This window comes from Lemur catta, chromosome 7 (assembly GCF_020740605.2).
Source record: "Lemur catta isolate mLemCat1 chromosome 7, mLemCat1.pri, whole genome shotgun sequence".
Taxonomy (NCBI): domain Eukaryota; kingdom Metazoa; phylum Chordata; class Mammalia; order Primates; family Lemuridae; genus Lemur; species Lemur catta.
In genome coordinates, this window is record NC_059134.1 from 18,597,279 (window position 1) to 18,669,367 (window position 72,089).

Sequence of the window (72,089 nt, forward strand, 5' to 3'; positions counted from 1 at the left end):
GCAAATGGAACAGAGAATAAGTATTAATAAATAATTGTATGTGTTTATGGAATACAATGTAATTTTACTTTTTTACTTAATCAAAATTGAAAAGTCCTTCAAGTTAAATGATGTGCCAATATAGCATTAACTGTATCTAGCAATGTCTATTCTGTTTAAGATTCATTGAATATTAATACATTTATTCTTACTTTTTTTTTGTTTTTGAATCTCCAGAATGTAGTACATAAATCTCTATATCTAAGGAGATTTCAACACAACTCTGCCTAAAGAGTTAATGTTATAACAGTTAACCACTCATAGATTTTCTCTATCAATTTCATTTTATTTTATCAAATAATTATTAATTTTTTACTTTTTTCTCTTTTTCCTATGTCTACCTCCAGTTTTAATCTACCAATAACATGGCCAATTGACAATGTGTTGTAACTTGTTCAATCTTCACTATGATACATAGATTATATGTATACATACACATATACATTTTATATTATATACATATACATATTAACCATATGAGGCATATTCATTCATTCCATTATTAAGTAGTACTTTACTGAGGATTTATGCTAGGTGCTGTGGTGAATGCAAGATAAGTAGGATATTTTCTGCCTTCAAAGATCTTGAAGTGTGGTAAGGAGAATAAAATAATTATAAAATAATTACATCACAAATACAAATCCATTAACTACAATTCCAATAGGCTATGGTGAGGCCAAAAAAGAGAATATTTCCAGTTGTAGATTCAGAGGAGGCTTTGTGGAAGAGATGTACTTTGAAGTGAGGTTTAAAAAATGGGTAAGATTTTGATGGGCAAAGATTAAGTAAGCAAAATATTCCTGATAAAGGGAAAAGTGTAAACGAGGGACTTGATTGGAGAGAATTAGAATGTAACTAAGAATGCAAATAGTCCATTTAGGGTTACTTATAGTTTGCAAATAGGTTTAGCGGAAGAAAAGGCTTTGCAGGTAATCTGAAGTCAATTCATGGAGGGACTTGAATAGCCAGCCGTGTAAAGGTGTTTGGAATTTTGCCAGGTAGCGATGGGGAGCATGTAAGTTGATTAACTGTCTTCTTTAGATGATTAATTAGCTTATAAAGTGGACAGGACATGATGTGGGGAGACTAGTTAAGAGCTTATTACCATAGACTCAGGTGACCTATGTATCAGTCCAAAAGAGTGTCGGCAGTGTATGTAGAAAGGAAGGAATATTTGGCAGATCGTGTCTGTGCAATTGGATTTCAACAATAGATCAATAAGAATAAGAACAATGAAGATTTGTTGAAGGTTGACTAGGTAAATTCATTTATTTTCGGTTTGAATGGTATGGTTTTATGCATTTTTGCAGAAATAGTTGGCCAACCAATGATGGAAGCAGAGGAAACAAACAGTGATTACTCAAGATCATAGTGTGGAAAATACAAAGACGTAAAAGGTCAAAAGATAATAGATCATGGGGTGCTGGTGAAATCATCGAAATGGCTTCACAAGCATTACCGACTAAACAGCGCTAAGTACAGCTGGAGGAGAGTGATTGGCTGGGGGGATAGGTAGGAATTTTGTAGTTTCTAGGCCGTAAGTAGAAATTGGATAGATTTGGTAGAGGTGGAGAGTGGGTGTGTGGTAATTAACAAGGGATTTCCCGAGGGTGAAGCAGTTCCAGATACTGATACTGAAGTTCAGGTTGCAGCCATGTGTATTGACGACTAAAATGCAAAGGAGATAAATATCATTAGAATTGATGAAGCCAGGGTACTAGAAACACCCTCAGTATAGCCAGGATGGGGGAAAAGACCATAAACCGAGGTGGAACTAAGTTATAGAATTACAACATTGCCAAACTGAATGAAAGTTTGGAGACAAATATCCATGATGTGTCTCCGTCTCTGAGAAAATTGTGATACTAAAATGGGCAAGTTGTCATGAAGAAGCCTCACTCTTTCTGCTGTATTCTGATAGTTGAAGAATTCTTGATTACTTACTAATTTTTCAAGGATTCAGTTTATCATTTCAAATGCAAATATCATTATTCTCATTCTCTTATTCACCCAAGGCAAGAGCCTGTAAGTTCACAATCATTGGATGTGTTTACAGGTCCATTTAATCCTCATTATTCATAGATTCCATATTTGTAAGTTTACGCACTCACTAAAATTTATTTGTAACCCCAAAATTAATATTTGCAGGAGCGTTGTGGTCATTTGTGAACATGCCCAGAGCAGTGAAAAATTTGTGTCACCTGATGCCACATTTTTTGCATTTTTGCACTTTTTGTTGATTATTTTGCTGTTTAATGTGGCCCCCAAGTGAAATGCTGACTACTGCCTAGTGTTCCTGTGCATAAGAAGGCTCTGATGTGCCCGATGAAAATGTGTGTGTTAACAAATTGTATTCAGGCATGAGTTATATAGGGCTGTTGGCTGTGAGTTCAATGCTAATGAATCAAAGATATATATCAAATAAGATGTCTTCAAACAGAAACACACATAAAACAAGGTTGTGTATTGATCAGTGGACAAAAATGTGACCAGAGGCTTTTGGGAAACTACCTCTGTATCTCCCCTACGAAAACTTCTTCAGTATTTGCTAATTCGCTGTTTGCTAATTCACTGTTTGTGGCTAATAAGTACAACGTAACTACTGTGAATAACAAGAATTGAATACACCTTGATTTGGTTAAAGGTAGCTGTCTTGGTTGTTTGCATCGCCACTCAAGTTGAAAACCAAAATAGGATTCATTTAACTTTTTAAAGTAATTTTAGACTTACAGGTGAGGTGCAAAAATAGTATAGTGTTTCCATATATCCTTCATCGACTTTCCACTAAAGTTAACATCATAACCATAGTACAATTATCAAAACCTAGATATTAACATTGTTATAATGCTACTAACTAATCTACAAATTTCATCTGAATTTTCAACTTTTCCCATTAATTTCCTTTTTTTCTGGCCAAGGATCCAATCCCACCCACATGGCATATAGTGTCATGTTTTCTCAGTCTCAATCTGTGACAGTTCCTCAGTTTTTCTTTGGCGTACTACTGGTCAGATGTTTGTAGACTGCCCTTCAGTTTGGTTTTGTCTGTTGTTTTCTCATGATTAGGTAGAGGTTATTCATTTTTGGCAAGAATACCACCGAAGTGAGGATGTGCCCTTTTCAATGCATCATAGCAGGGTCAGTGACGCCAATATGTTGTCTTACGGGTAACGTAAATTTCGATCACTTGGTTAAGGTACTGTCTGCCATGTTTCTCCACCATAAAGTTACTAGTTTTCCCTTTGTAATTAAAAAGTGGAAGATGATTTTTAATGCTAAAATTTTCTAGAGGATTACTCTTCAATCGATCAGTAAGCACATTATCACTAACCTATTCTGTGCTGAGTATAATGATAAGTAGTTGGCATATTTTTAAAGGATATTTATTTTACTTTTTATTTTTATGGATACATAACAGTTATACATATTTATGGGGTAGATGTGATATTTTGATACAAGCATGCAATGTGTAATGATCCAATGAGGGTAATTGGGATATCCATCACCTCAAACATTTATCATTTCTTTGTGTTGGGAGCATTTCAAATCTACTTCTCTAGTTATTTTGAAATATGCAATAAATTACTGTTAACTATAGTCAGCCTACTGTGCTACTGAACACAAGATCTTATTCCTTCTATCCTGTCTAACTGCATTTTTGTACCCATTAATCAACCTCACTTTATTCCCCCTCCCCACTAACCTTCTTGGCCTCTGGTAACCACCATCCTACTCATGACCTCCGTGAGATCGTAAATGATACTTCTCTGTTCACTCAGAACTGACATTCTAGTTGGGGAGATAGGAATGGCACACATGCAACCACATATAAGAAAAAACATAGAAAACTACATTGTGGCAAATTGTGTGGCACAGGGTATGAGCTGTGAGACATCAGGGAAGGCTTTCTGAGTAAAGTAAAAACTTGTGCTGGACTTTGAAGAGTAGGTAGGATTTTTCTCCATAGAACTTCATAATTCAGTTAATTCAGTGAAATACATTGAGTATTGCAGCTGCTTAAGGAATCATGCTAGAAGCCAGGAATATATAGATTTAAAAAAAAAACAGAATCTCTACCTTAAAGAGCTCCCAGTCTAGTGAGAAAGACAGAGACGCCTATTAGTGTGCAGCCGATATGATAAACATTGATAGAGCTGGGAGAGGGGAGGGTATCATAGGTGTGAGGAGCAGTATCGCACCTGAGAGATGAAAGAAAGGTAGCCTTCAGGTTATCTAGTCTAACTTTCTGCACTCCAAGAATGCCAAAAAAATCTACAATGATGTCACTCAATCCATATTTGAACACTTCTAGTCACAAGAAGTTCTTAAGACATCTTATTCTATTGCATTATGTCTCTTACTGATAAAAAATATTTTTTTCTGTTGAACTAAAGTTTCATTCCTCCAAACTTTCAAGAGTTAGTTCTTCCCTCCTTAGCTACAGAGAATAAATCGACTCCTTCTTTTTCAGCATAGTCCTTAAAAACACAGACATTACATCCTTTCTTAATGTTCCCCTTTTCAAATTAAATATGAATAAATCCATATGCTATACTATATGTATTTCTAGACGATATGTTATTTCCAGATCCTTCATAATTCTTCATGTATTTGTCTATTGATATAGCAACCAGAATTAAAAATATTCTTGGGCCGTCCGGCCAATGAAGAACAGCATGTTAACTAGGCCCTCCCTTGTTCTAGACAACATAATTCTATTAATAGAGCCTAAGTCTGCTTTGGCTATTTTAGAAGCTAAACTGTTGGCTTTGTTTATCTTTTCCTTATAAATAATCCATGCCCCCTGACCCTCATCCTGACCTCCTCTCCCCAAAAATTTTTAGAATAATAATTGTATAGGGTCTCCCCTATCCCGTTCAGTTGAAGTTTTGAACCCATCATTCAAAATATATTTATGTCGGTCACATTTTGTGCTCTTCATTTTGACCTCTTGTTGGAGTTCTCTTTGAACTTTAATCTTGTCATCCGGCATAGCTTTTATTTTCCTCCACTTTCAATATCTGCAAATTTGATAAGAATGTAATCTATTTTCATCCAAGGCTTTAATAAAATAAACAAGACAGGGGGTCAAGAACAGAGCTCTTGGGCAAGCCATGCAGGTCTGGTTCGTTTCACAATATAAAACAGCTCCTGCCTGCGCTTTCATTCAGCGTCTGGAGGGCACGTGTGGGGCGGGAAGGGCAAAGCACGCTCACTGACAGTGACGAGGCTGACCTAACCGGAGCCCAAGGTGGCATGTTGGCCAGCAGCTTCACATCAGGTTATACCTCGGGGAAGATGGATCACAGTATGTCCCATCCAGGAAGGGCCATTACCGTGCTGACAACAATTCTATAATGTTTTCCTGCTTGTGGAGTTTTCTCACATTCACAGCCTCGTAGATATGAAATGGTACGAGATACGTTGCCAATGAAGCTTTGGGGCTAGGACGTGACAAATTAAAGGCGGAATTTAAAGCAGATTACTCTGTTAACGGAATTCCAGGCGGCCTGGAGGGGGAAATGATGAGGGAGGAGGAGGCTAGTAAAGAAGCTGCTGGAGTTTTCCAATAGGTGAGGAGGCAAAGAATTTAGAGAAGACAACAGTGGAAAGTGGAGAGTAGGGGGTGGGTAGAAGACACACACTGCACAGAAGTGCAATAGGGCTTTGGCACTAAAAATGGATTTGGGGAAGGAGGAGGAGGGGCAAATCAAAGGCAACCCCCCACACGTTAAATCTGGAAGAATGATGGCGCAGTGGATCACAACATGGGAATTGGTGAGTAGTACTGCTTAGGTTGGGGTCAGTTTTACTGCTTTTGTGCTTGACTTAGTGGTAAGGAGAGACAAGAGTAACTGGTAGATAAGAGTCTAAGACTGAAGAGTCCCCATCTATTAGCATAGAGAGAAGGGTTTCTGTGGAATGCTGTATTCAAGGAGACATTTAAATAGCCACATGTGTGGCGTGGCAGAGCTGTAGGATCACAATAGCTCTCAGCACCTCTTGGTTTTTTAGTACACAGGTAGCTTAATACAAAAGTAATAAATACTGTTCTGATTGAACCAAGAACCACTTAACTTGGCAGATCTAGTTCAGATGTTGCAAATGGCAAGTGTGGTTGTGAAAATCTTGGAAATGGAGGTTGGCTAGGATAAAATATTTCCAAATCATAGAATGAGTCATAGGAATAAAATCTTGGATATCCTATTTAACCATCAGCAAAAAGTTTGTCAAAGCTCTCTACCTACTTCTAAATAGAACAGCCTTTCTACATTTTTCTTTCAATGGATATTCCATTTATAGTCCTTCTATCTCCACACACCGCCCAAAAATGTGTGCAAAAAGAGAATGAAAAGATGTCAACGTGAAGCCCCATTAATCAGCCTTTAGAGAAGACCCTGTTATTAAGCACTTGATCATGATCATCACCAGCATTCATTAAGCACCTGATTGTGCTTATGCAAAGTATATACACACTGAGCAAAAGTCACATGGGCCTGCCCTCTCTGGGCATATAGACCCTTCACTCAAGAACACGAGAGAAAATAATGTAAAATGACCAAATAAAAGTGCTTAAACGAGCGCCTCGTCAATTACATTAGCAATGCCTCGGCTATCCCTATTTTATCAAGGAACAAAAATCTCCCATATATGTAAATTTTTCTAAGAACAAAAGCTCACCTATTCAAGCATCACAACAACTTCTGCCTTTTCAGTCTCTAAATACATTTTCTGCACCTAACCCACTTGATGGCTAAGGGTCACCATTATGAACTGCCGTTGTTGCGTTCTGTGCTCTCAGAAGTCTTTGTCTGCGGTTTGGCCTTTCAGGCTGTATTCTGTATTCAGCTGCTGGCAGTGGCTTTTCCTGCTCTTCCTGTGCCTGCTCCTCAGCTGCTCTCCCAATTCACTTGTAGTTTGCTGCTCCTGGGGAAAAAGTTAACCAAAACTGTTATAAATCATAAGAGAAAGGAGTCAAGCTACAGTTCAGAGGGGGGCTATAAAGAGGGAGGCATCCCTCTATTGTGGAGACACACAGATTACTATTTTGAGTGTTCAAAAGTGTTTTATTTGCTCACTTCTGCATTCTAGGCTGGGCTCTAGGAAGTTGAGGGGTAGGAAGTACTGACCTCTGGGATAAGGGAGGGCAAGTTTCTACAATTACACTAAAGACTATCAGGTCACAAGTTAGTAACGACGTAATTTAGGGATAGAAAGCAAAGTCTCGTGTCTGGAGAGTGGAGAAATGATAGAATTTCCTGTAATCAGTCTTAATAACATAAAAATTTAGCTTAATATGACATTATGAAGGTTGGGGACCACTGCTCTAGAGAGCCTACAGCACAGTAAACCCGCAGTAGGTATTTGCTGAATAAATAAATAATGAATGTTTTCACAAAAAAAAAAAAAGAAAAAGAAAACAAAAATATCCTGTACCTGTCTTGAGTGCCTTCCCCAAAATATATACATACACCATTTTGTTAATTTCACTGGAGACCATTTTCTTAAACCAGAGCAAAGTGGTTTTCATTCCCCTAACTGGGAATACTGTCCTTGTCGGTGCTGAGCATTGCTGTCCCCAGTGAGCTGAGTACTGAAGAGCAAGCTAAGCACACACCTTTGCATGCAGACAGAAGAGGGAAAGAGGCGCTTGGAAAATCACAGCTGCCTTTTATTACTGAAAGATTAAGAAGTGCCATGATTGGCTCACAGTTTCAGGTTTTGTGCTAAGCTGTCTTGCTGGTGATTTGTGAGTCCTATCAGTATTCAGGTGAGCTTTTCATGTGTCAGGTGATATGTAGCTTTCTTTTCTTTATTTGCTATTTTTAGGTTCTTCTAGATATACTCATGTGGCAATACTCTCCCTTCTCCATGCCACCTACTATTTTAAAGAAAACATTTTAATATTTAAAATTCATGAAACTTCTAGATTGGCTATTCTAAAATGATACAGCAACGATTTGATTAAAACCACCATTTAGATTGCCTCTAGTAATGTCAACAGTAAAATAATCTGTTCTGCCTGCAAATTAAAAGAGTGTTTGTAGTTTCTTTTTATTTGTCTTCAGTGCGTCTGTGCAGAGTGCCTGAGAATACAACATTCCCATTTTACACCTGGTTAAACCAGAGCCCAGGGAGGACGAAGGGCTTGGTATCGTGCTGCGATATGGCCAACAGCACACCAGGGCTGTCTGGAAGAAACAAGACTGGAAGTTTAATTAAGCAGGAAGAGTTTGGTGGCAGCAGACTAAGGTTCAAGTACAGAGGTGTAATTTACAAGAGAGGAACAAGTCTAAGCAAATAGATAGGGTCCCAAATTCTAAAGGCAGGTGATAAATGTGGATATACGAACATGCAAAGCTGGAAATCAGTCTTAGGGATGGAAGATTTTCCCTCTGCTTAGTTTTATGCTGTTCGCTGGCACAGGTGGCTCTGAGGCTTCAGGATTGTCACAGCCACATACAAGTCCAAAGATGACTCCTGTGCCTCAATGAGAGAACAGAGATACAAGGATTGTCTCTAAGTTGATCCTATTTAAGTGGCACACTCAAACCGAACATGGTATTTCTAAGTTCCTTGCACAATTTCTTCCATAAAATTATGAAATGGGTTGCAATATTTGAAAAGACTTTCTCTTATCTTAGTGAAACGGTTTCAAGAGAGATGGGAGTATTTAATTCTAAAAAGGATACTGATAACACCACAAATAGAAAAAACTTTCTAGAAAGCTATTTCCCCCCCAAGCAAATGATTTTTAAATTACTTTTGTAAATGCTTGCATAATCAGTATAAGGAATGTAGAGTTATTAGGAAAACACGGCAGGTATTTATTTCACAATACATAGAAGCACAGCATACTTCTCTAGGAAGAGACAAAGAGCATATATCTAGGTAAAAATAACTAAAGCCAAATCTAAAAATTAATTAATCTCTTCCCCCAAATAGACACCTAAAAAGACTTTCTAGACCAGTGCCAGTCAATATCACCTTGGGATGTTGAGATTACCTCCATCCTAACTGCAAAGTGATGGGGAAGAGGAGTCATAATTTTTACTGAGTGGCTTCCTTGTGCTTTGGATTACTTACATTCCACATTTAAACTTCCCAATAACTTCATAATTGAGGAAATGTTGCTTCCACTTTGCAGATGAAGAGGCCATGGTTTGAGAGGTTAGGCGACTTGCTCAACATCACAGTCACTCATCATGGTAGAGTCAAGATCACTGCTAACCTGTCTGCTGCTTCCACAGCCAGAGCTCTTTGCACTACCGCACACTACGCCCTCCATAGCCTTAACCTAGAGGATTTCACTGTATTTGAAGAAAATCTGGATTTGAACATAGTTTGACAATTAATTATTCAATGAACTGAGATACAGATTTTTGCCTTGTGACTAGAAAGGACAAGTTGATTCCATTTATTTTATGCCCAAGAAAGGGAAATTTGGCAGGGTATTTTTGGTTGGGCTGAGAAGGTACTTCCTTACTCTTCTTAACAAGTTTTATTTTAGCCCATCTCCCTAAAGCTTTTGGCTCTAATAGGATTGATTAATGCAAGGTGGTTTGAGGACCCAGAGTTTAAATATATTTGACTCTGTCTCTATTTATTATTGTTGTTGTTGTTGTTGTTGTTGTTTCGATTCATATTGATGGACATAGATTTTTTGAAGTCCAATGCGCCATTCTTATTCATTCTTGTGAGCAGACCTCCCTTTTTACATTTATGCAGATATTCCCATGTCCACATCTAACTTTGTTTTCTCTACAGTGAGGGCCACTAAACTTTATCTGTAATGGACCAAAGAGTAAATATTTTAGGCTTCATGGGTCATATCATCTCTGTTGCAACCACTCAACTCCGCTGTGGTAGTAAACAAAGCAGGTATAGACAAGAGTAAATGAATGGGTGTGATTGTATTCCAATAAAAGGGAGGGAAGGCTGGATTTGGCTCAATGGTATAGATTGCTGACCCCTGATCTAGCATAAAGAAGTCTGTCTACCAACAAAACTTAAAAAGCAACCTAGATCCCCCTCTATATCACAAAGTTGTTTGCCAGTATAAAGCGGAACATGGAAAAGTGATAAAGCTCATGTGAGGTGTGAGATATAATTTACATGCAGAAACAACTGCATCAATATAAAGTATACAATTGATGAGTTTTGACAGGACTTACATTCACAAAACAACCGTGACAATCAAAATACAGGACATGTTTGTCACCCTCGAAAACTTCCTTGAATTCCTTTGCAGTTCATCTCTCCTGGTTCTGGCCCTAGATAAGCACTGATCTGCTTTTGTCTCTATAGATTAGTGTGCGTTTTCTACAGTTTTATGTAAATGGAACCAAATAGTATGTACTCTTTCGTGTCTGGTTTCTTTCATTCCATATACTGATTGTGAGGCTCATCCATGTTGTTGGCAGTTTGTTCCTTTTCATCGCTGAGTCGTATTTCATTGTAGTGTGGGGTTGTTTATCCATTCACCAGTTGATGGACATCGGAGTTGTTTCCAGTTTTTTGTTACAGTGAATAATGTCGATATTAGTGTACATAGCTTTGTGTGGACATATGTTTTCACTTCTATTTGGTAAACTGTAGGAGTAGAATTGAGAGCTCTTATGTTAAATGCATATTCAACTTTATAAGAAATAGCAAGTTATCTAAAGTTGTTGACCATTTTACATTCCCACTGCAAGCATTCTTCATATTCTTGTCAAAACTTGTTATTTGTCAGTCTTTTTAATTTTAGCCATTCTATTGGGTATGTAGTTATATCTCATTGTGATTTTAATTTTAATTTCCTGGTGACTGATTTGAGCATTGTTTCATATATTTATTGACCATTTGTAGATCTTCTTCTGTGAAATGCTTGTTTAAATCTTTTTCTTTTTTATTATGCTATTTGTCTCATTATTATTGAGTTATAAGAAAGTTTTATATGTACCAAATATAAATCTGTCATATTGTATGCATTGCAAATATTTTCTATCAATTCCTTATGTATATATTTATTTTCTTAATGGTGACTTTTAAAGAGCAAAAGTTTTAAATTTTGAGCTAGTCCAATTTATCAAATTTCTTTCTTTTGGTTCTTTGTTTTTGTGTCTTATCTTTGTTATCTTTGCCTACTCCCAGAGTTGTAAAGATTTTCAACTATGTTTTCTTCTAGAAGATTTGGAATTTTGGCTTTTATATTAATGTCCATTATTTACTTTGAGTTAATTTTTTTGTGTCTGATGTGAGATAAGGGTCAGTGTTTATTCTTTTCTATATAGGCCTCCAATTGTTCCAGCACCATTTATTGAAATGACTTTTCCTCCCATTGAGTTGCCTTGGCACTTGTGTCAAAAAATCAATTGATCCATATCAGTGTGGGTCTATTTTTGGACTCTATTCTGTTCCATTGATCTGTTTGTCCATCCTTTCCTCTAATACCACACTGTCTTTCTTACTGTACCTGTATAGTAAATCTTGAAATAAAGTAGTATTAAACTTCCATACTTTTTAAATTACTTTGAAAATTCTAGAAACTGTATTTCCATATAGATTTTGAAAATAACATGTCAATTTCTGCAACAACAATGAAAAAATACTGAAATTTTAATTGGGACCACTTTGAATAAATAGCTTAATTTGAGTAGAACTGACATCTTAATAATATTGGACTCTTCCAATCTATGAACCTGGTATATCTCTGCATTTCTTTAGATTTTTTTTAAAACTTATCCCAGCAATAGTTTGCCATTTTCACTATAAAAGTCTTATGTACTGTATTATTTCCTAGAACTGCTGTAACAAATTACCATAACCTGGGTAGTTTAAAACAACGGAAATTTATTTTCACAGTTTAGGGAGCCAAAAGTCCAAAATCAAGGTGTTGTCAGGGTTGATTCTTTTTGGAGGCCCTGAGGGAGAATCTATTCCATGCCTTTTTCTAACTTCTGGTATCTGCCAGCAATCCTTGGGCATCCTGGCTTGTAGACACATCACTACAATCCCTGCTTCTCCCTTCACCTGTTCACATGGTCTCCTGTGTTTCAGTGTCTTCTCCTTTTCTGTCTCTTATAAGGACACTGTAATTGGATTTAGGGCCCATCCCTATCCAAGATGGTCTCATCTCAAGATCCTTACATGCATTAATTACATCTACAAAAACCTTTTATTCCCCAAAAACATCATATCATGAAGTTTCAAATAGGCATATCTTTTGGGAGCCACAATTCAACTCATTCATATTTTTGAAAACTTTATTTCTAAGTGTTTTATGTTTTATGATGCTATTACAAGTGGATTCTTTTTCTATTTCATTTCCTATTATTTGCTGCTGGTATATAAAAATATAATTGACTTTTGTATATTAATCTTATATTTTGTGATTTTGCCAAATGTAGTTATTAGTTCTACTCCTTGTTATGTAGATTCCTTTAAGATTTTCTACTTGCATAAACAACCATGCTGTTTACAAATAGACGCAGTTTTACCTTGTTCTCTATTTATGCCTTTTATTTTTCTTGCTTTACAATGACCAAGATGTCCAGTGCAATGTTGGTTAGAAGTGGTAAGAGCAGGCACCTTTGCCTATTCTCAATCTTACGGGAAATCCACTTTATAGATCACCATTAACTATGATGTTAACAATAGATTTTTTTGTAGAAAGCCCTTTATCAGATTGAGAAAGTTCCCTCTATTCCTATATGCTGAGAAGTGTTTTTTTTTTTTATCATGAATGAATGTTCAGTTTTATCAAATAATTTTTTCTGCATGTATTAAAATTATGATATGTTTTTTCTCATTTATTTTATTGATATAGTGAATTCCATTGATTTATTTTAAAATATGAAGCCAATCTTACATTTCTGAAATAAACCCTAAGTGATCTCAATTTTTTTTTGTATGTTCTTAGACTTGATTAAAATTTTGTGGAAGATTTTTGCATCTGTGCTCATGCAAGATACTGGTTTATAATTGCCATGTAATGTATTTGCCTGATTTGGTTTTAAAGAAAAAAAAAAACATCGGAAAGTATTCCCTCTTCCTCTGTTTTCTGAAGGAATTTTATTAGATTAGTGTCATTTTTTACCTGAATATTTGATAGAAATCACCAGTGATACTATTTGGAGCTAAAATTTTCTCTGTGGGAAGATTTAGATAATGAACTGAATTGCTCTAACAAATATAGTGGTATTTAGGTTTTCTGTTTTGTCTGTGTCAGTTTTAGTAAGTTATATTTTTCAAGGAATTTGTCCATTTTAGCTAAGTTACTACCCTTCTTATTTTTTATATATCTAGCCTGGAAATTGTCTCCTCTGTGAAACCTTCCCTGACCCTTCTAACAGAAGTGATTTCTCACCCTTTGTGTCATTCTTTCACCCAGCACCATTTGTACTGTCCACCTTCTATTGAGGTGTGTTCATATGTCCCTTCCTGTACTAAATGAAGGGCCCTGAAGTTCAATGACTGCATCTTATACATCTTTGGGTCTTTGCCACTTTGTATGATGCCTGGCACGTAATAGATTCCCTCTCTCTCAAACATTTAAATAACCAAATTATTCTACTTAACATTGTCTGATTCATAGTCACACAGGTATGTTTCTAACTTTCTCAGTAGGTTATGAACACTTTTTGCAAAAATGGTGTGTATTACTTAATGTTCATATTCTTCGTATGTCTCATATTTAGAATAAACTTTTTAAACTGTTAAATTGAGTAGATTTGCCAGACAGTACATAAGATCAGTTTTCTATGGACTCAGAGAAGAGAGGTTAAAAGAAAATCTGGAAAGCATACATCAATAAAGGGAAATAAAGGAGCTAACATTGCTGAGTGCTCACTATGGGCCAGACCTGGGATAAATAATTTATACTCCTTTTCTCATTTAGCCCCCCAAATGATTAGGCAGAGAAGATATTATTATCCCCATTTTCCAGATCAAGAATCTTCAGGAAGGTTATACACTTTGCCCGAGTTCACAGTATTAAACAGCAGATCTGTGTTTCAAATCCATATCCAGTAATCCCATTATCCACATTCTTGGTTTCAGTTGTCCTTTTGTCCATTCTGTTTTCTATAAGACACTTGATGGATTTTCCTGAGTTGCCTTTAAACTTTGCTAGAGTAGAACATTCGGTGGTTCCTCGAACTGAGTGTTACAGGTCCCTCTGAAAGTTTAGAAATTTTGAATTTGTTCTGGCTCTAGCGTGAAATATACAGAAAGAGCATTAAATATCCAAAATAGACTCTGTTCTCAAAGTAGGCTATGTAATTCCCTGTTGTCTTCCCACTATTCTATGTCAGCCTTTTGTCTACAACCTTGACATTCTTTGGATGGTATCAGATGCTACCATGATGGTTGTGGTTAATTGGGGGCATCACTGGTTCCTGAGTTCCTACTCAGACAGTGTTAAGGGACATCAAGTGGCCAAGGCCATGATAATGCTAGCAATCTCCATGGCTTGGTGTGAAAGGAGAGGATCTTTACTTACAGCTGATCTTACATTTGTATATGTTACATATTGGTCCTATTTAGGAAGGTCTGTGGGCTAATTTGTGCAAGACACATTCCTTACTGTGCCTTGATACAGGCTATGTGAAACACCACACCCAATCATATAACCTCTCTGCTGCTGCTGCTAACTTAGAAGTTTCTCCCTTTGGGATCTTTTCTCTCTCAACACAACAGTACTCTGCAAGACACCCAGATCTAGGTTGCCTAGGATTACTAAGTGTTTCCCAATTAGAAATGTAACTAATGTTCCATTTTACATATACATCTTCATCAAAAAACTGGGAAGGAAATCAAGATTAAAGTTTTTCTATGATTCCAGCCTATCCATTGAAACAAGATGTTTCTGAAGTCTTCCCAAGATAAAGAACAAAAAGTAAGAGTATTTTGTGTATTTATTTGTGTATAGTACTGTGGTCAAGAACTTGCTGCTTCACCAGGGTAAGTATTTGCCACACATCACTGGGGAGAGGACTTAATTCGCACCGCTCATTCCCTGTGGCCTGCCATGAGGTCGGGAATACTTTCATGTATTGTAAGCACCAGACAAGAGAGCCGGATTAATTCTCTCTCTTGATATTCTAGTCTGGCTTGGAATGACTCCCTTAGGCATCCGCAGCTCTAGGTTCTTTCTAAGAAATAAAGCGAGTATTCTTAGGTCTCTTTAGAATAGGGACAAAAAGTCTAAAAACCTTCCCTGCCTTTTACGCTTCAGAAATCAACATAGGGATCTTCCCCACTTTTAGGTAGTAGACACAGCCTTCTTGTGGTCTGCATCAAACTCGTTGAGAGGAGGACATTGTTGAGACTTACAGTTAATTAATAATGTTTATTCATTCAAGCCTGGGTCAGATGATACTCCGTATGGAGATAAGAGAGAGGAGAGTGGAATAAATATATGATCCCATGGAAGGTGTTTTCGGTTGAGGATTTTTTCTGAGTAGCCACTTGACATCAAGGGAAATTCCAGGAATAGTAGGAGCTGGGAAGAAAGGAAGGGCAGGATATTACCACTTTTTTCTTCCCACCCAACACAGTGCGTGGGCAAAATACAGTCCATATGAGAACTGCCTTCTAAAAACTTGCTGAATGAATGGAATGAATGGATGAATGTTAAATTCTGGACTTTCTTATGTGGTAGCTTCAAATCGTGGTAAATTTGTTCCAGCTGGGTGCCACAGGAGGCCAGGAAATACCTTTCTACTACATCCTAGAAGCTGAGTGTATGTTCTACACTGCCTGGATAGGATGAGCCTCTGGCAGTTCCATTTATCCAGAGGCAAAAGGATGCCTGCAACTGGAGCACTCTTTTGGCTTCCAACAAAGAACCTATATTGCCTAAGGAAACAATGTTTCCTCTCGCAAGGTATAATCTTGGCTCCTCTGCTATGAAGAGGGCTGTTCCTGGAAATGTGCTCCAGAGACCTTCCTATTTAAGCAGGATGCAAATTGCATTGTTGCGTAATTCCCCTGCTGAGGCCCTGTGAAAAGAGTGAGTTGGGACAGATACAGCAAGATATTAGGGCAGATTTCCCCCATTATTCTTGCTGCATGACACAGAAGGGAACTTGATTTCAACAAGATGACCCAATTCTTAGCATGCTTTTCTACCCACTTTTAACCACAACTCTTCCAAATTTCATTCAAATTGTGCAGAGAAACAATAAAATGAAAAAAGATAAACTGCCTAGTTAATAATAAAATGGCATTTAATTAAAACTAAGCTTGCAAATTCATGAAAAAAGAAAAAAAGCTCTGTGATTAAACCTCAGGGCAGCATAGCATGCCACTGTCCTTTGCAGTTTTGAGTGTATTTCATTTGTACATTGGAAGTAGATATTTTTCATATTGTTAATAATCACTCCACTAAGTTGTACACTCAGCATTCGGCATCATAATAGCCTTGTTTAGTCACAGGGTTTTCATTTTCTTTCTGTAGTTCTTTAAAGCTCATTTCTGAGTGGTGGTTCACGTAAGCTTTCAGTTTTAAATAACACAATCCGTTTATTTCACTGGCATCTTTATTTGCTTAAAGTGAAGAATCAGATTGTGTTGCAAATAAGTCAATCCTTTCTTTCCTTCTACAAAACAAAACAAAACAGAAAACCTGTGGATGCTAAAAAAATACAAACTGAAGGAAATAGAAATTCCAATAATTCCACTAGTCTTTTATGAACTCAGTTATTAGAGTCAGTAGAACTAAATCTGTAGGGGAAAAAGAGGAAGGAAATGGAAAAGGTGTTTTTAGAACTTTTAGTTTAAGCCACTTCAGTGTCCCCTTTTCTGCTTTTTACCACTATCCTGACCCATCCTTGCCCACCATCAGAAATGATCCCACAGGGCAGCTCAGAAGCTGCAGGGAGAGCAAGAGTGAGGCTCTGAGTTATTCTTCCCCAGTGAGCTCCAGTGAGCCACAGGTAGGAAGATGCTGCCTGGAGAACCTCCTTTTTGCATTTCTAAAATTGCATTGGAGAAACACATAAATTGCATCATGATCCTGAAACTTTTATAAGTAAAGAATTTTCTGCGTGTTAAAAACACACAAACTAATCTTGCCTGGGATCTTTTGAGGTAGGAAAAATTGATGAGAAACAAACTTTCCCTATAGAAACATTGGAGGGGCTATTTGCCAGAAAGTCTCAGCGGTTTTCAAAGATGGCTGCCTAAATCATAAGAGAGTGAGAAGAATAGGTTTATGTAGTACTGAGTCCAGCATTGTGTGAAAAGCATAGATTTCAGCGTAAAAAATCTGTTGCCTGAAAACCTTGCAAAGCATGTCATCCTCTCTGTTCTTCACTACATAGACATCCCACATGGGCGCCCAGTTCTTCAAAAAAGTATTTTTAGAAAATAACAAAAGTATAATCAACATAGTCCTAAAGAAGAAAAGCTCTTCATTTTTATTTTCATTTCCTTTCGCTTTTACATTTTAGAGTTAAGATAACATTTCAGTAGAGAAATGTGGAGAAGGGTAAAGGGAAATCAATAATGTTATTCTGTGACTTTTCCCAGGAGGGAAGCTGTGTTAATCGAGAATGGCTTGCTTGGCTATATATCAAGTCTGAAGAGAGACAGCAGTTGATTTTGAAACAGATTTCCCAGCTAGACTGGAGAGATATAAATACATATATATCTACCGTATACATATATACATACACACTATACATATAGACACACACACATATACATACATATATAATTTGTACAAGAATAATGTGTATGTATATAAAACACAGTAGTATCTACATTTTAATATATGTTAGACATATTTTATATATAAAAATGTGTATGTAAATATACACACACAAATTTAAAAAGTAGATAATAATTTCTTTAGTTAATTAGTAATACTAGGCAAAAACTCCTCTAAAACTATTTCATATATATTGATCTGGGATCATTTTATATTTTAAGTTTCTCTTAAAAGTTTCTTGACTCCTAAAGAAGGAAATTGATGTGCAAAAGCCTAAAAGTGACAGACAGTGGAATGGGTCCAGATTTCCTGACCCAAGGCCAGTGGAAGTGTCTGACTGCAGGAAATCTTCTAAGGAATCTCTCTAGGTCATTCACAGAGTAACTTTTTCTGACAATAAACTTTATAGGCATTTTTAGCAGGTCTTATTTCAGCAGGGATCATGGCAGCAAGTTGGCCTAAGGACTACCCAGTTTCACTGGGCTGAGGCACCATGTTCATTGGAAATACCGGTCGTTTTTTTGTTAACAAATTCAGACAGTTTGGGTGGGAATCAGGATACCTGTGTATCGGGTCTGACTTCATCTTTACAGTGCGACCTTGAATGCATTATCTGTCCTTTCTGGACTTCAACTTCCTTTTCTGTGAAATGGGATGAATAATTCCTTTCTCTTTCCAACAATATGCTTTCTTATTGCCCAAGAATATTGTCAAAATTTTTGTTCCACTCAAACATCAGGAGATGTGTAGCTAGCTAAATGGGAATGCCCTTCTCATGACCCTATCTACTATGATTCATTCCACCATGCTAAGACCCTTGCTTCTCTTGTTTTGTATATTCAGACTCTAAATTGTTTTCAGTATGAGCTAAGATGATCTATATTTATTTTCTAAATCCAAATTCCATCTATATCATAACTGTTAAGAAATATTCTTGTAGGAGAATGAAATCTAGACAGAGAGAAGGACTGTGCAATTCTAGAATTTCCCTGGAGGGAACTTGAGAGTTCATCTAGTCAAATCCTCTCATTTTATAGTTGATGGGGCTAAGGATCTGAGAGGTGAAATGTCTTGTCCAAGGTCACCATGACAAAGCTAAGTGGAGAACCCATGTCTCTTAACTTTCAGTTCTATATTCCTCCTATTGGGTCATTATAACCAGAAATAGAAACTGAAGTTCAAGTAAGGAGACCAGACAAGAATATGTCAGCCTTTGGTTTTCCCCAGGGCCAGATTCCAACTCTGTGTGCATAACTCAACTGGCAAGACTTTCTTCTTTGCCCCCTTCCTGTCCCATAAGACCCAACCCAGAATCTGGATCTAATTGAACTGTCACTTTTCCTTGTTTATTTTGGACATGGTTACGCTTTGCACTTCATCTTATGGCTCTTAAATTTTATCCTCAAGTTGACTTAACTCATTTTGTATTCAACATTTACTGAGAGTTTACATTGTGCCAGTCATTATCTAATGGGCCGCAGTTGCAGGGGGATGTATCTCACGGTATCATGACCACAATCAAGTGCAGCATGTCCTGGGTCAGATGCACTTACAGTGCCGAGCGGGCGCTGAGGAAGGGGAGGCTGAGATCACCTGAATGAGTTAAAGAAGATGGAGCAGATCTGCTAATAATTCTCCTGCATTCACTCCCTGTCCTCTTTTTTATCAGGCTAGAGAAGTTCACTTTATGCATTGGTATTCTGGGTTAATCTCTCCCTCTTTTCAGCAGAAGAGAAATCATATGTAGGATTCTTCCTTCATCTCCATGCCCACTCTCAGTCTTCAGATACTTCACCAGTTCTCTATGAATTTTCTAAATAAAGCTGCTTTCCCAATACTTCAGTTAATCCTCACTGCACTGTGGAAAGCAAGTCAGCAGGGCTCAGAGAGATGTATCTGTGTGTGCAGATTAGTTGGGGTAAAGATATCACTCACCAATAATTTCCTCCCCTAGTGTGGTCTCCGAATCTGTTTCCTCTGTTTACTTTGTTTTTAAAAAGACATTGACAGGTTGACTCCTAAATGTTTACTACAAGCACCCAAAGTACTGTTAACATTTTAAACAGAATCTGAACACCAGCCAGATTTTCATTTTATTTTCAAAGTACTTTTCCTCCTTCCTTACCTTAGAACTTTTCTCACTTTTTCGTAAATTATAAGATGTGGATTTCAGGTAAGTAAGCTCATGACAGGAGAGGAACATCATCAATTATAGATTGTGTGTCCATGTTCAATCAGCTGATTGGTCTGTGCTCCATAACAATACAACCCTGGATTATATAAAATTCCCGGAAGATTACAGAATAAACAATCACTTGCAAAGCACCTGTTGTGTGGCAGGCACAGTGTTAAGCTTCAGTAGACTCAAAATCAACACATGTCCTCATGTAGTGCATGTAAGTGCCATGCAGAGCTAAGCATGTACACCCATGGGCCCCAACACGGAACGGTCGAGAATTGAGGTCATAGTTATCACATCACAGTGAACTTCTAAAGGCTTAAGGATGTCAAAAAAATTTTACTTAATGTTGCAGGGCAGGTTGGTTACAGGGCAGGTAGGTTACAATCTATAGTCGGCCTGTGCATGGAGCATGGCTAAAGGGCAAAGCAGCAGACCCCAGAGGGCAAACCTGGCTCCCTTTGACATAATTCTCTCTGGTATTTATGTCATTGCTATTTGCAGCATGGAGAGACTCCGTGAGAAGTATCAAATATACCCAATTTAAAATCTCCGAAGTAGCAGTTTCCACCTTTAAAATATTCAACTCCCCTCCCCCACCCCGCCAGCCCTCTTCCCATCCCCCCAACCCCCCCCCCCTTCATTGCTGTTTTAATCTCAGCAGGAGTCCGGATATCACCGCTGCACCTTGGACCCAAAAATATGCCTCAAAATATGTTTCTGTATCCCTTTAATTTTATTAATTCTGCACACTCAGCACTTTTGAAACTCTTCTCTCTCTTACAGATGCTCACGTAAATTTAATCGCACCATGTTGAAACCCTTACTGTGCATGTCATTAGTTAATAACGGGGGAAACCAAGATGCACAGGGTATGATTATTGTTAATGACACCTCAGATTTACACAAACCCACTCTTTGAATGAATTCGAGGCAGTTCATACGTATTAGCTCATTTTTCCTCACAACAGCTGGGTTGAGAGACCTAGATTCTATTCTTGGTGCCATAACAACCTTCTTGGGAAAAGTACTTCGTCATTTCCCACCCATGAAACGGGAATAATGATATGAGGCTATTTGCTTCTCCCTCTCCTTATCCTAAACCTTTAGAATCTAAATAGCTAAAAGAATTTTAAACATCTGAAAAATCTGAAACTGACGTGGGTCTTGACTTTTTGAACATTAATGAAAAGTTGAGAGCCAGCAGTAAAAGTCTGGCTGGAAACTCTGAAATCTGAATTGTAATCCAGTCTCTCCTTAGTGATGGGTCATTGGCTTATCTACCTCTCTGCCTATTTATTGTAAAATTCGTAGAGATCCAGAGATGATGAGTGCTATAAAAGGGGCCCAATCTTCCAAAAAGCATCAGTTTGGTCAGCAAAGATATTTCTAGGAGCCCTGGCATCAATAAGACTGGATTTGAGATGAGAACACTCTTGGCTTCGACAGCTTTACCCTCCCCCCGCCCCCTTCAGGGCCTCCAGGCCATGTGGAGCAGTTTGAAAAACATACAAACAACTCCAGACCAAATCCCTGGCCTGTATCTGTGGCTGAATATCATCTCTAGACTCTTGGCCTGGCAATCTCAGTCATCTTCAAAAGTCCCAGGGGCAAAAATATGCCTCTTTGCTTGCCAGCCTAAACCTAATGACTGAATGGCAGGGAACCTAGACCGAAATAGCACTTGGCTCTTGGATGGCACCCTTCAGCCAAGAATAATGATTTTTATAATGTCAGGCTCAATCCTCTTAGTACACAGGTAATAGGCATCTCACCTTTTGGAGTGGCATGGTCTCTCTCTCTCTCTCTCTCTCTCTCTCTCTCAGTTTACCTATTATTATGCGTAAGTGGATGCTTTTCTCTTTCACCTTGCAATACCCTAAAGGCTGCTGAAATGTGCCTGCTAGAAATGGTAGAGGCAGGCCCCAGTGCAATCAGTAGACCATAGATTACCTTCCAGGAGCTTCACAAACCACCTGGGCTCATCAGATAAGCACCAGCCCTTCTATGGAGTTAGGCTGGAAGCCAGGAAAAGTCCTGTGAAACTCACCTAATGAGGTATAAAGAGGCAACAGAATTATTTTATCTATTCATATCTATAAATATTATTAAATACATATTCTGAAGAATTATCTAAGCATTGATTTCCCCTAATATCCTAAAAGGCTAGCAAAAGCAAAATTTTTTTACTAGGCAAAAATCCAAGTATTTAGCTTGACGCTCCTTAGCCTGATACTTGGGAATGATGTGCATTTTGGGTATAAAATCTGCCAGATGATTCCTTTTGCGACCACTTGAGCTAGAGTGTCTGTAATATACACTGCTCCCTACTGGTTCAAAGTCTCGTTGCTTTAGAAAGAGGGCTTTGCTGACCACCAGTACGTAAGTAAGCTTCCTCTTCCTCATCCTCCCGTGATGAGTAGTAAGGAATATTTTTGCCAGTTAGTGAGAGACTCTTGCTGAGGGGATTTAGGTAGTCTACATCTTAACTACATTTAGAGTAGAATGACTGTGGGTACCCATCTAGCTTTGCCTTGAGAAATGCCACCAACCCCCAAAGGATAGTTTTAGAATCTGTGTTGTGGGTTGATACAATGAAAATCATCCCAGCCTAGTGAAGATAGTATCATATTTGTAACCAAATTCAGGGGTGTCAGCACTCTGAATGTGCGTGAATGCTAGTTAGAAAGAAGAGAGTGAACAGCATCATATTCCCCTTGCCTGCCTCTGTTCAAAGACAAGAACTACTAAATGAAGAATAGGAGAGAAGCCAGCCTGCTGAGGATAGCCATCATGCACACTTAAACGTTCTTTCCTTAGGCAAAATAGGGAATTATCTAATCTTTCTTTAGAATACATATTATGAAACCCCGGAGTCATTTAGGTCATATGGTCATGAACCATTTCTATCTTCTCACCCTCTTTTTCTGAAATGAGGGCATCTGAGCTGGGTTGCTTATCTCAGATCTGGACTTACCCACACACTCCCAAGTGTAAGAGATCTCCCTCCCTGCATGTAGCCCAGAATAGGCCTTCACAGCCACGTCACCCTGAACACTTTATCACTTGACACGACCTCCTAATCCACAGGCTGGTGAGAGTTCAGACAGAGCTTGGCTGGTTCCACACAGAAACAGCATGACTTCAGAACTTACAGAATGAATTAAACAGATCAACTTTCTATTTTTCAGAAACACAAATAAACATGGCTCCTAAGTGGGACCTCAGCCAGAGTATAGTCTTAGAAAATAAAGATGGCAATTCAACATTAATTAAATGCTACTTTTATGTGGCATTTTACTAAGCATTTTTCTAAGAGCTATTTAGACATGAACCCTGCTTTCTCAACAAGTTATAGTCGAACCATATTAGCATAAAGATTTATAAAGAAACTATTTGGTGAGCCCATACTGTGTGCTAGGTGCTGTGCCTTGTACTGGGTATACAGAGGGGACCCTGTCACAGCCACTCATCATGACCTTGGAGTTGGGAGATGGGAGTAGCATTGTACACAGATAATGCCAATACCACCACATCACTTCCTACCATCTAGGTAAGGAAATTACGCTGTCCAGCACAGTGCCTGACATACAGTTAGGTGCTCAGTAACTATGTACTGGATAAAATCAGCAAAATGAAAGGAATGAATAAATGCTAAGATAGAGTAAGTACAGGTTGCTATGGGAAATACATAGGAGAAACTAAACTAGTTCGAAGGGATTAACTGCAGAAGGTGTCATTTACACTGAGATGGAAGTTAAAGAGGGTGACAATGAGAAGGAAAGACCATGTGTGTGGAGTTAGACTGGGGTTCAAAATGCCACTCATGAGTTGGGCAATTCTAACTATTGCCAGGCCTTATTCTCTGTGTCTGTAAAACACTGATGATGCCTCTAAAGGCTGCTTTGAGGAATAAATGAGATATTAGTTATCTCTGTCTGACACATAGCAGACCTCTGATGGTAGCTATTAGAGGTGTCACAGAAAACAGAGTTGCAACATTAAAAGAATAAAGGGAAGTAGTAAGGCTAAGGGCACAAGTATGTTCAGGGATGGGTAGCAATAATAAACTTAAAATTATGGTGGAAACAAAAGAGAGGTGCTGCAATGGTTCTTAGCCTCTAAGCCAAGCCAAGGGTGGAGGGAGACAGTGACTTGTGGGAGTTTGCCTCCCACTTCCAGTCCATCCCAGAAGGCTTTTGTATTCAGCTCTTGGCTGCAGAACCATGTGGCCCTGCCTGTCCCATTCACAGTACGGTGCATACTTTTTTCTGATAATCAGATAATCTTAGGGTATTGTGATTTAACTGCTCAGCATGGATGCTTGATACAGAGTGTACAGGTGTGTGTCTGTGTGTTATTTTCCCTCTAAGTTCTTGTCATAACTAGTTTTTATTGCTTTTACTGTAAATATCCACAAGTATACCAGATCCTTTCTTCTATTCTTTCTTCCAGACCTGTATGTGAGGCCCTTTCCTGCTGCATTCACATAGGTTGCTAACGCACGCACACACATGCACACACACACACACACACACACACACCTACACCCATTCTCTACTGGCTTCAGCTCTTTTCAGGTGAGCTGGTAGGAAATGCCCTGAGATGAATTAGATTGTCAGATATGTTCATGTAATGGAGGGAGGACAAGGAGGAAGGTGCTAGCAGCTGACTTTTGGTTTTTGTTTTCAGATCATAACATGAGACAGGACATGGGGGGAAAAATGTCAAACTAGAGAGTGAGAGACGCCAAAGAAAGGAGATGGTGGTGGCCAGACATGAAAGAAACTACAAGACATAAAAACATTTTAGTTCGAAAGAGATAAAATTGGGGAGAGGGAGAGCTAGAGGTGTTTAAGATTATGACAGGGGAGGGAAAGCAATTGATTGGGCCTTTGAAACCATGCCAGGAACCAAGAGCCAGGGGTAGTGGCAGAGGGGATGGCCAGGTAGGACAATTAAAACGGAAATCTGGCTCCTTACAGCACAGCATGGAGCGGGGCTGCAGAATCTGCTGCAGTGGGAGGTGGGGCCAGTCTGGCACAGTCTGTGGGTTTGAAAGGAGTGGGGCGGGTTGGAGAATGCCAGTCAGCCTTTGTAGCTCTGGGCTCAGGGAGGGGGCGAAAAATACTGGGCTTCAGGTCAGAAGCCTGGCTTGGGTGGCTTTTGGAGAAATTTCTCCTCCGCTCCCAAACTCTTAAAATGTGCTCATCACACCACTGGCCTCCAATCACAGCGTAAACACGTGTCCTGTAGCCCGTCCTCCAGCAGAGACTTCTTCGGCAGTGGTACCTGTTGGCTGACTCATGGGGTCCTTTCTCTTTTCTGTTCCCCAGAAAGCTGTAAACTGGGCTGCATACAATATCTTTGCATATTTTTCTTCACCCTTCCCACATTGCTTGCGTCTCCCAGACTCCTGGAGTTAATCCCCAGGACAACCTTGCTTTGAAAGAAAAAATGTGGTGAGCCTACTTGAAGATTTGGATGCCAGAGGCCTCCGTCTGTCCTACCTCAGCCAGAGCTAGACGGCCAGCTCAAGAAGGGCATTTACAGAGAAAGCAGCAGTAAGTTTTTGTTGTTGTTTGTTGCCAGGGCTTGGTTCTTCTCCAGAATTAGGGTCCCTGAAGGCATGGGGTTTTCTTCTTTTTTTTTTTTTTTCTTTTCCTTTCTTTTTTGTTTACTTTCTTTCTCAGCAAAAATAAATAATACCCCCTTCGTCTCCTGGGAGTGATTCATAAAAGCAATTGAATTAGAAAGTGCTTCTTCATCGCTACTCATATCCTGGGTTAAAGATATCTGAGGTTGATCTATGTGTGCCTATTCTCCACATTGTAATATTTTAAAATGTATCTACATTTGTTCAAGTAATTTGTACTGATGGCTCTTCTCCAGACTAAATGCTATGTAACTGGCTGAGGGACTGTCATTATGCTGAATTTGTCCCAGGACTTGCATGGATGTCTTCTTTAGGGATTTTTGTGCATATTCGCTGCTTATGAAAGGGAAGGATAGAAAGACTTAGGAGGGAGGGTGTGGTCCGGCTGATTCAGCTTCCTTCCCGGCCCATCGCTGACTCCTTCTTCCTGCTCCTCCCTCTTCTCCCCCTCCTACTCCAGCTCCTCAGATCCAACCTGAACTGGCTGTCAGTGAAATATCCTCCACCTCTCTCTTCTAGTACAGCTGGGTTAGACTCCGTCAGGTAGGAGACTGCTCCCCATGATCAAACTCATTACGGTTGTGCTCTCAGTATATTTTTGAACTTAGACATAGACCAGACAATAGCATCTATCCCCTCAGCGTCTCCCATCCTGGCATTTTTAGCTAAGGCAATAATAACAACGATAAAACTGTATTTAGAAGCTCTCTAGCATATTTCATCTTCTGAGAGTCTTGCAGATGTTAACTAATTAATCTTCACAACACTCCATACAAGAGAGGTAAATATTATTAACCATGATAGAAGATACATATGTATATGCTAAGGACAGCAAAATAGTTCACTTATTTATCATGGTTCACTTGATATAGTAACTGGTATTTTTAAAACACCCATCATAGATACAATAATTAGAGATGTGCTTTTGTTAACAAAGCCACTACCCACTTCTAGCGTACCCTTGGGTACTAAATAATTACCCACTTTGTGTGGTTATCTAGCTCACTAATTACCCACAGAAATTGGGGTCAGGTGTTAACTGCTTGAAATAAGTATCCTCCAAAGACATCGCTGAGTTGTATAGAGAAAATGATGTGTTCATAGCAAAACTTTTATAAGCTATATATTTGTATATCTTCGTAAGCAGAGTGAGTACAGACATGAGCAAATTAGCTTAGTATGTGAAAAGCATGCTGCACCGTCGTTGCCAATGTAGAGAGGTTTAGGAGAGTCTCAGAAAATCTCGCTCTCTATTTACCTTTCCTTTTCTTTCGATGATGGGTACAGTGACATGATCCCCATAATCTGGCCTTCATATCCAAGTACACTGAGACAATTGATGATTCTGGTTAAGAATGATTCATTTTGGTGGTATAGGGAGGCACCCAGTGAGTCAAAGATTTTTTTTTTTGACAGCTCCACCCTTTATGATTATTCTAGCATGTTTCTTTTTTCTCCATCAGTCTAGTGAAAACACTCTGTTAGCCAAATCTGAAAAAGATTCTAACCCAGTCACCAACTCCTGGCAACCATCTCTCTCTCCTTCCCAATAATGACAAAAGGAAAAAAAAAAAAAAACTATTAAAAGAAATCCAACACTCTGACTGTAGGTCATTCTCTTTTCGCCTGTTTTTGTTCTCCTCCCCTCTCCTCTCCCTTCTTCCTCTCTCTGTATCTTTTTCTCACTTGTGCTTTTCCTTTTCCTTTTCCTTGGCATTCAGTCATGCTTCTGCAGGTCTCACAGGCTGAGACAAAGCACTATGGATGTCTGAAGTGAGCACAAAGCAGCTACCTTTTGAAAACATTGACTTGGACGAAACCTACATCCTCAGATACCTTTCTCTCCTTCGTAGCTATTTACAGAACGTGGAATCATATCTAACACAGCACTGCCTGTTGTCTGCGTGATTCTAGCCTGGAAAATTGGGTTAAGATGGCAATATATGCACTGTATATATATGTAGGTAAAGACCCTAATTTGGAGGAGATACCTGCTTTAAAGGATCATCGCATAGCAGAGCTTTTAAAATGGGTGCCCACAGAAATGAAACAAGATGCTCCCTCAGTCAAGTCAGGGTGTCTTTCTTTTTTCTTGTGCCTCCTTTTTTTGCCATGTGAAATATCACTTATCATTAATGAGGGACTTTTAGCTGATCAATGAAATGTAGATGTATCTGTCGGACATTGGAGGAGAAAAATGCTTCAGGAATAAGAAAAAAAATAACCTTTTGCAGTGAAAGCACAGGGTTAGGATGCACTTCAGTGACTGATGAGTTCACTTCAAAATCCAAGGGAACGTAGATGGTAAATTAGTACATATTGCAAAAATAGTCAACGAGCAAAACCACGCCATTGGAAGTAAAGATTTTTAGCATTGTAGTCATCCCATGCCTGAGTAGAGTGTCCACGTATCTTAAATATAAATTTGAATTATTGCTCTTTTATCCCTCTTAATTGCCGATTTCAAAGAAATGTTCGGGCATTGTTGACTTTCTGTTCATAAAGAAAACCCACCAAGATTCACAAAATCCATCACCTACACTCATACACGCATGTGTGTTTTAAATTCCCCTAGGATGCGAAACCATTAGGCAGAGAACCGCACCGTGGTCTCTTTCCTTTACTTCTTTCCCCCTTGTTTTTCCTTTTAGAAAATGTGATACCTGATCTCTGGGTCTAGCAGGCTGAGGATTTTTTTGTATTTGTATAATACAATGTCTGGCCTTCTCCCTGACCTGCCGGTGTATTTTTGGTCTCATTAGTAGTCAGGGAGATGCCTTAGTGCATCCTGCGAGTCAGGGATGAGACACACTACAACAGAGAGAGGGAGCAAGCGTGAGAGGATCTTAGAAGAGAGGCTTGTCTCCAAGATATGGAAGGAAGTGAGAAATGACAGGGCTGCAAGCTTTGTATGTGGGAGCCTGGCAGGGCGGGGGAGCAGCCAGGAGAGCCAAGTGGATTCTCAGAAAAGGGGTGTGGGGGGGAAGCCATCGAAGAGCTAAAGGTGATTAGAGGGGGATATTGATTCCTTATTCTGCCAGAGATTTAAGCAGGCATGCAAGGAATCTGCACCATGGTTGGCAAAAGGGGACCCGTTGCCTCCTGTAACCAGACACTCGGGCTTTCCAGGAGCCCAGGGAGAGAGCCGAGAAGAAAGGGGGCAGTGTGGTCTAGGAAAATCCAACTTGTCGCTGATTTGTGCCCGATGCTCGCTGTCCGTCAGCAGCCTCCCTTACAATCTTTTTTTCTCTCTCTCCCTTTTTTTCCCTTGCCTTCTCCTTCTTCACTGAAGCCTAGGGGAGCCAGTAAAGATTAAATGTGCTTTCTCAAAGGCAGCCACTTCATGCTGCTATGTCGAAAGGGCCATTATTATTATTATTTTTTAATAGTAAAAGAAAAAGGGAGAGTGGTTGAGACAGAGAGAGAGCAGCTAGGTGTGATGATGACGGACTAGCTTTTCTGAGAGGAAAAGGAAAAGGGAAGGGAGAGAAAAAGGAGAGACCCTGAGCTGAACGGAGGATTGTGCCTGAGAAGAACCTTCAGAGGTGAGAAAAAAAAGTTGTCTCGAAGGTGGGGGGGTGCTAAACAGAACCTGTATAGAGGGAAAAGAGACATAATTTAGCTGTCTTGCTAACACGATTCTATTTTTAAGGGGGGGGAAGGGGAGAGTCTGGTGCGCTGTTTTTAGTTGCATATGGAAATATATTAAAAATATTTAGCATTTTTGCCAAGTGCTTGAGGCCCTCTGGAGTGTCTCCCTTGCTTTGTCATTCTCTCTGACTAGCCAGCCATCTACCTTGCTCAGGCCTGGAATAAAAGAAGCAGAAAAAAAAAAAAAAAAGAAAGAAAAGAAAAGAAAGAAAGGAAAAGACAAAAAAGAAGGGAGAAGAAAAGAATTGAAAAAGGGTCATCTTCCCATCCACTTCCCCTCCCTTTCGGTTCGTTTTTGGAGGTGGCACAGGAAGGCTCAGCTTCCAGCCAGATGGGGAAAAGCCGCTGTCTATCAGGTACAGAACCAGTAGCTGTCTGCGAAGATGGAGGGGAATTATGCTTCGGATTCCTCTGAAATATTGGCCAAAGGCTTCAAAGGATCCGCAGCGGGAGGTGCAGGGGGAACGTATCTCCCCAGCCGGCACCCACCCCTTCCCACTCCGTGTCTACCAAATGACAGCCTGGTGCTCGCTCTTGGTGATTTGGCCTTGACTTCAGCCAAGCAGCTGATGCAGAGGAGCAACCCCCCGCCCCCCGTTTGCAGGACTGGCAAAGTGCACGCTACAGAAAGAAGGACGAAATTTTTTAAAAAGCAGCTCTTGGGGAGGTTTCTCCCTCTTTTTTTTTTTAATTTTAAGTGAATATTTTCCAAATTTGATCAGTCCCAGCCCCTCCCTCCACTCCCACCCAACTGCCTTCTTTTCTCTCGTCAAAGCATAAACTACAGAGTTACAGTCTCTAGATTTGGTGTATCGCTTCCTGCCCCCGCCTCCCCTCCCCACCCCCGTTCTCCGTCCTCTATTGAAACACCTCGCCCAGCCTAGCGCACTGCGAGCTCACATTCCCCCCTCGCTCCGGATGGTGCGACAGGAGGCTGTGCTGCCCGGCTCGCTTCGAATGGGTGAGTGCAAAACGCTATTCGTATTTACACTTTCATAGCCTCCAAACCCTACTTCGTGGTCTTCTCCTTCTAAAAACCCGATTCCTATGATTTTGCATGCGGCATGCTTGCCCTGGGGGAAAAGAGATGCCTCATATTTTCTTTTCAGTCATTTGTGCTAGTGGCAAAAAAGGTTTTTGAAGAGACATTTAATCCTCATTTGTAGATCCTGGTTTTAAAAACATGGGCATTTCTGGGTCTATATTATTTTCCATTTTAGTAAACTATTTTGCCCAAAGCTTGAAAGAGTTTTTTCTGATAGACTCGCGATTGTATGTTCAGGTATGTATGCGCACCCAGATACTGCGTGTGCGTGTGTGTGTGTGTGTGTGTGTGTTATATTTAAATGGAATCTAAATTTTGCGAAGGACACAAGCTTAGAGAGTGAGGCAATACCGTACCACCTGTTTGTTGCATTTTAGTCATGAAACTTGAACAGAAATTCGCTGTCATTCTTGTTTTGCTTTGTTTTGTCTCAAGAAAGAAAAATTTGTTGCGCTCCTCTCAGTCCCTGAGACCCTAACTTGTGATGTTTACCGTTTAAATCCACGGGTTAGGCTCTTGGGAGCTGCGAGTCGTGCCTTTGCATCCTGGAAATTTGGTGGAACTTTATGCTTTAGAGCAAAAACAAAAGAAAAGAAAGTTTGTCTGGAGTGATTGAGCATACCTCTGAGGTTTTCATTGTTAGCTGGGATCAGGTGACCAGAGAGTGGCAGCTCCTGGATCTCTGGTAAAGTAGGTATATATTCTGTTACAATAACGTGTCGGCTGCTATGTGTATGTATGTACATTATTGATGCCCGAGGCTTGTGGAACTCATCTACATGGTCTATTCCTTGAGAGCAACACGCAGTACTATTCGAGCGTAACAACAACAGCTCAGTACCTGGTGCTTGACCTCAGAACATCTCAGCTGAAGTCCCAGCATGCCCCATGCCTCCAACTTTTAAACTCAACAGTTAATCTTAAAATTGTGCCCAATTAAAATAGGCATGTGAATATATTATATATTCAGTGTCCACACGTGTGTATCATATATGGCTAGACAGGGAACACACAGACACAGAGAAAGGCAAGCCAATAGTTTGGGCTAAAATATTAATAGGTTAAAAATTCTACTCTTGCTGTTCTATACAAAGGATAGAGTTTATGGCATTAATGAAGATTAAATTTGTGTAATTTTGCAAGACTTTTTAAAAATAAAGTAAAAGGAAGGATATCGCCTCCTTGCTTGGTATCTTTTTAAAAATGTTATACTCAGATTTAAAAGTAATAGGGATTAGAAATGTATTTTCTTAATATACAAATTGAAAGAAATAGCAATAGCACACACGCAATCAGTGCCTACTGTTCTTCATTTAAAAACTGGGAAAATTTTATCAGAATTTAAATTGAATCCAACAAAGTTATTTATAACATCAAACTGTACATTTAAAATTATCCTTCTTTAAGGTGATTGTTAGCATTACCTGGTTTGTAGTTTTCTGGAGCTGTAACTTTTTATAACAGAATAATTTTAGTGATTTAGTTCTGTCTCATAGTTGGGGAAGAGAAACAGTGACTTACCTTTCCTTTGTTGTAAAAAATTCCAGTATACGATTTCATTTAAACAATTTTAGTATTCTTGGGCCAACATTTCTCTTCTATTTTTGGAAGATATCTAAATCAACCCTGACTTCAAATGCTTCCTTCTTCTAAAGACTTTATGTTGGTTGTAACCTCATTTTATACGTGTAGTCGAAGGTTAAGGAAACTGTTCTTTGCCTGTTGTGTTTTTCTTAAGCGTTTATTACAATTTTAGTCATTGATTCCAAGTCGCAGCCAAGAAACCATTTTGTATCAGAAAACTGAATTAAGAATATGAACTGTGCAACAATTGCACCATGTCCTTTGTTGAAACCTCCTATGTAGTTGTAATATTTAAACATTACTTTCCAGCCTTTGATAGTCTGAATGTGCTTCAAAGAAAAGTTATTTGATTTTTTTAGTCATCTTTAGTTTACATACAATGGATTAATGATTTTCCCCCACCTTAGCTGATGTGTCTGCATAGGTATTTGGAAATTATGGCAAGGCATCTATTTAACTATGCATCTATATTACCACATGATTCATATCAAATACTTGCAAAACGTTTGGTGCTTTTTGAAGTCAAAATATATTTGCAGTTTATTTTATGAAACGATGCATGGATCAATAAAAACATGCTAGATGTAATTCTTTTGTGATTTTAAATAACAGGATAGTAATTTAATACAAGTGTTTCAGTTTGTATTTCAAGGCACTCTTGGTTTTTCACATGTTTTCAAGTGGATTGCTCATGTTCCAAGGTTGCTATCATACAATTGATCACCCAGGCATTTAGGCGTGCACACAGGATTTTATATTTCAGCAGGCAACTGCTTCAGTGCAAGGGCAGGTTTCTGAACACCCCTTCTTCCTCACGGAGCCCATCAGTGAAGTTCAGTGAAATGAATAACATAATTGGTGGTTGGTTCAATCACTACCAGTCTAGACTAGCCCAGACGCATCAATTAGAGGAGGCTGTCTTTTAAAGGGAGAGTGCAACCGAAACAAGCAGGGCATTATTGATACTGATCTTTAAAAGTGCAAATCCAGCTTGGCAGATAAAAAAAAAAAAAATAAGGCGGGGAATTGGGGTGGGGGTGCGTTGCGGGAAGAAAAGAGAAAGAAGTGAACTGGAGCTTTCGGACACAGAAGGACAGGAAGCTTGAGAGAAAAGGAGGGGATAATGAGTGAAATGCAATGCAGCACCTCCTTGGAACACACAGTTACAATTCAGTTCACAGGGCACATTGGTTCACCGTATTTTTAACTAGATTCTCCCCCCTTCCTTTTTTAAAAATTCCTTTTTTGCCTCTGTTTCCAAAGAAATGCCAGCTCAAAACCAGTGCAGTTGGAAATTTAACAGCTCTAGTGAGAATAAAGCCAAGTGATACGAACCAGCCGAAACTCCTTTTACAACACATTTCCCCAAAAGAAAAATACAGAAGATATTTATTTTCAAATCTCTAATTTTACCTTTTTTAAAAAATTAAGTATACTAATAAACAATATTCATTTTAAATCTAGCACCTGGGAACTAATTTTATGGGCAAGACACCTTTAAGTAAAGAGCTCATAGTTTTCTGTTGAATACAGTAAAATTATGAAGAATGTAACAAAAGGCTTTGATAATTTGGTAAGGGGCTTTTTAATGGGAAAAAAAAGACAGATGATTTAGAAAGTGTTAGGAACACATCAAGCCCCAGGGAAAGAAAATGTTTGATTGGTATTAATTAAAACACTGCTAATATATTCTAATAAAATCAAATTTAACATTCTAAACTAATCCGCCTGGTATGTCAAAGGAAAAGAAAAGTACTGTATTATCTTATTTGCATCTCTGCAATCCAAATGCATTTGCTCATTCTGCAGAATTAATTTTTATCACCAGCCTGTTTAATCTCCTCACAGATTTAGTCAAAGTTATTCTTTCAAAGTAAAAAGGATAGGGGTGGAGAATCCGTGGAAGGTATTGGGAAGACTAGCGACTGTATTTAGTACTGGCTTTATATTTTACGATGTTCTTTTCTCTTCATTCGCTATAATGGGATGTGGAGGGAAACGGTGAGACCGCAGTGAGAATGATGAATGGTTCATTTTTTCTCTTTCTCTCCTTCTACCTGCTGGGTTATTTAAGAATTTCAGTTGCCAGATTATACAACTGGCATTTATTTATATGATTGGTGTTGGTCTGTTGACTAATATCTAATTTTTTTCTAGTTTCAGAATCTATTTTATTGAAAATTTATAATGAAAAGGGCTCTTAAGCCAGGAACCAATTGCCTTTTCTCAGTTATTTCCGACTCTAGTCCTTGTAAGAGAAACTGGGGAAGTGAATGTAAGATTTTATTCACTAAAAACTGAGTTCTTTGTTCCATTTTTAAGTCCAAATTTCTCCAGAAGAATTTCATACTTTTATGAAACAGCGAGTTTTATGTTCTTTATGTTAAACTCTCACAACTGATAAAATTATCCCAAAATGACATCATAACCAAAATGTTTCTCCTCTCATTAGTCTACCATGACTATGATATGTAAATACGTGACTAACGCAAAAATGAATGGGCCATAAATACTGAGGACCATATTTGTGTGTTTCCAAAGTGAGGAATTCTACATACTATCAAGGAGATGTAAACTACTGACTAACTACTGATGATGCTGCCTTTTTGCTCCATTGCCTTTTCAAGTCTTCAACGTAAAAGAGCAATCGCAGTTCGGTTTCACATGTATTGTTCTATAATCCAGGCAATAAATGCTAATTAGTAATGCTCAAGGATCCAACCATTCAGAGTAATTATCATAATTTACTTCTTCCTTGTTAAAGACATTCCTTGCTGATTAGAAAAAAAAATTAAATCGTCGTTTTACCATTGCACTGCAGTGGAAATGCACTAGAGAGATGTTCAAGGTATAGTAACGTCGCTGTGGCTGCATTCGAAGTCACCGACATGTGCCTCTTAGCTTATTCCAAATGGAATTGCAACTTAATTTCTAAGAAGAAATTCATGTAAATGCATACAGTTTTGTGTGTGCACCAGAAATGTATGATTTTATTTTACTAACCCCAAGGCTCCTCCTTCTTGGCCCACCCCCTTTCTAAAACCACTTACTGAGCAGAACAAAGGAAACTGCTAACTATAGAGGCATCATTAAGTGTGAACAGCAACAGCATGATAAAGTATGTGATATGACAACATATTTCATTGCACAAAAGTGCAGATAATTAAATAATTCAATAGTAGCCCTGACTAATTAGCAGAAAGATCTTTAAGGAGGAATCAAGAAAATGGATCCAATCACCTTGAATAATATGCATCGTTTTCCAAGATCACAAATATATTTTGGTTATTTGATGATTGATTGATCCATATAGAAAGATGAGGACAAAAGCCTATTCCTCAAAGCGGAGCTTTGATCTGATTTCCTCTTTAGGATAAATTAATCATATATTTTAGAAGAGCTGAATTTAATGGAGGGCTTTCTATTTTTAATTGAAGGTATAATCTGTCATTCTATTGCACATTTCTCTTTTATCAATGGATCTAAAAAGTCGTCAGCCCTTAGCTTTTCATAATACTGCTTCAGAATATGTATATAGTCGCCTCCACATTTCCAACGAGGTTCATGTTCAAGTTTGTATCTTATTTCTTGAAGCAAATAAGTATCATGTGCACAGAAGGAACAAAATAAATAACAAGCCTTGCTGAATATTAGATATGGTGGAACCCTCCCCCCCTTCTTTTATCAAGGTAATATTCCCAGTGTTCATTGTTCATTGGTCCTTAAAGAAAGAGCTTCAGCTTTTACTTGAGGGTTGTAAGCACATTAGAGCAATAATTCCCTTTGGATACTATACAGAAGGAGCCACCTGCAAAATGTTGATGCTGTTATTGAAGTCTCAAGTGGAATCAGCTTTCAAAAAATTAGATATTAGATACATCCGATATAATTTGCAATGTGTAATTATACTAATGTGCATATAGTGTGTGTTGCTTTACATGTTGCCTACTTGAGTCCACCCCGCCCCCCGCCTTGGGCATTTCTCATCATTTGAAATGGCTCCTAAGTAGAATGGTTTTAAAGTCAGCATATTTTTTTTAAAAACATTCTTTGTTAATTACTATAAGAATAAAAGGACTCTATAATCTGTGTTCTCGTGCAAGAATGAATGTGTGTGACCTAGACGGTAGAAATTAATTATCTCTAAAAGGGTTATCATTGTGGACACTTGCATTATTAGTAAAATATTTGCTACTCTTTATTGATTTAGTCTTCATCCTGACTTTGGACAACTTGAAGTAATGGAGAATATTAGAATAGTAAATCGTATTCATAAGAAATCAATTTCCTTTGTTGGAATAATAAGATAAAATGCCAGGGAAATGGCCATAGGCAAAGGTAATAATTTTAATTCAACCAAAGTAATCAAAACAATAACAATAATGAACAATTTCTTTTAATTTTTTTTCCCTCTATTTTGCGTAGCACATGATGAATGCTGAAACTCTAACTTAGGTTATTTATGCACTAACATCAACTTCCCTTTTGGTGTCTTGATGTGATGGCAGAGATCCACTGATAGCCCCACTGGAGAGCCCCCCTCCAAGGAGCTGCCCCATGAAGATCTATCTATTAAGGAAAAACCCAGACAGAGCAATAGCAAGTTGGTTGGTCAGCCTGGTACTTGGCACTTACCATGTGCTCAGCTCAGTAGATGAAGAGGCTCTTGATGCAAATTCAGAGAATCATTACCATAAGATCACACAGGGATCCCCGAGCAAGGCAATACAAGGGCCCCAATTTATGCGTATGTGTTTGGGAGACAAAAAGGATTCTAAGGCAGGCTTATGTTGAGATGAGTAATATAAGATATTACTCATTCCAATTAAGTAGGCATAGAGCCCAAAGAAAGATGATTTATAAAACATTTGATTCATAATAAACATCTAGAATATGGTCATCCACATATTTATGCTATTTGTTCCTCCAAATTTATTGTAATAATAGAGTCCCTATTATAAAAGAGACATTTTCCAGGGACTATATCAATGTAACACCAAAGCAACGCGTTGGTTTACTTTTCACCTGCCCATGTATTGAAGGACTTTTCCCTATTAGCTATCCAGACGAGTCACAAAAATTTGTGTGAAACATCCTTCCTTAACACAATTGCATTTTAATTTATTCACAAATGAGTCTTACAAATGCATGTCAAAAGCTTAGCACCCCATCCTCCCTGTCAATGTTCACAAAATGATAAATTCTAAAATCTTTTAAGATGTGTATTTAATTACTCATCCAAGATCAGTTGTTGCATGCTTGGTTAGAACAGAAAAATACCTATTGACAATTAACACTAAGTTATTTTACAGGTTTTAGGAAAAAATATATATTATACTTGTCACCTAGAGAACCAACATCCTCAGTGTATTCAAAGTGTTGAGGGCAGAAAGCAGTGATATGTTATTACAGTGTACCCCTTTTGGTGTGTCTAACTGGTTATACATCTTCACTACCTGAGCATAATGAGGAAGCTGACAATAAAGTCTTTAGTTAAATTAAAATCTACCTGCAAAGTATATTTCATTCATAACGACTTTCATAAAATGAACTAGCAAAACATTAACATAGCTCTTCTCAAATACCCTTATCTTTAAAATGAGTGGATTGGATTTGTTGGGCTCTAAATTCTTCTCAAATATCCTTATCTTTAAAATGAGTGGATTGGATTTGTTGAGCTCTAGATTCTTTTATAGCCCTGGGAGTTTTTGAAGCTATTCTGAAGTATGGAGGCATGGGAACAACTCCAGGACCCATGAAGCTCGAGTTCATTTGTTCCAACTGTTGCCCTTCAAAGTTATATTTGATTCCACCTCCAGATTCTGTATTTACTAGCATATTTTGCATTGATGCTAAAACAGTAAAGAGTGGAGTTCATTTTCAGGAAGGGGCAGTGACAGAAAAAAGGAACAGCTGAAGAATGAAAAAAGCTACACAGTGAGAGAAGCAAATTCTTGATCTGAGTTCTAAGCCCAGTTCTTTCAATTAACATTAACGTAGAAGAAACCCAGACAAGCACCTGCCTTTCTGTTTCAAGACTATATTCTTTAGTCCTTCTGCCCTCATTTAATTTCTTGCGGTATGGTTTGTTTTTTCCATTGGATTGACTCCTTTGAGTTTCAAGTTTCCCTTTCCACTTGATTCATTTGAATCATGTTAATATTCCCCTCAGAAGCCTACAATAGTTATATCAACACATCACACTTTCCAAATTAAATCTTAACATGTTCAAAGCCACCTGGAAATTGCCCCACCTCATTTTCTAAAACCACTCAGAATGTATAATCTCTTCTTGAATTAAGAGAGCATGCGTTCCCTGGCTTCCAAGTCTTTGAATATGCTCATACTTTGCCTTAACATTCTGCACACTCTGTCCCTCTGCCTCTTCTACATTTCATAAGGCAACCTTCCTTCCTGCCTTCCTTTGTTTCTCTCTGTTCCTCCACTCCTTCATTCTCTGTCTCTCTTTTCCTTTTTTCCCCTTCCCCTTCCTTTTCCTTCCTTCTCTCTCTCTCCCTCGCTTGCTTTCACTCTCACTTTCTTTTTTTTTTTTCTTTCTGTGAGTAGTACCACGTTCTGTGCTAGGCACTGGAAATACAGAGACGAATACAAGGAATTGACAGCACCTAACAATTCTAGTGATTTCATGCATTCTTGCATTGCTAAACAATTCTGTATCTAAAACTATTTTATTTTGCCTTCAGTCCTTGGATTTATTTGAATGTGTCCTTAATGTCCTGTGTTCTTTTGTTCTTTCCCTGTGTGTCCTATTTCATTCAGTAAGTTCCCTGTTGGATAAACCTGAAGCTTTTCTTAAGTAACATTTTCTCCCAGAGTGATTAGAGTGGTGTCTCACATGTACTCAGACAATGCCACTGCTTGACTGATTCTTGAGCAAGGTGAACAATGACAAAAAAAAAAAAAAAGCTACATTTTTCAAGTGATGCAGCATTTCACCTGTAGTTAGACATAGTATGGTCCCCAAAGTATCATTACATTTATTTATTTTTATTAAAGAGTCAATGTGATAACTTTCTGTGACATGTTCTGTTATTTTTTTAGTTGTGTTGATGTTCCTTTCAGCTGGTCCTATAGCCCCCCTCCTCAGGAATGTCTCCCCAGTGAAAGGACAAAGACTGCAGAGACTGCTCTGTTGATGGACACTCAAGCCAACTATGAAGTTGAAACAAAGAAAATGATCACCTGAAGACACCTGTCCTGCTAAGCAACACACCCAAATGGTGTACTTTCAGCCAATAGAACTCTCAGAACAAGAGACAGTCTTTTCAAGAAACAGAAAAACTCAGTAATGCCATCTAGATTTTTAATGAGCCAAAAACTTTCCCTTCCTCATGTGTACTCCTCTGTTTGTATTTAAATTCATGTGACATTTATTTTCATTTCCTAGCATGGATATGCTTATTAACGCTCTAGTTTTAAAATCCAAAATGGTGCAAATGTGTTAATATTTTAAGCCACAAAATTAATGATATAAAGAGAATGATTTTTAACCACACACAGAGTTTGATGTTAAGAGTGACCTAAAGAATAAAAGTTTCTTTTAAAACAGCAAAGTAGTCAGAGGCGATTCAGAGGATAAAATAATGTAGAAACTCATACTGCAGCCTAGAAATACCACGTTATTCCACCTGACACCAACAAATCAACCATTGTTTTTATAAAGCAAGCTAGGTTCCAGGAGATAAGGTGGCTGCTGCCAAAGAGCTTAAATCTAGTTAGACAAAGTTACGTAAACTTTTGAAAAGGTACGTAATAGATAGGGCCAGTAGAAGACAAGAGCAAAACAAAACAAAGCAAAAATGAGCTCAGAGGAGGTTGCCGGAAGGTGGGCAAAACTGGCTTGTTTAGGGAAGAAACTTCCTAATAGAGGAAAATATAAGATGAATCTTGACAGATCTCAAAGATTTAGATAAAATGGAAAGGAAGGGGCACATGGAATCCTTTAGGTGGATGTGATATTGTGAGCAAAGCCAGGGAGGAGAAAATGAATAGGCACCTCTAGATGACTTCATCCTGGTAGTTCAGTAGCTCCCTCTGTATATCTGGTAACGACTTTGCACACACAGCATTCCTCTTCCGCCCCAGGTGATGCCTAGAATTATAATCACATTTCCTTGTTATTAAAGCAAGTGAGGGTGATCGGTGATAATATGGAAAACTATAATTTTTCTGTTAACCTCATAATAATTGGTATTTATTGAGTTGTACCCTATATGTTAAGCATTTTACATATTAACTCACTTGAGCTTCACAACAACCATGCAAAATAGTTATTATTATCCCCATTTTACAGGCAAGAAAACTGAGGCTTAAGGAACTCGTCAAAGTGCCATATGCAGATATACAGCATTCACATTCAAGATTGTGATTGCAAAGCTCATGACCTAAAGCACTAAGTAACAATATTGTAATCAATGTCATAATTATTATTACTTTTTAAATATTTGTTGATATTTTCTATAATAAACAGATATTTCATTTAATAATCACCTCAAACTTTTCAGTTTCCTGGATAAATTACGCTGGAATGATGGAATGTATTTTCATAATAAAAATTTTTTTAAATGGGGACTACAGCTTATCAGCCTTTTAGACATTCTTTTTTTGCCAGACCTTGATAAGATTGTTCTCTTTGGTCTGCATGAAATCTCAAATTCTTAAGAATAAAGAAGGGGAAGCTTAAGTCACTGGTTGCAATGTCTTTTACAGATGAGATAAATCTATAGCCCATATATTTAGGGTCACCTTTTGGGTGTGGCAAAGTAAGGACCAGAAACCAGGCCCTCCAGTTCACTCTCAGTGGCTACTGAACTACTCCACTGTTGCTAAATGAAGTAGGAACTTGAATTTGATCAGTGGAAACAGTCTACCAGGTGGTAATCAGGGATCATTGTGCCTAGTAGGTTGCTTCAGTTCTGTCCTTCTTTGGCTTTCCACCTCAGTGTAAAAAATAGCTATGAACTAACGTCTTTAAGTCCAAAAACTGTCAATGGTCCATCCCCAAACAACACATGATGTGCTAAGTTTGATGTGTACAGTGTATTCAATGATGTCCTTAAATTATTTGGAATTCTTAGTTCACCTGCACAAATCTGGTCTAATGAGCATCTTAACCAACTTTATGCACAGTATATATTTGTAAATGCTTCTGCATAAATGTTTATACATGACTGTTTCAATAGACTTAATGTTTTTTTTTGAATTATTAGATCATTTGCTATTATAATCCTCACTTCTCCATGTAACTAACTCAAAAATACTTTGGCCATAAAATACTGGAACTGAGGAAATCTCATTCCTTCTTATCGTCCCCTTTGCATTCGGTTGGCATTGAGTACTGATTAATAGAGCAGCCAGCTGAATAACAGAGTTTCAAGGTGCGGTTCTGTCTCAAAGAGTCAGAAAAGCTGGGTCCTTCTTACGGACAAACATCTAAATGTTTGAAAGTATCTGAATACTTGACTGTTGTAAATTTCCACTTAAATGTCTGGCTTTGTCAGACTCAGATCTCCTTGTGGCTCTGGTTGTCCTGTTTTCAAAATGATGATTGTTGGCCGTATCTCACACAGTTCTCATTAAGTAAGTTCATAAATAAACAGGGTTTTTTAAAGAGAAGCCAAGCACAAAGTGTGACTTTGTTGACATTTTATGAGACTTTGTCATGTGTCCCTAACCCCCAATAAAAGCAATGTTGCATCAACTGTGAACTTGTGTTGATTTCTTGGAAAAGCATGCTCTTATATTTTGTTTGTTTTCACTAGCGTATATCAAAGCTAGTTCCAGGATCCATGAGAAACAAATAGTCTAAAGTAATAGGAAAATTTAAATTTAGAGACGATTTCTAAAGGATCCCATGCTATCTTTAAATAAATGGTATTGTCATCTACCCAAGCCAGAAACCAAGATGTGGTCCTTGTCTCTTCCCTTTCTACCTGCCATGGCCAATGACTCAGGTAATCTTTTGATTTTTCCTTCTTTCTGTTATTCAGATATGTCTATTTCTCTCCATCTTGTATGCTACTGTATCTAGTAAAGACACCCTCATTTCTCACCTGGACTCCTGCATCATGCCTCCAGTTTTTCCCTCCACACTGCTAGGGGGAGCCAGAGAAATCTCTCTCAACCACAAATATGATCATATCATTCCCCCATTTCAAACTCTTCACTAGTTTCCCCTTTCCCCCTTGAGAAGTCATGACCCCTAAAGCCCTCATGTCCTGATCCTGGGTCCAACAGTCCTCTCAGAGTCATCAAATTCCTATCCCTCCCCCTTGCTATTCTAGGCTCTAGCCATCCATCTGCCTTTTCTTAATGTCCTCTTTGTCTTCTAGGCTTTCTCACATACTTAACCTTCTGCCTAGCATTCTCTCCACTACTCCTTTCAAACTCCATCACTTGTCCTTCACTCATCCTAGAAGTCATTTCCTCTTAGAAGTTTTCACCCCCATCCTCCACCACCCCTAGGATTAGCTTCCCCACCTAGGCACTTCCATGGCATTCTGTGCTTACCCCTTATTAGGACTTCCCACCCATATTGTGGTCACGTATGTGCTGTCTCCTCTATGTGAATATGAGAGTCCAGAGCTGCATTGTTCAACAAAGTAGCCACTTACCATATGTGGCTATTTCAATTTAAATTAACTAATATTAGATACAATTAAAAATTCAATTCCTCAGTTGCACTGGCCATATCTCAAGTGCTCAATAGCCATATGCAACTAGTGGCCACCCTAGTGAACAGCACAGATGTAAAACACTTCCATCATTGAGAAAGTTCTATTGGGCAGTGCTGCTCTAGAAGATACATACTATGTGTCTCTGGTCATTTTATCCTCTAGACTTGCAACCTTTCTTAACTGGAGTTGGTCATCTGAATCACAGAACACAGAAACATGATTTGAGTAGACTGTTTTCTCAATTCTTTTAAGGACAGTTTATAACAAATACTGTATACTATATGCAAAGGAAGGAAGTTAAATCATTACATGTAAAGATGCCCAGAGCATTAGGGTTCAATTCTAGCATAAAAGCCTGGTTGAGAAAATACAATAGCCTACCACAGTGCTTGGCACTGCAAAAATTTCATAAATATCTGCTGAATGAATGACACATCTGGATACTTAGAGACATGTAATTTTATTTTCATCTACATGTGTGGAGTGACATGGGAGACATGTCTTTAGATTCCAAAGTGCCCCTTTCCTAGAGGATGGGATAGATGACTTTCTTAATTTCTTCCCAAGAATGGGTGAATTGTGTCACTGCAATAGGATTACCTGTTATTTCACTTTCCTTCAATGACGTAGGCAAAGGAGAGAATTAAGCTCTTACTCAGTGAATGAGATCAAAATGAAAATGATCAAAGTAGATACCAGATTTGATGAGCCTTAAAAATATTAACCATTTACTTAGCACCTACTATGTACCAGGCACTTTGTTAGATCCTGGGAATACAGAAGGGAACAAGATGGATACAATTCTTGCACTCATAGTGAACTACATTAGTATAATTATTTCAGTTCCTCCCTGCATTGCACCAAAAATGGGAGTTCTCAACATTGTAATCACCTAGGGCTGTGGTCCCCAACCCCTGGCCGCAGACGGGCCCCAGAGCTCTGCCACCCCCACCCCCAAGAAAAACAGTCTTCAGTAAAACTTAGGAACCAGGGGGCCGCACAGCAGGAGGTGAGCGGTGGACCAGGGAGGGCATTTACAGCCACTCCCCATCGCTGGCATCACCGCCTGAGCTCTGCCTCCCCCTACCCCCACCCCTCCTCTATAGAAACATTGTTTTTCATGAAACTGGTCCCTGGTGCCAAAAAGGTTGGGGACCGCTGACCTAGGGAGTTTAAAAAATACTAATACCTGGGTCCATTCTCAAAAGATCCTGATTTAATTGGTGTGGATGTGGCCTGGGAGCTGGAACTTTCTAAAGCTCCCCTAGAGACTGGAATGTGCAGCCCAATTCGAGGCTGAGCTAGGAAAACAAACAGTTTTTGGTATGGATTGTTGATAGCACATTAGAACCAAAAGTGAAACTTTAAAATCATCTGTCTAACATATCTTTATGTTTTATTCCTCAGGTTATAAACGGATACTTAACAGTCACTGAGTTGTCCAGGCCAAATAGCCAGTTCTTGACCTAGATAAGACCTGACCCCAGGTTTTTTATTTTAACACCACTCTATTTGCCACACTGAACTGTCTTAGGGAAATGGAAAATATAATTATTTTCAAATCAAGAAATAATCAGCATCCACTGTGGTCATAATTTTTAAAAAACAAGAATTAAATTTGGGCCAATTTGAATCCCACATACTCAAATATTTCCATTAATCAAATATGAGCACCATAGATTCATTTTATTAAAATGCAACTCTTTTTTGAAAAACATACATTTTATATATGTGTGTGTGTGTGTACTGTAAAGAGAAAACTCAATTCCCCAGGAATTCTAACAACATTCTTACAAATTCAAAAACCAATATACGTATGTTAAACTCCACATATAACTAGGAAGGACATTGTGCCTTTAAACTTGAATTACTCAGTAGCAGAAACGGCAGTGGGAAGAGAAAATTTAAAAAGTGCATTGTGTTCCTACATTTTCTGTCCCCACCCACCTTATTATATGACATTCCATTCCATTTTACATTTCACAGTACAGGTAAAAATTGCCAGTCTGTTCCCATGATAGAAATTGATTTTAAAAAATAACTACTATAAAAAAAATAGTTACCTCTTTTAGCTACCACCATGCCCCATTCTTAGATTCTACTCCTAGATCAAGAGAATCCAGGAACTAACTCTAAGTCATCTAATTCACTCTTCATCCATACAAGACCACATAGTAAAAATGTGCCTTTCCATTTTTTAGGGCATCAAAATAAACTAATGTTCCCATACTTCCTTCAAAATACATTTCAGTGTTTGAGAGTCTACGCAGTTGGGAAATTCTTTCTTATTTCTATTCCAAATCCCTCACGCTGTAGTTTAATCTCATTTTCTCTTGTTGCCTGTGGAGAGAAAGAATAGCCAGCCTCTATTCTTTCTAAACTCAGTCCCTTCAGGTCCTTAACGACACCTACCTCCCAGCCTTCTCTTCTCTGGAATAAATAATAACAGTTCCCATCAGGAAAATGTCTCCTTGGATCGTGCATATTCACTGCCACATGACATATATTCATGCTCATCACATAACGTTCGTAACTAAAACAAGCCAAGGCCAAGAGAAAAACAAGCAAATGTATCATTGTTTTCATGAATGAAGTTGCAGATCCAATAATAAACACTGAATAAATAGTTGGAAATGATAATCTTCCAATAAGTATATGCCAAAATTATCATAATTTCTTTTAGAAAGTACTGACAATCTGTTGCTTTTGGAGAGGTGAATTAAAAATTAAATGATTAGGTTTCAATTTCCTTTATGCAAGTTCTCCCCGTGCCCTGCAATGGAATATTCCATTCAGCATTCCACAGCAGGAGCCACCATTGCTTTGACAAAAATAGATACAGTATTGGAACATTCAGTCAATGGAGTAATCCAATTGTCTGAACATTCTTTTCTGCTTTGTCATTTACATTTTAATAAATCCCAGAATATGTCAAGCTGTATCCAGTTGTAGCAAGTGTAGCTAACCACATGCAGTTACCAGATGCAGTGAGCGAATCACAACATGCAACTCCTACAATACATCAACATTTGGTTTGTGTATATTTTTAGGTTCCTACATTTTAAATACGGATACTCTTTAAAATGAAAAATGGATATTTTACAAAAATATTTGCTATTATCAACATTCTGTTAGTATTTCCAGTTTTCATAAAGAAGTGGTGGGCAAGAGGTGGTCTACGTAATGGATCTAAGAATACTGGCATCTGTTAACCCCAAGCACAACACTATAGCTAGCAACAATGTGGAATGTTAAATTATCATCTTATGCCTATTTCGTCGCCAGTTTACTGTCTCTTCATTCAGAAGACTCAGATAATGACATTTTAAAGTCATTTGACATTCAGTGATGCCAGGATTTCAGGCAAACCAGTCCTCAAAGATAGTATATGTGCTTGCACACGCGTGTGTGTAATTATTATTAACCTATAAGCACAACTTAGTGCATACATATATTGGCCACCAACTGTTTCAACACTTTGAGAGATTTATTATCCTGGCTTGAAAGAGCCCACTGAAGTTTTACAATGTGGCAGAGCTGTAATGATGATGGAGTGAGCCTCAGCAGGTTGGCCATCTCTCAGTGGCAGGTGCATGCTTAAAGAGGAAGGTTGTCCAAATATGAAACTATTTAGATTAGTCTCTACTAGTAAAAATCACAAGGGGCACAAGGCTTAAACTCTGGTTATACTCTTTATACCTAATTACCTAAGTCACTTAAGTTAGCCCATCAGAAAACTCACTCTTTAGGCTTTTCCTCTCAACCTTCTATTGATTACCCATTGGGATAATAACTGCCAAAAGACCAAGGTTATTTCCTGACATTGCATAAATCTGATCAGTGTTAAACTTACGATAAACGCAAAGACTAAAAAGAACCACGGAAAGAATCTGTTTCTTTTTGGTTGTTGGCTAGAGCAGTTTATGTTTTTATTTATTTTATTTTATTTTATTTTATATTTTATTTTTGAGACAGAATCTAGCTCTGTTGCCCAGGTTGGAGTGCAGTGGTACGATCATAGCTCACTGTGACCTCAAACTCCTGGGCTCAAGCAGTCCTCCCATCTCGGCTTCCCAGAGTGCTGGGATTACAGGCATGGTCTGAAATGCCTGGCTTTAGAGCAGTTTAAATGCTTGCCATAGGGATTGTGAGCAGCACACCATTATTACTACAGTACATGGGGTTAGGAATCATGTTGATATCATAGCTTACCAGTAGTAGAATGGAGAAAACCAAAAATACAGGGACAGTGTAATATACAAGTGAGATCATCAGCATTTCTTGATTCCCAGAGTTTTCTCTTGCTCTGCCTACAGTGTGATAACTGCTAGATTCAATAGAAAAGTAGGACCTAGCCAATAGTAGAGTGATCACAGTATCTTGAAGACCTCTAGAGAACCTCTACAACTTTCCCATCTTAGAGTACCATCCGCACTTGCTCTTATAAACTACTACCATGAGTATAGAATAGTGGGTTATGGCACTCAATGAACTTGAATTAATTAACTTCTTATCTCAATCAACATTAGAAATAATTTGGAGAGGAATGTCAGACATCCAAGGTCAGGAGATACATGTTGAAAGTTTCATTTTCATGAGTCAAAGGTCTCATGTTCTAGATCTAACTCTATTGATAATTATTTCCTTTAAAATTTCTGGAGTTGAGTTAGCTTTTCTGTAAAAAGAGAAACATGGTAGTTTACTTGTTCTTACTTTACAAAGATACTGAAAGTAAATAAAGTGTTTTGAGAATTTGTGTTTTAGATTACATATCATTTGTTTTTAAATACCCAAGTTAATAGAGAGGAGCAGGGATACAGATGTTATAAAAAGTAAATATGGTTTTTCAGAATGTGCTTTAGATGTTTGCTTAAGCCCAACTTCCTTTTTAATTCTAGGTTCATAGATTTTTAATGATTAAAAAGCTACAAAGACCACCTAGTCCAATTCCAATCTTTTGCTTAAATTTTCTGTGTTAGTATATGAAGAACCACCTCCCTGATAGGTAATTGTATCTTTGGACAACTTACAGAGTTTAAATACTTTTTCCTTATATTGAATCACAAAGACCTCTTCCATTGTTCCTTATTTTATCTTTAAGGAAATACAGGGTAAGTCTGATCTCCTTTCTCTTAGTCTTTCAAATATTTAAAGGAAGAAATCATGTTTCTTCCAGAGTTGTCTTTTCTCCAGGCTACACACACTTAGCACCTTTGATCATTCCTCCCATGGCATTATTTCAAATGCCTTCATCATTCTCGTGAGTCTCCACACTCCAATTTGTTTAGTTGCCTTGTTAAATGTGCTACTTCAAATTGAATGCAATTTTATAGATGTGAACTGACCAACGAGGAGCAATGTATGATGATCGCCATTTATCCTCCAACTACTGGATCATATTAATCTCCTTAGCAACGACTTAACAATGTTGCTCCATATTATCTTAACTTCTATTAAAACACTGAAGTCTGTTCTATGCAGTCCACTGTCAAAACGCATTTCCCTCATCCTTAGACTTGACCCACTATTCCATCTCCCAATATCTTTTTTTATTCTAATTAAGAGATCTGATAAATTAGATATTTCCCTCAGAGTCATCTCACTTATATGTTTGACTCAAACTTTCCCTAAGGAGATCAGAAGAAGCCTGGTCAAGTGACTTGTTGAATTAGGATTCCAAATGTCATCCCCCAAAACTATCAGTCTGATAACTGTCCAAGAAAGAAGTGAAGTTGGTCTGGCATGGTTGGTTTTGTTTGTTTGTTTGACTTGGTCTCATATTTACATGTTTTTGAGTGACTACTAAGGATTCATATGGACAAATGATGAATGGCAAGAGAAAGGTGACCCAGGATCAATATTTTTCTTCAGGTAATTAAAAAAGGGAACATTCCATATTGTGAATAATCGAGATTACTACTGTGTATGTGGATGTTTTAAATAACTGAAGTTTCCTCTTTCTTGCTATCTCTTTGGGTTGATAAATATTCTTCCTTGAAAGAGGAAATTTAGTATAAAAAGAGTAGGAAATCTTTTGTCTATAGTAGGTATGGATATTAATATGTCCATACATCCTTGCAACTTATCTATCCCACAAAATAAAGTAAAAGTAAATGGCAAGGTAAAATATAGTTTTTGGTTCCATGCTGTAGTAACAATTCTTTATGAGAGGAGAGGGAGTTTTATGGTGGGTTTGGTCTGGCACCTATTCAAAGGGTTTAGTTACCAAAGTGCCAAAAGATACTCCTAGTAAGACCTTCCAACTCAATTCAGATTCTTAAAATGAATTGCAATTCATGAAAAAGCAGTTCCACAGTCTGGCTCCAGAGAGTGGAGTTCTTAGCAAGGCTCCACCGTATTACGCTATCAGATAGTAATGGTATCTGGATATTGAAAGCACCTTTTCATTCCTTCTCTCACTCCTTCTATGCTGAGACTTGGCAATTCTTTCTCTGAACTCCACTTACTTTTGCTTTTTCCTCTCTCCCTCCTTCCCTCCCTCCTTTCCTTCTTCCTTTTCTTTTTCTCTATCTTTCCTTTTCTTGTTGGCATTTCATCTCTCTTTTTTTCACTGATTTTCTGAAAAGTCATGGCTCTTTCTACTAATTGCTATTATTGTTTCCTTAAGACTTCATCTTTGAGTAAACCTGTTTTAAAATTTCATCTGAAGATACAACCAGACGTAGAAAGTAATGTGAGTTCTGTACTCTCCTTGAAAGCAAAGAAAAAAAGAAAGAAAGAAAAGAAGGAGCCCTCTGCAGGTGGTTCCTGTGCTTTTTCCCTGAGTTGCTGGCATACTTTCCTCTTTTCTTATCTGGTGTCTTTGACATGGGAAAAGGTTAAACATTTAAAGACCCACCCAACCCTTCTTCTCTGTTCCAGTGGTTAACAGCACTCACCTTCATTATTCTCCCTGCGGCCACGACTCCTATTCACTAAGTGCCTCTTAACCTGGACTGTGCCTTGGAATCACCTTGGTGAACTGTGAAACCACAGACTTCTGGGTCCCTTCCCCAGAGTTTCTCATTCAGGGGGTGTGGGATAGAGACCTAGAGTTTGCATCTCAAATAAGTTCCCTGGGACACTGCTGTTGTTAATCAATCCTGGGACCACACTTTGAGAACCACAGCTTTAATTCTAAACTATGATTTCATCCTCCCTCAACCATGTCTTCAACAGGATAAATAATCCCAGTTCTTTTAACCTTCTTTAATAACATCTATTTCCAGAACTCTTAATCAAAGAGCAGGGGTGGCTCTTTGAACTGTTTCCAAATCCATCCTTAGCTGGACAGCTAGAACTGGATAAAGGACTGTAGTTAATTCTGACATAATAAAAATAACAACCCCTTATATTTCTCCCAAAGGGTTAGAACATCACTTGCTTATCTATTATCTTGTTTGTCTGCCTAATATCACGTGATATTATCTCGTTTTGTTAAAGGGGACATTTGGGGGAAGGGGAATGGAGCATTTCCCATGAAGACTCACAGGATAACACTTGAACTCAGCTTTCCTGACTCCTAGTTCACAGCTCTATCAGAATTTTTTGAGGATTTGTTTAATTTTTAAAATTCAAAGTCCAGTTCAGGTCATTGAATGAAGATGAACTGCTTTGATCTAATATACTGTTAAAAATTAGAAAATTGCTTGATTTGGAGTCCAAGTTGTTATTGGCTGTGCAGATACAAACTAAGCCTAATTTAAACAGTAGAAAAATTTAAGACTCCTTTACCTGGACCTTTATTTCTATGATCATGAGTAATGTGTTTACATTGTGATCTATCCTTTGGCTTTCACTTTACTGAACATATTATTTTGGGCACAGTGTGTCCCCCAATCTTACCTCCTATAGTAAGATAGCTTTCTGCCTCATTCATTCAACAATTGATTATGACATTGTTTCCTTGTTTCCAATCTTGCTATTCACAAGATAATTAGGAATTTCTACATTTATCATTAACCTAATTTTATGTACATGTTTCCAAAAACAAAAATGAGAGAGAGAGATTAGAGGGAAAGCAGTTTCTCAACATACCAATTTTGTTATTTACGTTATTTCAAAGTCCTTTAGCTCCTAAGCCCAAATGGCCTCCTTTCTGCTTTTCTTATATCCTGTCTTGTCTTCCCATTGTGACAAAGAAAATGAAGAGTCTGACAGCTTATAAAACCATAAAGCTGGATTAGATAGGTTTTTAAGGGTCCTATTGTTTGCCCTTAAACCATTGTTGCAAAAGTGAAAGGCTCCAACTGTTCGACTGACACACAAATTGCCATCAGCAAGGTATTAGAAGGAATCTCATTTATTACCACCAAGGAAATAAATAACACCAATGGACTGAGTGTCTTTCATCCAAATTAGACTAACCAAATCAATTCAAATCATTAGAATACATTATATCCAATTAAATATAAATCTGCCTTGTAAATAGCCACTTACCTGCTTGCCCAGAGCAATGTAATGCTTTATGCTAAACCAACAGTTTAAAAAATTATAGAATAGACTGGGAAAATATTTTAATGAGTCGTTACATATTTTTTACTTAACTCATTCAATAAACATTAATTGAGGACCTACTACATCCTGGGAATACAAAGATGCATAATGAATAATCCTGGTCCTCAAAGCGCTCACCTCATTAGGAGAAACAGACATGTAGGTGGGCAAGGGCAATATACATAACCTAAACTTTTGTACCCCCATAATATGCTGAAATAAAAAAAAATCGGTAAAAAAAAAAAAAAAAGAAAGAAAGAAAAGAAATTCTGTCCCTAAAGAGTGCGTAGTCCCAGGAAAATTAATGGTGTGAGTTTCTGCCTGTTTCAAGCATGGAGGGGAAAGATGAAGAGAATGGAGAAGATGTCTACAGGAAAGTGAAAGATAAAGATTTGAGAGAGACTTCATAAATGATCATGTCCAGTCCCTTCCAGTGGACATGTAAATGCCAGTGTTAGGTTAAGCAAAACATAATGAGGAGGGTGGGCCCGTGTAGGAACTGTGAACGTTGTGTTCCCAAGTCAAATAGAAATGGCTCTCTGATTATCTAAAAGGATGAGTTACCTGTGATCCCATTCTGTCTGTTCTTATGGATAATGATGTCAATTACTTTAAAAACATATTTGCAGAAGAATCACAGCAATGGGGAGACATTTGCATTCTTTGAATTATGTTTTTATCCTCAAGACAGTCCATTTACTTCAGTAATAATATATTCTTTCCTTTATATATCAAGATTCAACTCACCCACATATGGGGTTCCTATGTCAAAGATACGCATAGATCCACACACACTTTCTTTAAATAATGGCCCCATACCCTTTAAACGATGGCATGCTGGGGTGGGGAACCTGTGGCCTTAAGGTGAAATGTGGCCTTCTAGGTCCTTAAGTGCGGCCTTTCACTGAATCCAAATTTATAGGACACATCATTTTATTAAAAGGAGTGCAAGAGAGAAAGGTGAAACTTTTCTTGCCTCCTTTGGTGCTTAAAAAAGGATAATCTTTAAATCAGAAGGCCACATGTTCCCCACCCCTGAGAGGACAGACGAGTGTTTGTGGAGTAGAAACTAACTGGTTTATATAGGAATTGAATTGACAACCTCTTAACAGGCAAGTCAAACCAGCTGATTGTAGAGTCCTAATGAGCAAGATGATTATCTTCTTGGTTTTATTATAGTTTTTCAATATCTTCTTTTAAAAGGCACAATCTCAACCCAACATGTTAATTATGATTAAATGCTGATTTTGAGGCCCCCAAGGTAGGTCACAGGGGCCTACTTCAGACCTTTAAGAAAGAAGAGATGCCACAGTCTGTGAGGTATCAGATATATTGCATGTACTGCCAGCTTGACCTCAGAAATGAAATGATAACCTTAGAGTCAGTGCTGAGAAAAATTTTAGGAGTAGCTTTGAAAGCCTAAAAGACAATCATATAAAAAACAAGTTACCTTCTTCCTAAGTCACTCACTGTTACTTTTTTTTTTTTTTTTGAGACAGAGTCTCACTTTGTTGCCCTGGCTAGAGTGAGTGCCGTGGCGTCAGCCTAGCTCACAGCAACCTCAAACTCCTGGGCTCAAGCGATCCTCCTGCCTCAGCCTCCCGAGTAGCTGGGCCTACAGGCATGCGCCACCATGCCCAGCTAATTTTTTCTATATATATATTTTTAGTTGTCCAGATAATTTATTTCTATTTTTAGTAGAGACGGGGTCTTGCTCAGGCTGGTCTCAAACTCCCGACCTCGAGCAATCCACCCGCCTCGGCCTCCCAGAGGGCTAGGATTACAGGCGTGAGCCACCGCACCTGGCTTGTTACCTTTTTTTAAACATAGCTTATTCCCATTTCAGCCTTACTTACCATCTTACATTTGCCAAGATGTTTTGCAGCTATCATAGTCTTATTATTAGCTAATAACCGCAAACAATTCACCTTTTCACCTGATTTTATTGTTTATAACATTTTGTTATAAAGAGCTTTTAAAGTTTTGTTACTAGGTTCTGCACACTGGCATTTCTCGTGTGTGATCAGTTGGGAATCGAAGCATTGCTGAGCTCCGATTGGCCAATTTGCTCATGGTCCGAATGCCAGTCAGTAATGCCCATTCACAAAGTGTGGGATGAGGCAGTCATGCTTGCACTGAGGAAGTCGCTCACACCCTTTTGATTTTCTATATGGCTTATAATCACTTTTTCTTGCATCTTGCTAAATATCTCACCCTGTGAAGGCCCATGAATACTAAAGATCAAATACCTCAAATATGTGCACATTTTTATTCTATAATTCATGCAAGTGACTGCTCTGTGCATAAAATGTTTGCACACACAGTGACTTTGGGAACTATTGATTGGGAGTCAACAGAGGCTCTTGTGAAAGTGAGGCCCTGGTGGAGCCTCGCTTGTGAAGCTGGGTGGAGTTTTCAAAAGCATCCTCCCCTTAGGTAGTGCCTTTGCCCCACCATTGCTCTGTCACCTGCTTCCTCCCTTTAGGGCCTCAGGCTCAGCTCTATGTACCTGTTAGAGAATAACTGATAGAGTAATCCTTCTTTAAGGTATTATTTAATAAGGTGGGTTCTGCCCGTGGGTATTAGGACTTTAATAAAGGAATGTAGAAGACTGAGAAGGGTTCTCCCATAATCAATTTTTTTTGACACCATGGCAGACTTGTAGGGCTAAAGGGAGGAACCCAGGATAAATCACTTTTATTCATGTTTCTCAACACACCACTTGTCTGGGAAAAACTGTCAAGCAGAGCTTATCTTTTGTACCGACAGCTTCTACTTTCTACTTTGCTCTCAGTAATCTGGACATTCCGTACCCTTCTGTTTCTACCACCTTCCTTCAAGTCCAAACAAGCTGAAGTTTAACTGTAGATGTGCCCAGAAACAGGTTCTCGCTCCTATAAATGCTTCCATCATTGTTGTACCGGCAGAGCTAGATACGTTCATTCCATCCACACAAGGGAGACCAGAAAATATGCTACTTTTGGGGAGTATACGTAAAGTCTCTTAGAGCCCACGGATACCACTCTTTATCCTGAAGACTGTGCTGTGGATATAGAATCATCAATGCAGTGTCTTGGAGTCCTGGATTTTCCATTTGCTTTTTCAATTCTTAAGATTTTAATCACTGGAGTGAAGCTTAGGGGTTATCTATACAACCCCATCTGCCTTCCCCTTCTTCTCCAAGTGTAACCTTCAGCTGTCCCATTTATTTTCATAAGTTCCACTACAGCTATGTTTATAAATAGATATCCAGGCTGAGCTAAAGGCACAGAGAGGCTGACTCTAGCCCTTGCGCTTAATTCCATCTAACCCCCACTCTTCTTCACTTCTGTCACTCCCTACATCCAAAGGGCAATAATGTCACATTGGTCCAGGACCTAGAGACAGACATGCATATTCTCATGAAAGGCCAGGTGAGAATTTCCTTTTAGTCAAAATTCTTTCCTTAAATTCTAGATGCAGAAAGTTTAACTGTAAAGAGAAAGATACTTACAGGCTAAAGGTTTATAGGATTTATTTGAGATATCCAGGATGGAGATTGATGGTAGACTCATCATTTCCTCCTTTTTGCCTTGTGTTTATTTCTCTACTTATTCAAGTTTGTTATTTGTTCATTGAGCTATTTTTTTCGCTTCATGCTTATCTCTCTCCTCCTTTATCATGTTCTTCTCTGGACCATCTTTCTTACTGTCTGCCTACTTTGTTTTCAACATACACTGAAAGTTATCAGCATGGATGCTAGGCTACTTCCCATCTTCACAAGGTCCTCGCAGCAGCTGATTTCAGGGTAAAATGCCTTTAATGGCCATTCTGTTCAGTCCCCTGCAGTCATGTTACTACTCTGCCCATGAGCAACTGCTATTATCATTTCAAATCTGAATAGAAACATCGATTCCTCAAGGAAGCCTTCCCTGACCTCCTCCCAATTAGATCCTGTCCCTTTGTTTGTGTTCTCATAACTTGCTGTAATGTTTTCTTTATACCATTCATGGTTTGTAATTATATATTTGCGCACTGATTTGATAAATGCATGCTCCTCCCGTAGGACTGTGAGCCCCAGAGAAGGGAGATGTGTGTGTTTCACTCACCACTACGTCTCTACTTCTTAGTTCATGCCTGGCTCATAATAGATAAAAGTACTAATTCTACTTATTATGATTATTGTTATTACTAATACTATCTTCTAAGGTCAGTCTTGCACTTATTATAAAACCAAACCCGGTTATAGGTAAGGGATTTATAGATTTGCTTTTTTCTTCATTCATTCGTTTATTCCATACAACTGTCAAACAAAAGACAACAAATGTATATTACATGACTGCTATGTTTAAGGTCCTTTTCAAGCAAACAAAGGTGAAACAGTTAAAAGCTCTTCCCATTAAAGGAACTTGTAATTGTTTACGGGATAGCAGGAAGATAATACATGATTCTGATACAAAGTGGATACTGCTAAATGCCCAAGAGAGCTGGAGAGCTCTTACAGCTGGGATGACTGGGGAACGCCCCACAGCGGAAGCAGCCCTGAGCTGAGACTTGAAGGTTATGGAGAACTTGGGTAGGCGGAGATGGGAAGGAATAGTATTCTAGATGGGAAGAGTGAGACCAAAAGTTTGTGTCTCTATCCCTAAAGCACCGTGTGCGTGTATAGGAAAGAGCCAGTATGTTAGTGATCTTGAAAGGGAGATAAAGCAGACAGTGCAGACTGAGAGCAGGTCCTGGAAGAACTTGGATGCTGGTTTTAGGAGCTTAGATTTTTATTCTTAGGTCAGGATGGAGTCATTGGAGGACTTTGAGAAGATGACCTCATCTGAATTGTGGGCTAGGAAGATTAATGTGGCTTCACTGTGTCTCAGGGTTCAGTTGGTGTTTGTGCTGATCTTGGAGACTCCCACCTCTGACATTTGGGTGCCTATCCCTCAGTGTCCAAGGGCAGGGATTCTAACCCCTGCTGCTCTGGCCTGAAGCCAGCTGCTAAGTGTCCCTCATAATTATTCCTACAGTTTAAAACTCTGCGTATCATTTGCGTGGTCTCAGTTGACACACTTAATCTTGGTCTCTTTAAATAAATGGACAACGCATAACACGTCTTTTGAGCCATGTCTTCTTCCTTCCATTTTCAGATGAGGAAACCAAGGCTTGCAAGTGGCAGAACTGACTGTCAAACCCAAGTCTTCTGATCCCAGGTCTAGAGCTTTTTTTCTGTCCTTAATTGACAATCTCTTTTAAATTTAATAAAAATAAAAGGAGTAAGTACAAATCAGACTACAACAGTTAAAATTTGTTGAATCCTTTGTATGTGCAGACCCTGTTCTAAGTGCTTTTCATATGTATTGAATGATTTAATAATCACAAAGATTTTGTGAGGTGGGTACTATTGTTATCCTCCTTTTACAGGTGAGGAAATAGTGATAAGAGAATTTAAGTAATGTGCCCAGTCACACAGCTGTTAAGCTGAAGAGCCTGGATAGAAACCCTGGCATCTGGCTTTTGAATCTGTGCTTTACTACTGTGATACTGCCTCCTAAGTTAAGGGATAGCCACATGTGAATGCACCCTATTCATTGTTCCGTATACAGTAGGTGCTCAATAAATGTAGCCTGAATGTCAGTTCTTCCTCTGATCTCAGCTAATGCCACGTGCATCCTACCAGTCCTGTGCCTCAGACCAATTTTGCTGTCGGTGATTTGTTCTCCAGATGCTCACACACAGGTGGTCATCTCTAGATTAATGGCTCTACTGCTGTGCATTTGTGTTTGGTCCTTCATCGTCTGCACCCCCAGGGGTGTATATTCACTTTCTGTCCTGGTTTTTCCAGTCAAATTCAACTTTCCCTGTTTTAGTTCATTACAGATGGCACTTGCTCTTCTGTACTTACAAAAGACATGGTCTTTGGAATAGTCCACGTAACTACTTTCTGAGCAGTGGGCCTTTTATAAAACCTCTACCAGCATTGCATGGGCTTCCAAGGACTATCGGGGTAGATCTTTTGGAATGGCAAGCGATTTGATAAAAATTCATCCAAAGAGATTAAGTTTAAAAAGGGAAAAATAATAGCTACTGTATATCTACTGTGTTACGGCTGGAAGTACATATTTTCACATGTGTCTTATTTAGGAGCCACAGCAGTCATATGAAGAATTATCATTTTATTTTATAGAGAAGAAATCAGACTCAGAGAAGTAAAGACATCCATGGTCCCAACTAGTGAGTTAGAGCTATAGTACAAATGTAGGTGTGTCTGACTTCAAGGCCCATCCGTTTGATTAACGAGTATTTATTAAGGGCCTACCATGAGCAAGTGCTCTTTTAGGCCCTGGGGATGTGTCAAGTAAGCAAGATAGCTGTGGCCCCTGTGTGTAAAGAGCTCATGATCCAGCAGGAACAGATAACTGCATAAATGATAACGTCAAGAGTGATCAATGCTGAGATGGAAGAACTGCAACCCATGTGTCCCTCCTTTGTATTTCCAAGGTGGCAAAAAATGCGAGCTTTAAATTGTCCCTTCCCTTCAATCTTCAATCCTCATATTTTTACTCTGAATGACTAAGGAGTTTATTTAAACAACTGAGGATCCTAATGGTATGTAAAACACAATGATAACTACTGTTGGAAAATTTAGAAATATAAACAGGTACGGTCTTAGGCCAATAGAAGCTTAGACAGAACTGGCAGAGGTAATATGCAATATGTGCTAGAAAATTCTAGGAAAAGCTTAGAAGAGGATTGATTTCAGTACAGTAAACTCCCTTTGCATGAATGGTCAGGAAAGCCTGGTCAGCCCAGGATGGTGCTTTGGCAATGGCAGTGGCAGGCCATGGGCCGCAAGAGGAGCTTATGCCCTGGGCTTGTTTACAATTTGTCTAGGCTCCTTGAGCTCAGCCCAGCCAGATGGACTCTTCCTCTTAAATATCAGACCTGATCTCTTCAAATAAAACAGTACAAAGCACATTAAAAGCTTTGATCCAACTGTTCACTTTGCATTTGTGTGTGTTGGGGGAAATGGAGACAAAGGAAGGATTTATGAGGCCTTGCTGTGGGTGGCCGGCACAGCCACTGGGCCTGTTGGGGGGAAGTTGGGAGTGCTCTGTGCAGACACTTACTGGACCCACGTGAGCCCTCACTCAGACACCCCTGAGCTCCAGTAGATACCCCCTCCCCGCCCCACCCCCAACTAGATCTGTGGGCCTCTTTCCCCAATTCAGTCTTCTTGTTATAAAGGGGAAAGTTCCTGAGATAGGAGCCCTTAGCTGGTCTCTGCCTCAGGGCAGGTCAGAATCAGACACCTTTCTTGGCATTCTCCTGGAAAAGAAGTTTCTCAACATCTCTGGGTGACACCATCTTCCCTTTTCACGAGTATATCGTGCATTCAAAACATTTCACATTGAGTAACTTACTTGATCCATATCCTACTGAAACAGGTGGTTATGTACACAACGCCACTCTCTCTCTCAAACACACACACACACACACACACACACACACACACACACACACACACGCTATTCAGATGTTTCTACTCCAAAGATTAGAAAGCTGAGCATTTTGATTACAGGAAGGAGGAATCTTTAACTGACTCCTATTATATACCAGACACTTTCAGCAGATGATCTCATGAATCCTCTCATTCCCATGAAGTAGGAAAGATTTGCCCATTTTAGAGATGAAATATACAGAAGCTCAGAGAGGTTAAAAACACTCTGGTTTGTTTATAATAGATGTTGATACCTATTATCATATTACCAAAAGGAGTGGAGCTAAGATTCAAACTTAAGTGTGTTGACTCCGAGACCTGTTTGGTTTGCTCTTCTGTGCTCAAAGGCCTGAAGCTGCAGGGCTGAGCTCCTCACAGGACTTTTGTCCTCTAACTCCTGGTACAGCGTTCTTTGCCTCCACCAAGCACCCAGGACAGAGCGACTCCCACTTTCAGAAAATGCTCCTTTATGTCTGTTTTCTTTTTTGTGTTCAGTAGAGACAGAGAACATCTCAAAGAGCTGCAATAGAGGTTTTGAGATCAGTAAATGAAAGGAAATTATATAGGCAGAATATACAATGTGTTGTTGAATGGGGATTCAGGAACGTTCTTAGGCTTAGAAATGGGGATATAGCAGAAAACTGCAGCCTTCTTTCAGCTCAATAGAAGAGCAACTCTTATTACTTTGCAAACACCATGGACGGAGTCTATAGAATCCATGAGTGTTAATATGGAATCATCCTCTTATTTCTCAACTCCAGGTCACCCTCTCTTTCGTACCCCACCCCACCAATCCTGCTCCCAGATAAAACTGTTGCACATTAAGACCCCCTTGGTCTCTGGATAGTTCAGGGATGGGCGCTAGAGAGGAAAGGAATTTAGAAATTCCAATACAAACACAATACATAAAGCTTAATACATTTCAATGATTAATGAAATTAAATGCCTCTTTTAAAAAAGCATTTTTTCCTAGATTTAAAAAACAAATGAGGCATTTTTGAAAATAAAGGTAAAATGTGATTGCTCCATGTTTATCAAATACTATTTAAAAATATCTAGTTGGTGTGTGAGAGAGAGAGAGAGAAAGAGAGAGAGAGAGTAGGTACTGTAATTTTAATTGCTTGTAATCTAACTTGCCTTTTTGTTCCTTTTTTCTTCTTTTCTTTCTTTTCTTTTTTTGTATCAGTTAATCTGTTGGTTACATTTTCAGCTTTTCTTTGCTTCTGGTTTCATTTTCAGATGAAAAAATGCTAGGCACACAGTGCTGCTGTCTGGTTGCCATGGCGACCACAGCCTATTATCCTGCCTTGTCATTCATCAAGAAAGAATTACACTTGACAGAGGCAGAGGAAAATGCCTGCAGTCTGCAGCATAGGAGGAAAAAAGCTTTTCTTTTCTTCTATGTATGTAAAAGGTCTTTAATGCCCGTTTAGTTACGTTTTAGTTAGCATTATTTATTACTTGTAACCACAATAATTGATACCTGTAAAAATACATCCCCTTCCCCCAAAGTATTTAACTTGCAATTTGTCCGTTTGCCTTGCTTTCCCATTTCAGACCCATACCTAGTGTGATGCCCCCACCCTCCACCACTGCAAACACTGTGTCCACTCCAGTAATAGAAACAGCCAAACGATTACATTCTCCATGGAGAATGACCACTGTAAAGGTAGCTAAACAAGCCAGTTTTTCTTCCTAAAAATGGTGTTTTATAACCAGTAATTCTGTTGTCCTTCTATTCTTAAAACTAATGAGTGCAATGCATAACCGATGCATAATTGAATATCACCTTTGATTAAATTATTTCTTCAAGTATGCAACGCCTATGAAATATGACATCAGTAAACCAATGCAAAACCACAGTGATCTTTCCATTAGATAATAGAATATAAAATCATGATTGCTTTTTACAAATTTGGATTCATCCCAAATCCATTGTTCTTCAAAGGCAGGGAAAGGTAATTACTTGTTAGTTGACTATTCCTCATCATGGTCATTTGAATTTACCCAGATTATTTCCAAAAACAAGTGGTTTAATAACTTTTGTGTGTTTAAACACCTAGACTTAGTTTAGTACGTTTTGAAAGTTTGATATTTTCCCATCTCGTTATTTAACTCTTAAAATATCTATCTCCAGTAGGCCATTTTAAACAACTTTGTTGATTGCTTTGCTTTGTGCTCCTTGAATTGTTTGATTTTCTTGTTAAGATGGAGAATGTAGTTGTAAAATAGGCAGTATTTTAAGTTGAGATCCTGAGAGTGGTTTTTGAATATCTGTTTGATCTTTTGTCTCAGTGATCAGAGAAAAGATGGACAATAACAACACTTCATCTCGAGTTGTTACAATACCAGCATTTAGCATAACTGATGATTGGTGCAATTAAGTCATGCTACCTTGAACATAAATGGGCAACTAGGATAAGGAGCAATGAACTTCTGAAAGTTCAAGTTCTATTCTGTCTGAAGACATTTTTCCTACTGGAGGTCAAAATTCAGCACACACAGAAGTCATATTCCTACATTGCAAGTGAAACAGAGAGACAATTATCTGGTCAGTTTTGGTATTGAGATGGTTCAGATTCTAACCTTCCCACCACTTCCCTAATTATTTTGGTAATTCTGGCAAGAGGAGGTTTGGGGGTGGAGAGGGATAATTCTAAAAGAATTAAATAATTACAGCTGTCAGGAAATCTGTCCTGGATTTTTATATATTCCTACATTACAATTCAGAATCTCTTGGTTTTTATTGCAACTAAGATTAAGTTCCATTAATGCATACATAACAGCATCCTTTATATACCCTTGCCATATAAATATGTAGAAACCTTGGAATGTTTTTCTTTAATCTTGACATTTGGGAGAGCAAAAGGGAACAACAAAAAAGGAAAAAAGACGTATTGAGTTCAGAATTGTGCCTACGTCTTATTGGTTCTAAACTTTTACTTTAATATTGCAGCAACACCACCGTTCATTTCCTGTTAAACTTCAAGCCTACCTTTTGATTTTCAAATGTCCCTTAGGCTAATGTTTTCACTGAAGAATGAAATGAACAGGCAGAAACAATTAAGCGAGCAGATACAGTGAAAACGAACACCACACTGCACTTTCACAGAAATGGAAGTGTATGAACGAATTCTGCTTGGAATTTGATCCTACAGCAGCAAAGCTTTTGCTTCTTGTCATTTTTCTTCTGCCCACCCCCAATGTACACCACTTCCCCTTTATGGGGGAAAAAAAGATCTAGGCACACAAAGGAACTCCTAAATACTCACAGGCATGGGAAATATTTTCTCTGCTTGTTACTAGTACCAGATAATCTCCAAGAAAGAAAATCCATCTATATATTCTAAACTGCAAATGTCTCCCAAAGCCTGTTAAATGTTCACATATGTCTTTATAAAATTTGTAATATGGGTTGTTTATACGGTCCTGATTAAGAGCATGAACATCATTAAAAAGGATCAAGTCAGTTTAAAAGTGGAACGTTATAAAATCAGATAGAACTGTTACCTACAAAGAGAAGTGTGGATTTTTCTTAAACTTAATAATCTATGGCTCTTTATATAAAAAGAGGCATCAACTGCCAAAAGTGCATTGTTAAAGAACCTTCTAAGTTCCATCAGGAATTAACAAGGAAGTCATTAACTCTACCCCAAACAAAGCTGCCATCACATGTTTACAGTATTTTTGTCCCTCTATGAGAGCAATATCTTCTTTTTTAGTACCACACTCAGAGATTTCACATGGCAGGAGCTTGGGATTTCTATTTTTGGATTTACTTTGTTCAAACAGTGTGCTGTAATACACCAGAGACTGGGTACAACTTAGCCAGGTAAAGGTGCTGAGAAAGAGACATCACTGCATTCATTCTGGAAGACTCTATATTATTACAAGATATAAGGCCTGTATTCTGACAGATTCAAAATTGACTCCGTCTGAATTCAAACTTTATTTCTAAAGACAGTATGCAATGTGGCAAATTGCCTCGTGAGACTGTCAGAATACAGAAAACATAAAGTTTAAACTTGTGGATGCCCTCTGTAAGGAGAAACAACACCTCGGTAGTGAATCAGGAAGATGGAAGGCATCCATAAGGTTATACGGAGTGGAAGGCATGGTTTTTATTTTTTATTGAATCCATCCCTTACTATTTTCCCAATAAAACACCTCTCGTAAACCAGGGTCTTTGTATTTTTGTTGTTGTTGTTATGGGAATTTTTTTTAATGCCAGTATAATAGTCTTACTCTACAATAGTGAAGATTTGAAGACAGCTGCTAGTAAACATAAAACCAACCATATAATGCCATTACAATGGATTTTTTATTTGAGATTCCAGGATGGGGTAAATTTGTTACCTTACCAAATGGCTGGTTACATGGGAAATTGACTTCCCATAATAAAGAACATTTCCTTGAAAAAGAAGGCAATTTATATTGGTTAAAGCACCAAATACCAACACACTTCCTCTTTTTTGTTATTTATTTAAACATCCCCAAACAAAACAAAACAAACAAAAACACACCTATGTGGTGTCTAGACATGAGGACTCTCTAGTAAATCATCCTTCCAGGTGTTATAATACCAGTCCTGAAGCAATTTAAAAAGCACCAACGAATTTTCAGCTGTCCATGGAAGATGGAAGTGGAAGAGAATATTTTCTCAGTCCTATCTGCAGTTATCTGTCAGGGGCATCACTGAACTAAGCAAATTGAGATCACTCGATCATCTTGCTTGTCTTTGCAACACACAAAAAGATAAATCTAAAATATTGTGGATGTATTTACATATTCGCCAGCACAGTATCATTTTTCAGATTATAGTGCTATATTTGTTAAATGTCAAAATGACTTTACAGAAAGAAAAAAATAGACAGTGGTGGCAGTAGGGGAAGTGCAATTAAAAATATGAAAAAAATCCCTTGAGTTGGATGTCACTCAACCTCAAAACTAGTCACCACTACAATTTGGAATTCTCTTTTGCTGGAAGTCCAGAGTGGGCCCCCCAAAAGATCCTCTCCAAACCTGTGGCTATGACCTTAATTGCAGAAAAGGTCTTTGCAAATATAATTAAACTAATGATCCAGAGAGAAGATCATCCTAGAAAAGGGTGGGCCCTAAGTCTAAAGAAAAGATTTCTTGGATGAGAAAAGGAGAGAAGACACACAGAGACATGCAGAAGCGGAAGACTGAGCATATGAATACTGAGCATAGAGCGGAGTGATGAGCCCGTGAGCCAAGGAATGCCAAGGATTGCCACCAGCCACCCAAAGCTAAGAGAGACACACAGAACGTATCAGAGCCTCCAAAGTCAACCAACCATATCAACACTTTGATTTCAGACTTCTGGCTCCAGAACTGGGAGAGAATATATCTCTGTTGTTTTAAGCCACTCAATTTGTGGTAATTTGTTACAATAGCCCTAGGAAACTACCACGGGGTCATTCAACAGTCAAAGAAAAAAAACGGGGCACATTAGCACACATAGCACGAGGGAAGATAGAATGGCTGAGCTGTTGGAAGGTCAGGCATGCAGCTCACCCCATGAGCAACCAGAACTCAGGGTCCAGACTCTTCCAGAACTCTCCTCCTGTCCTCCTTGCTTCACTGTCTCGTGTTGAAAACTGGCTTTCTTCATCTGGCAGGAAACATTGCCCCTAACATCGTCCGAGTTTTCTGTTTTATGACTTCAGTCATCCCAGACAAACTAACTCCCTTTCATATTTCCAAATCCTGCGCAAGGATTCTCCTGTCCTAACTTGGGTCATGCTTATCCCTGAGCTAATCAACAGAGGGTAGGTGGCCAAGATCTTATATTTAATAAAATATGGCAGCTCCTGAGGAAACGGCATGAATGGGTGGGGGTTTGCATCACATGAGATCTTTTCTGTCTGTGATGTGATAGCCATTTTTCTTAAGGACAACAGTGTGGCATTTGCAAAGACAGCGTTCTGTGGACAAGATATGCAAGTGAGTCTGAGCTATGCAGAGGTGTGCAGACGTTAGCAAGTCACTTGACCTTTCTGGAGCTTTCTTATCTTTTTGTGAAAAATGAGGATAGATTCATTGTTTGATAAGCATCCTACATCTAGAAGAGTCTCAATAATGTTTGTTAAGCATTGTCAGAGAAGTATAGTACTTGAATGGACCTTAAAGACAGACAAGGCCAATCACTTCATTTTTGCAGATGAGATTTCAGAATTTAAGTTGATGAGAAAACCAGGGCAAGAATTTAGGTTACTTAACTACCAGATTAGTGTCCTTTGTTATTTTACAGGATCTGTCTCCATCCCTGTGGATATAAAATAAGGTTTCGTCTGAAAAGTGTTATTCAACTAAGGAAAAAGCACCTCTCCTGGAACAGACAATGATATGAGGCTTTAGATTAGATACTAACACGGAGGTAAAGACGTCAAAAAAGAAGGACCAAAGAATTGGTTGGCAGTTAAGATGTGAGGGATGCAGATAAGTGCCTGCAAAATTTTGCCTGCTTTTGGCGGATAGAATGTGATTATTTTGAGACAGCATTCAGAAGGGAGACAAATATGCCATGAGAGAATCAGAATCTTCTAATTTTTAAGCCATATTGCTCCTATCCCTTTATCCTGTGTTTATTTTCCTTTTGCCATCCCTTATATAGTGAAAACACTTTGAAAGAGTTTTGCAAAGAGAAAATCACGAGAAAGGTTTTGCCTTCTTTGAGCCAAACAAGAACAACTACCAATATGTCTAGTGACTACAGTTCAGCTCATTTTTTAAGCTTATAACAACTTGATGCTGGATACCTATGTTTTAAAGTTTTTATGAGATCAACTTTGCATTCAAATAACCCTTCCTCCTCCACCTCACTATAACTCACAAGCTGCAACCCTTCTGATGCCCACTTCCACACAAGCAAACTTCAGGTCTTTTTCAAGGTAAAGTGCCGTATTTATTGTTAGCATTTATGAACTTCTTAATCACCTAATGTGTAAAACTGCACTACTGTTTTTATTAGGCTCCTAGCTATTTTTATGTGTTGCTGATGAAGTGTTTGAGTGCTTTGCTCAGTCCCACTTTTTTGCATGAACCTTATGATGTGATTTTTATTGCATGCTTTTGCATGGCAATGGTGATTTTTAGTAATGCATATTTCATATTACATCACAATTGACTATATCTTGTTAGGGTATGAGTTATATAAGTTCATTCCATTGTCAAAACTAATCAAACTGTACTAAAATGTGTGCATTTTGCAATAGGTCAATGATAACCTCAATAATAACATTCAATACGTTTATTTTTTTTGTTTAAGTTTTACATCTTACCTATATGCTGGCCTATGATTTGTTATGTATTTAATTTTACTTCTTAGTGAGTAGCTAACTACTTACAGTCCCCTGGATATCATGTTCTCATATGGCTCTCTGAACGCAGCATTACTTATGTTTATAATATTCTCATCCCCCATCTTTGCGAGATTAATTTCTACTAACCCATTTAGATTTTAGTCAAAATGTCACTTCTTCCAGGAAGACTTCCTGGCTATTATTTCCTCCTTGATTTGATTAAATGCCCTTTGTATGTGCTCTGACAGCATTTTGTGCTTAGCTTCATCATAGTTTTCACCACATTTTGAATGAATTAATTATTTATCATTGCTTTGAGATCATAGCTTTCAAGTTAAGAGCTGTGTACTTGGCTATGACTCTCCCTTCCTAGCTTCGTACCTGACATGTATTATTAGATGCACAAAATAATATTATCTGAAAATTAGCTGAATAAATGAATGAATATAATATTTCTTGAACAGTTTATTAGTTTCCTATTGCTAATTAACAAACTAACCCAAAGTTAGTGGCTTAAAACAACACACATTTATCATCTTAGAGTTCTAGAGGTCAGAAGTCTGCAGTGGGTCTCAATGGGCTAAAATCAAGCTGTTGGCACGGCTGCATGCCTTCCAACTCTGGTGGAAAATCCATTTCCTTTTTTCAGCTCCTAGAGGCTACACCTTGTTCAAAATTAATAGATCACATAAGTATGGGTCTACTTTCTACTCTCAGTTCTTGTGAGGTGGGGGAAGGAGGTTTATCTGAAATGGGACAGAAAGATGTAACACCTGGTAAGGGTGGTGCGGCTCATAACACACAGGGTTAACCTAGTAGCTAGCAGACGTCTGAGGAGTGTTCGTGTGTTCCATTATCTATTTGTTAATCTTTACACCAATGCCACACTCTCTTAATTTCTACAGTGTTTTGTGATATACTAAATTGTATGTTTATAGTTTCATTTTTGATTTTTCATTGCTAATATGTAGAAACATAATTGACTTTTGTATATAGATGTTGTATTCCGTGCTAATACTAAAATCACTTATTAGCTTTAGCAGGTTTTTGGGGTAGATTTCTTAGAATTTTCTACATATAGCATCTATAATTAAAGACAGTTTTGCTTTTTTCCCCACTCTTTGTGCATTTTATTTCTTTATATTGTCTTCTTGCACTGGCTAGGTCACCTCCAGTACAATGATGAATAAGAATGGTAAGAGGGGAGATTCTTTCTTTGCTTTCTATCTAAGGGGAAAGCTTTCAGTATTTTACAATTAAATATAATGTTACCTGTATTTTTTTTTTAAAGAAATGGCCTTTCTCAGGTGGAGGAAGTTTCTTTCCATTTCTAATTTTTTGATAGTCATTACTATTATTATTACTGCTATTATAGTAACTGGGTGTTGAATTTAGTCAATTGCTTTTTCTTCAACTAATAAGATAATTAAATAATTTTCATTTCCTTTTTCCTCTCAATATGTTGAATTACATTGATTTTATTTTGAATTTTAAAACAATTTTGCATTTCTGGGACAACCCTACTAGGTTATGATGTTTAGCCTCTTTATTTGGGTTGATAATATTTTCTTAAAGATGACTGCATTTGTATTAATAAAAGTTATTAATTTATAATTTTTTTGCAATATATTTGAATGGTTTGATATCAAGATAACATTGGCCTCATAAAATGAATTATGAAGTGTTCTCTTCTTTTATATTTTTGAAAGAGTTTACATGCAATTATCATTGTTTCTTAATGGTTTGATAGACTTAACTAGTAAAGACATGTGAGTTTGTAGTTTTCTTTCTGAAAAGGTTTTAAAACTAAGAATCAATTTATTAATAGATATAAAGCAATGCTTATTTTTATTTCTTCTTGTGTTAGCTTTAATAATTTATAATTTTCAAGGAATTTGTTCTTTTTATGTAAATTGTCAAAGTTTTACTCATAAAGTTGATAATATTAACTTATCAAGTTTCAAATTTAAATACCTTTTCTTTCATTTGTAATATCAATAGTTTGTATTTTCTCTTTTTTCTTGATTAGCATAGCTAGAAGGGTCATCAATTTTATTAATCTTTTTAAAGAACTAATTTGTGTTTTTATTATGTTCTATTATTGTGAGTTTTCTATTTAATGAGTTTCTACTCTTGTTATTTCATTTCTTATTCTTACTTTGGGTTGATTTGTTCTGATATTTCTAGTTTCTTAAGGTGGAATCTTAGATCATTACTTTAAAAACATTCTTATTTTCTAATGTAATTATCTAAAACTTTAAGTTTCTTTTGAAATGCTGCCTTAACTTCATCTTTCAAATTTTGATATGTGATGCTTTTAGTTCCATTTAGTTCAAAATATCTTCTAATTTCCTTTTAATTTTGTGTTTGATCTGTGATTTATAAGTATTTTAATTAACTTCCAAATATTAAAGGATTTTTCAAATGCCTTTTTGTTATTGATTTCTAATTTAATCCTGTTGTGGTCAGAGAATATACTCTAAATGATACAAATTTTTAAATATGTATTGAAATTTGTCTTATGACCTAACATAGAGTTTGTCTTGTGAATGTTTCATGGTCACTTGAAAAGAAAGGATTTTCTCATTGTTGGAGGGAGTGTTTTATAAATATAAGGAGGTTGTGTTGGTTATTAGGATGATTCTAATCTTCTATATGTTTCTTGATTTTATGTCTAATTAGTCTATCAACTGAGATAAGAGTGTTGAAATCTCCAAATCTAATTGTGAATTTGTCCATTTCTTCCTCTTGTTCTATCTAGTCATGTGTCATGGATTGTAATGCTCTGTTATTAGATACGTATCCCTTTATGGTTATTGTGGCTTCTTTGTGATTTAACTCTTTTATCATTATGAAGTATCTCTCTTTATTTCTGGTAAAATTACTTTTCCCAGAGTCTACTGTGTCTAATGTTAACATAGCCACTCTACCATTCGTACAGTTAGTGTTTTCATAGTATATCTTTTTTTCTCCTCATTTTTATTTTTAAGCTAAATGCGTGTTTACATTATGTGTGAATCTCTTGTAAACAGCATATATTGGATGGTGGTTTTTTTTTTTTTTTTTGAGACAAGATCTCACTATCACTCAGGCTAGAATGCAGTGGTATAATCATAGCTCTCTGCAACCTCAAACTCCTGGGCTCAATCAATCTTTCTGCCTCAGCCTCCCAAGTAGCTGAGGAATGCATCACTATACCCAGCTAATTTTTTTCAGGTTGGTCTCAAACTCCTGAGCTAAAGCAATCCTCCTACCTCAGCCTCCCGAAGTGCTAGGATTATAGACATGAGCCACCACACCCAGCCTGGGTGATGCTTTTTAATAATGTCTGACAGTTTCACCTTTTAATGGAATATTTAATCCATTTACATTTAATGTGTTTATTAAAATTGTTGGACTTAAGACTTTCATAATGCTATTTGTTTTTCCCCATATGTATTTTGTTCCTTTTGTCCTCTTTTCTGAATAATTTTAGATTGAGTAGATTTCCCTATTCCATTTCACATGTTCTATTAGTTTATTATATATATTCCACTTTATTTATTTTTTAATTATTGTCATAGAACTTAGCATATGGATCCTTAACTTATCATATTCTGCCTGGAATTAATATTAGCCCACTGCATATAAAATACAAGGAACTTAAAAATTTCCCCTCCTGTTTTTTTCTATGGTTGTCAGACATTTAACTGTTACATGTTATAAAGACCATCATTCATGAGTATTATTTTTTTCTTTAAATAATGAATTATATTTTAAAGAAATTAAAAGACAAAAATATATTTTATATTTACCCACATAGTTGCTATTTCAACTGCTTTTTATTCCTTTATGTAGATCTGAATTTGCATATGAAATCATTTTTCTTCAACCCCAAAAGCTTTCTCTAACATTTTTCATAGTGCAGGCCAGCTGGTGACACATTTTCAGCTTTACTTTTTAGTCAAAAATGTAATATTATTTAATCTTCATATTTGAGGTGTATTTTACACTGGATACGGACTCTAGGTTGACTGTTTTTCCTTTTAGTACTTAAAAATTGTCATTCTATGTCTTTTGGCCTGCATTGTTTTTGATGAGAAGTCAGTAGTTTTTCTTCCTATTGTTTCCCTGTATGTAATGTGTCTATTTTCTCTGGCTTCTTTTATGATTTTTCTTATCATTACTGATTTTCAGCTATTGAGTGATGGTGTAGTTTTCTATGGATTTATCCTCCTTGGGATTTATTAGGCTTTTTCAATCTCTGGGTTTATAGCTTTTATCAAATTTAGAAAATCTTCAACCATTATTGCTTCAGAAATTTTTCTGCTCCCCTCCTGTCTTTTCTCTTTCTGGCACTCCAATTCCATACATGTAATTGGATGTTATCACAGGTCACTGAGGTTCAGTTAATTTTTTCAGCCCACTTTTGTGTTTCAGTTTGGATAATTTTTTATTTTCTGTATTCAAATTCTCTGATATTTTGCTGTTAAGCTCATCCAGGGAAATTTTCATTTCATATATGTATTTTTTTATATTGGGGAAAATTCTAGTATTTCTTTTTGATTCTTTTATGCTTACTTATAAAATTTCCATTGTCTATTGTGTTCGTCTACTTATTACCTCACTTTTTCTATATTTTGCTTTAAATCTTGAACATATTTATAAGAGCTGTTTTAAAGTCATTGTCTGTTAATTTCACTATCTCTATCATTTCTGAGTCTGCTTCTATTGACTGAGTTTTCTTCCAGTTATGGTCTTTGCATGTCATGTAATTTCTGATTTGATTCTGAACATCATAGATCCTGTGTTGAGTATCTGGCTTTTATTGTCTTCCTTAATAGAATGTTGAGTCTCCCCCACCCCCAGAAGGCAGTTAAATCAAGGCAGATTCCTTTGAGTCTTGTTTTTAAATTTTGTTAGGACAGGTCTAGAGCAGCCTTTTGCTCTAGAAATAAATTTACCTTAAGGCAGGGCCTTTCTGGGTTCTCTACTAAGTACTGTGGGTGCTTAAAGAGGTCTCTACCCTCTGGTTGGTGGGAACTTGAATGTCTCTCAACCTTGTGCAAGCTCTAGTACTTGTTCTACTTACAGCTCCTCCATAGTTTTTCTTTCTCCTCAGTATTGTCTTCGCTCAGCAGTTGTTCTGCACTGGATTTCACGTTTTCTTGCCATGTATATGTAAAGCTGTATTTTTAGTAAATCACTCAAGGGTCCCCAATATATATTTCTGAAGCCCCTCTATATAGCTTCTTTTTACCTGATACCCTGACCCATAAATTCTAGCCAATACAGAAGCTCCAAACTCTGTTATCTTTGTCTTTACCCGCAAAAAGACCACTGTACTTTGGATTCCCTCTCCCTGCACTATAGTTCAAACAGAAAGCCAGTGGAGATAATAGAGCTAACCTCATTTAGCTTCTTTTCCACAATAATTACCATTCTGTATTGCCTCAACATCTTAAAATAGTTATTTAATATATTTTGTCCAGTTTTATAGTTATTGATGACAGGAAGGTTAGTCCTGTACCAGTTACTTAGTCATCACTGGTAAGTAAGTATTTTAATACTAAACCATTTTGGTTGTCAAGTTCTTTGAAGAAGAGTTCTGAGTTCTTTTTTTCATAACAAGAGATCCTACCTTAGTAATTGTACTCTAATAAGTTTTTTGTATATATTTATTTATATTTCAGCTTATTATGGGGGTACAAAAGTTCAGGTTATATATATTGCCCATGTCCCGCCCATCCCCCTGAGTCAGAGCTTCAAGCTTGTCCATTCCCCAGACAGTGCGCATCGCACTCATCATGTACTCACCAGCAAATTGGTTTCCCTGATCATCACCTAAGTGCACATTTTGGGATAATACCAGTTGGGTTTCAGACTGACATGGGGGGTGGGGGAAGAGGATGGGTGTATACCTACATGATGAGTGCGTTGCGCACTGTCTGGGGAATGGACACATTTGAATGTTTTTTGTATATATTTAAGTTAGTTTGAATGTAAGTATGAATATGTGTGTGTATGCAGAACGTAATGATATTTCAGTAATCACAAGAAGTAACAATCATTTAGTTTTATGCATGCAATCTCCTTATCAATTTTATTTTTCATATAAATTTTGTTAGTTTGGATCTTAGTTCTGTGAGAACTATAGCTGTGAGAACCAGAATTAAAGCATTTTTTTTCTATTTTCTTTAATATTAAACTATATTTCTTTTCAGAATGTTTTCACCTAAGGTAGAGAAATTCTGTTGATGAGAAGGCTA

The 72,089-nt window shown here is 37.9% G+C and overlaps 1 protein-coding gene and 1 long non-coding RNA gene across 3 annotated transcripts; both read left to right on the forward strand.

The window, feature by feature from the left end:
• Positions 1-5,718: 5,718 nt before the first annotated feature.
• BLID (BH3-like motif containing, cell death inducer) lies at positions 5,719-16,031 on the forward strand. Its single transcript, XM_045556911.1, is given in 3 exon segments — positions 5,719-5,817; positions 15,686-15,847; positions 15,849-16,031. Coding segments are annotated over 3 exon segments (444 nt in total).
• Positions 16,032-28,448: 12,417 nt separating this feature from the next.
• Positions 28,449-41,573, forward strand: LOC123641231. 2 transcript variants are annotated; one of them, XR_006736251.1, is made up of 3 exons: positions 28,449-29,117; positions 29,357-30,184; positions 38,915-41,573. It is a non-coding gene; the product is annotated as an uncharacterized LOC123641231 (long non-coding RNA). The 2 variants fall into 2 exon arrangements; XR_006736250.1 differs by having other exon boundaries at positions 28,449-30,184.
• The last annotated feature ends 30,516 nt before the right edge of the window (positions 41,574-72,089 follow it).